This window comes from Natrix helvetica (genome assembly GCF_964273705.1).
Source record: "Natrix helvetica genome assembly, chromosome: Z".
Lineage (NCBI taxonomy): Eukaryota > Metazoa > Chordata > Lepidosauria > Squamata > Natricidae > Natrix > Natrix helvetica.
The window spans coordinates 15,272,344-15,344,432 of record NC_138554.1 but is presented as its reverse complement, the minus strand read 5'-3'; the positions used below and the strand labels follow the sequence as shown (position 1 = coordinate 15,344,432).

Here is a 72,089-nt window from a genome sequence, read left to right as displayed (position 1 = left end):
GGAAGTCCTCCAAGAGGGCCGTAAGTCGGACGGAATGGCGCCCGGGCCAGGAGCAGTGCCTGAGGTTCACTGAAGCATGGGGAGGCAGGCTGAGGCCGGGACTAGTTGCCGGAAGTCTGTGCTGAAGCCTTGCAGAAGAGGGAAGACCTATGGCACTAGGGGCAGGGCAGGGCTTGCCCTGGAGACAGACAGGAGGCCCCTCACCTGGCAGGCAGAGGATCCATTGGCCTCCTGCCAGCTGCCTGCCATGGCTTGTGCCCAGGTGCCCCTTGATGACTACCTTCTATAATCTGCCCACTTGACATCTGGCATCTTGCTGACTTCCCGCTACTTATAACTGCTCCCAGATGATTTTTGGCATGCACCTGCCGGATTACCCCTACTATCTCTCCCCCCTCACCCTCGCCATCTGCTATTCTGCATCAACTAGCCACTACAGATTATCTGCCCTCTTCCGCCCACAATTGGACCGCACCAGGCCTCCATTTATTATCCATCTACCAACCGACCACCTGACCACCTGACCAGCATAACATCTTCCCACCCAGATGTGATCGTGGACACTGCTTTCCTCCCATTAGGAATCCTGGCTTTTTAACTCTAACATCAACAGCACCCTGACCTTGTCACAGCTTTTACCACTATGTACTCGAGGTCGGACTTGCTCCTACTGCGGGAGTCCCCCCTCTCGCAGGCATGGCCCTTTGCCCTCTCGGGGGCCCACCTTGATGACGGGTTTGTGAACCCAGAGAGGTGGAGGAAGCATAAACTTAGGGGTTTTTTAATGAAATGTGAACCCCGAGAGGTGGAAGAAAAGGAAGCTGAGGGGCTTTTTATCAAAATGTTTTATTGTGTTTTTAGGGGGTTCTAGGAAGGGGAGGGGGGATAACCAGGCCAGGAGGGAAGCCAACGCTAGACGAACAGGTGAGTCTACGAAGGAAGTGAGCGGGGTGAGGGGGGAGAGGGAACAAGTTATTCCAGTAGAGGGTTGTTATATTACAACGGTCGAGGGGAGGGGGGATGCGAGGACAAGAGAAGATCACAAGGTCGGTTGGGAGACCGTGGCTGCTGGCTACGCCCGGTCGTTTGTACCAACCCCCGCAACCTAGGTGGCCAGGAACTACAGAGCCGGGGCCTGCGGCTGATGCTCTGCAATGCAAGGTCCATAACCAACAAGGCCCCCCTCATTAATGAGTTGATCTCTGAGGGGGAGCTGGACCTTGCAGGGATAACGGAGACCTGGTTGGGCCACGAGGGTGGCTTACCCCTCGTGGAAATGTGCCCACCAGGTTTCCGTGCATTCCATCAGCCTCGGGCCCTGGGTAAGGGTGGTAGTGTGGCGGTAGTGATACGGGAAGGTCTAGAGCCGAGGGAGTTCACTGTTCCTCAGATACCCGGGTGTGAGTCCCTTGGTGTGAAATGGGGCCCAGGGAGGCAGTTGGGCTTGCTGATTGTATACTTGGCTCCTCGCTATACATCAGCGGCCCTGTCCGAGCTCCTCGAGCTGATCTCGGAGACGGCGGTTGAGATCCCCAAGCTTGTGGTTATGGGGGATTTCAACCTGCCGTCGACGGGAGCATCATCTGAGGTGGCTAGGGAGTTCATGGCTTCCATGACAGCCATGGGCCTGACCCAGTTAATTCAGGGCCCCACACACATGCGGCCACACACTGGACCTTGTTTTTGTATCTGAGCAGTGGACGAGTGATCTGGGTATAGGGGACTTAGCTGTTACACCCCTGTCATGGTCAGATCACTCATGTCTCCGGCTGGACTTCCCTGGCGCTACCCCTCACCACGAGGAGGCGGGACCAGACGGTCCAAGCTGGTACCGCCCCAAGCATCTGATGGAACTGGATAGGTTCCAGACGGAGCTTGGGCCATTACCTGTAGCCCTGACCCGCGCTCGGTCGGAGGACCTAGCGGCCGCCTGGAATAGGGCGGCGGCTGGGGCCTTGGACCGGGTTGCGCCTTTGCGACCTCTCCAGCGGCAGCAACCCACCTGGGCTCCTTGGTATATCGAGGAGCTGAGGGTGATGAAGTGCCATAGGAGACGTCTAGAGAGCAGGTGGAGGTCCTCACGCTCCGAATCTGATCGAACACAGGTAAGAGCCTATTTACGGACCTACCTTGTGGCATTAAGGGCGGCCAAACGTAGATATTGTGCCGCTCTTATTGCGTCCGTGGATAACCGCCCTGCTGCTCTGTTTAGGGTGACCCGTTCCCTCTTATCACAGAGGACGCAGGGGGCGCCCTTGCAGGGCAGAGCAGAGGAGTTTGGGGAATATCTGCAGGACAAAGTCGCTCAGATCCGGAGCAGATGGGCCCCCCTCAGTGGACCGGACGGGCCGCCAACAGCGTGTCTTGTGAGACCATCCTGGGAGGAGTTTGATTCTGTTGCCCCCGAGGATTTGGACAGGTTGCGTGGACGGCTGCGATCCACCACATGTTTAATGGACCCGTGTCCCTCCTGGTTGGTACTGGCATCTTGGGAGGTGACCCGAGGCTGGCTTCTGGGCCTGGTGAATGCCTCATTGGGTGAGGGATCCTTGCCAACTGCCTTGAAGGAGGCGGTGGTGAGGCCCTTACTTAAGAGGCCTTAACTTGACCCAACGGAACTAGCTAATTATCGTCCAGTCTCCAACCTTCCCTTTCTAGCGAAGGTTGTTGAGAATGTGGTGGCGCAGCAGTTTCCACGACACCTTGACGAATCCGATTATCTAGACTCATGCCAGTCTGGCTTCCGACCCGGGCACAGCACGGAGACAGCCTTGGTCGCATTGGTCGATGATCTCTGGAGGGCCAGAGATAGAGGTTATTCCTCTATCCTGGTCCTATTAGACCTCTCGGCGGCTTTTGATACCATCGACCATGGTATCCTATTGCACCGGTTGGAGGGGATAGGAGTCGGAGGTACCGTTCTGCGGTGGTTCGGCTCCTACCTCTCCGACCGGAAGCAATGTGTGTTGACAGGAGGGCAGAGGTCGACCCCGAGGCCACTAACTTGTGGGGTGCCACAGGGGTCGGTCCTCTCGCCTCTCCTGTTCAACACATATGTGAAGCCGCTGGGCGAGATCATCCGTGGTTTTGGGGTTGAGTACCACCTCTACGCTGACGATACTCAGCTGTATATTTCAACCCCAAACCACCCCAACGAGGCTGTCGAAGTGATGTCCCGGTGTTTGGAAGCCGTCGGGGTCTGGATGGGGGACAACAGACTTAAACTCAACCCCTCCAAGACTGAGTGGCTGTGGCTACCGGCACCTCGGTTCAGTCAGCTGATTCCATCGCTGGCCATAGGGGGTGAACAATTGCCCCCTGTGGAACGGGCGCGCAATTTAGGCATCCTCCTTAATGCCCGGCTGTCAATGGATGACCATGTGGCAGCCGTGGCAAGGGGGGCGTTCCACCAGGTTCGCCTGGTGCACCAATTGCACCCCCTACTGGACTGGGATGCCCTACGCATGGTCACTCATGCGCTGGTGACATCCCGCCTGGATTACTGTAATGCTCTCTACATGGGGCTGCCCTTGGGACGCGCCCGGAGACTGCAGTTAGTTCAGAACACAGCCGCGCGGGCTGTGATGGGGAGTACGAGGTACTCCCACGTAACACCTCTCCTGCGCGAGCTGCACTGGCTACCTGTGGTTTTTCGGGTGCATTTCAAGGTGCTCATTACCATCTTTAAAGCGCTCCATGGCACAGGTGGAGGTCCTCGCGCTCCGAATCTGATCGAACACAGGTAAGAGCCTATTCACGGACCTACCTTGTGGCATTAAGAGCGGCCAAATATAGACATTGTGCCGCTCTTATTGCGTCCGCCAATAACCGCCCTGCTGCCCTGTTTCGGGTGACCCGCTCCCTCTTATCACAGAGGCCGCGGGAAGCCTTTTTGCAGGGCAGAGCAGAGAAGTTTGGGGAGTATCTGCAGGAGAAATCGCTCAGATCCGGAGTGGATGGGCCCCCTTTAGTGGACCGGAGGAGTCGTCAACAGCGAGTCTTGAGAGACCATTCTGGGAGGAGTTTGATTCTGTTGCCCCCGAGGATTTGGACAGGTTACGTGGGCGGCTGCGAGCCACTACATGTTTATTGGACCCGTGCCCCTCCTGGCTGGTACTGGCATCCTGGGAAGTGACATGAGGCTGGCTCCTAGGCCTAGTGAACGCTTCATTGGGTGAGGGGTCCTTACTGGCCGCCTTGAAAGAGGTGGTGGTGAGACCCTTACTCAAGAAGCCTTCCCTGGACCTGACGGATCTAGCTAATTATCGTCCTGTCTCCAACCTTCCCTTTTTAGCGAAGGTTGTAGAGAATGTGGTGGCACAGCAGTTCCCACGACACCTGGAAGAAACCAACTATGTAGACCCGCGCCAGTCCGGTTTCCGACCCGGTCACAGCACGGAGACGGCCTTGGTCGTGTTGGTTGATGATCTCTGGAGGGGTTGTTCCTCTATCCTTGTCCTATTAGATCTGTCAGCGGCTTTTGATACCATCGACCATGGTATCTTATTGCGCCGGCTGGAGGGGATAGGAGTTAGGGGCACCGTTTTGCAGTGGTTCGGCTCCTACCTCTCTGACCAGACGCAATGTGTGTTGGCAGGGGAGCAGAGGTTGACCCTGAGGTCGCTCAATTGTGGGGTGCCGCAGAGGTCAGTCCTCTCGCCCCTTCTGTTCAACACATACGTGAAGCCACTGGGTGAGATCATCCGTGGTTTTGGGGTTGGATACCATCTGTACGCTGATGACACTCAGCCTTACATTTCCACCCCAAAGCACCCCAACAAGGCTGTCGAAATGATGTCCCGGTGTTTGGAAGCCATCTGGGTCTGGATGGGAGACAACAGACTCAAGCTTAACCCCTCCAAGACAGAGTGGCTGTGGTTACTGGCACCTCGGTTCAACCAGCTGATTCCATCACTGGCCATAGGGGGCGAGCAACTGCCCCCTGTGGAACGGGTGCGCAATTTGGGCGTCCTCCTAGATGCCCGGCTGTAGATGGACGACCATGTGGCAGCCGTGGCAAGGGGGGCGTTCCACCAGGTTCGCCTGGTGCGCCAATTGTGCCCCCTATTGGACTGGGATGCCCTACGTACAGTCTCTCATGCGCTGGTGACGTCTCGTCTGGACTACTGCAATGCCCTCTAAATGGGGCTTCCATTGGGACGCATCCGAAGACTACAGCTAGTCCAGAACGCGGCCGCGCGGGTGATTATGGGGAGCTCAAGATACTCCCACGTGACACCTCTCCTGCGCGAGCTGCACTGGCTACCTGTGGTTTTTCGGGTGCGGTTCAAGGTATTCATTACCATCTTTAAAGCGCTCCATGGCACAGGACCCAGTTACCTGCGGGATCGCATCCTACCGCATACATCCCTGCGACCAATTCGCTCTCACAGGGAGGGACTCCTCCGAGTGCCGTCCACCAAGCAATGTCAATGGGCGGCGCCTAGGAGTAGAGCCTTCTCTGTGATGGGCCCAACCCTGTGGAATGACCTCCCCCCCCCCCCGATATTAGAACTACTACTGACTTCCGCTCCTTCCGACAAAAACTTAAGACTCACCTGTTCCAATTAGCCGGCCTGGCCCATCTATAGTTTCATTTTACCTCCTGGCGGATATTTTATCTGGGATAGATTTTAAGGGTTAATGTATTTTAAATTTTTAAAATTTTAATCTAACTTAAACTAATTTGTACAGTGAACTATTGTTACCTCCTCCAGCCCTATATTTATTCTATATTTATACTATGTATATTTATTGTTCTATTGTTTTAATATGACTGTACACTGCCCCGAGTCTCTTCTGAGAGAGGGGCGGTCTAGAAATTGAATGAATTGAATTGAATGACCCAATAACGGTTTTTGAGATATCAGAAGCCATTAAAATAATGAAGCCAGGCAAAGCCCCAGGCCCAGATGGTCTTACAAGCCAATTGTCAGATTTGGAAGACATCTTTTGCATTAGGCCTTCAGGCCTGGCACATTTATTGCTGTGGGAAAAATCAGAGTGTGGATTGAATGGAGTGGGGTAGATATAGTCAAAATAACATTTCTTTCTCTGTGAGTCAAGGACATCATGTCCTGCACGTGGAGTGCGGAGACTGGGAGTCATCTCCAGTTCAAACGGTGCTTGATTGGATCATGTGATGGACATGTGGGTACTGGGCATGGATTTGGACTTTGGTTTAGGTGAGGAAAACCTGAAAACTTTCAGATTTGGGTTTTCCCAAATGTGTCAATATGACATCTCTAAGAAGATGGAACTTTGAGAAAGTTTCTCAAAGTCCTCTGCAAGTCCTCACATGTTTTGCAGTTGTTCACATATGTGACTGTCTTACTATCATTATTAAATTAGTCAGTTTTCTCTTCCAAATCCTATGGGACTCCATGAAAGCAACTGGAGCAACTGACACTGAATTTATTGTCCCCATCGTATTCCAACCCATGACTGGGAACCCCAAAGCTCTGAGAGTTGTTTTGATAGGATATTATCTCTATTTTTATCTGAAAAACATCTCCAGAAGGCATATCAGTCTGTTCTACTTCAAAGATCTTATTGCAGACAAAGGCATTTGTACAGAGAAAGAAGGCACTCATTGAAGATGTTAGTATTTGTGGAATTGCTGTTAATAGTATTGCCTGAAGTGGTGTGCAAGAATCCTAGCCTTCAATGTGACTTTCAGGAGCCTCTTCCTATTCGGCACACCTACCATCAGCTTGGAGACATTAATATTGCTGGCATTATTTCTGCCTTATTTGCATCTACTAATTCCATTGATTTTATTCAAGATCCTTCTCAGGGATTTCATGATGGACTTATGTAAGCATATCATTAATTTATTGTCAAACTCTTAACCTTGCTGCTAATCATATGATGCTTCAAATATTTCCTCTAAGGGCAAAAACTCCAAAAAGGAACATCTAAAATAGGAAGTCTAGATTTATTTTATGTAAAGTTATATTTCCCTTCAGTTTCCAGGTAAAGTTGAAATAGAAATCAATTTTGCATTTATAACAAATCACATCTAAATATCTATTAATGTATATGTATGTATGGCTATATTTATGAAGTTGTCACTGCATTTAAGAAAGGGAAAGCACATATTACCCATGATAGGTTTTCTCATTGATATTTCCAAAATGCAGCAATTTCATTCTGCTTATAAGCTATTCTTTAAAGCTGTGATTTGGTATGGGCCATTCTCACATACGAGAACATAGAAATAAGTATTATTAAACACATTCCACAAAATATGCTGTAATAAAGGATTGCAAGGCACACAATGTGAAACAATTTATTTTTAAAATTATTTTACAGAGTATTTTTTCAGAATTACCAGCATATCCTGGCTTTAGCATTTACTATTAAGGAGATTAATGAAAATCCCCAGATCCTAACCAACATCACGCTGGGCTTCCATATTTTTAACAGCAATTTTAGTCCAAGCTGGACTTATTTTGCCTCAATGGTTCTTCCTTTCACTCAGGGAAAATTCATTCCTAACTACAAGTGTGGGATCACAAATACTTTGGCTGCAGTCATTGGGGGACCTGACATCTCCCTTCACATGGCAAGTGTGCTGTGCATCTACAAAGTTCCCCAGGTAAGATTTGATGTAGATATACACTATCATTCTTCATTAATTCCCTAAACATCTACATGCTTCTCTCTGTAAAAAGAAGAGACCATTCAGATAAGAAGATATTATTTTTACGTGATAAAATTGGCATAATAGCATGAGTAATACTAAGTCTGAATAGATGGTGAAGCTATTTGACATAGCAAATTCCAGATACCGAACTAAGGCAGAAATTTGAAATATTCACAACAGATTGCACAAAAATGTATTTACTGATACTTCAAGAGTGAAATCTTCATTGTTATTTCCTAATCAACACAAATAATTGCATAATGTTTCAGTATATAAAAATAACAAAATACTCAAATGAAATGTACACATTTTCAGAGGCTCATATAGACCTTTGCAATTGCATATGCTTATCTTTCTGTAGTTGATATATGGCTCTGCTCCAGCCATGGATAAACAGACTCAAGCAGTTTTCTTCCAACAAATGTTTCCGAATGAATCCCACCAACGCAAGGGCCTCCTGCAGTTATTGCTGTATTTTAGATGGATCTGGATTGGAATTCTTCTAGTAAAGGATGAAAAAGGAGAGAAATTCCTCCGGGAAGTGATTCCCACATTTTCGGAGCATGGCATCTGCATTGAATTCATAGCAGAGTTACCAAACATAGCTGTTTACAGTGATTTTTCTGATATGATAGATGAAGGATTACATATATTCCATGTTCTCATGAACAGCACAGCCAATGTGATAATCTTATATGGTGAAACTCAGTCCTTATCAGTTCTGAGAACTTTTCTCCAGTTTTCAGAAGTGGAGGATTTGCCAAAGAAGAAAAAGATCTGGTTTATAACAGCTCAGACAGATTACACATCAATTGCTGTTCATAAATCTTGGGATATCCATTTTCTACATGGTGCTTTATCCTTTGCAGTTCACACACAGGAGATCTCAGAATTCCAGGAATTTCTTCAGAACTTGAATCCAAACAACAACCAGCATGATTATTTTCGAAAAGATTTTTGGGAACAGGCATTTGATTGCTTCTTTTCAAACTCAAAATTTGAGGCCTCTGAGAAAAAGTGTACTGGACAGGAGAGGCTTGAGACTCTTCCCACATCTGTGTTTGAAACACTGATGAGCAGCCAAAGTTACAATATTTACAATGCAGTCTATGCTGTGGCACATGCTTTGCAATCTCTGCATATATACAAATCCAGAGAAACAGGAATTGTGAAAGAAGGGAGGAAACAGTTTCATGATCAAATGTGGTGGCAGGTAAGTTTGTGGTGGAGAAACCACCATATCTGCATTTGCAAGATGTATCCATAAAATTTAGTGAACAATAATTTTTTGATGGATTGACACTAGGTTTAAATCTGAGATATAGTAATATATTAACCAAATGAAACTTTGTATTTGTTCTGACCTAGGCTTCCTGATACAATAAAAAGCAGATACTTAGAACCAAATATATTCCCTCATTTCGGAGAATTCACCTCCTTACTACATTCCATAACTCTGCCATAAGTTCAGTCTATTAATAAATAGAATCTTTTGCGAAAGATTTCTCAATCATGAATGAAAGAAAGAGAATGTTGAATAGGTCCGAATACATGGCTTAAATACATTTGGTATAACAGATCCCTGTCCTTAGATGTCATCATCTTCTAATAACGTATTTTTACCATATTTTCAGAGTATAAGACCCACCAAGATTTTGAACAGGCAAATTAAAAAAAAAGTTTTTTCCCTCTGAGGACCTCCCCAAAACGGACCGTTTTTCATGAAACCGGGCCCGGTTTTTGCAAAAAAAAAAAAAGGGGGGGGGGCATTCATAGCCTTTAGGAGGCTTATATAATGTGTCTGGGGCGGGGAACTGAGCAAAAAATGGTTTTGGGTGGCCAAAACCCTGTATTCAGTGTATAAGACGCACCCAGATTTTCACCATCTTTTTTGAGGGAAAAGGTGCACCTTATACTCCGAAAAACTGTAAGCTTTTTGCCTATACCTCAACAAATTCCGAAACCAGAAATCCCCTTTTGAATTCCCTTACCTCATTTCCCCATAACAAGACAACTAATCTCATCATGGAAGTTTCCTTCCTGACACTGTCCAAAGTAATGTCAAGCTGGCCTGACTCTTATGTTCTAATCAATCTTATATCCTTCTTTTTCCCAAAGCAAACCCTTCACATAATTACTTACCTTAATGCTTTACAGATGAGCTGCTAAGTTTTTGAAAAGTGAAAATATGGAGCCACTCAGGTTCTTTTCTTTTACAAGAATAATCCTATTTCTCTCAGAATCATAGATTTAAACATGGATATTTAAGCCATCAGAACTAGCCCCTGTTTAGCACAGGATTTCAAATTTTGGCATCTCAGCAGATGTTAATTCTGCCTCTCTTTGAACGTATCAAGTGAAAGAAAGGGCACTGCCCTCGGTCCCCAATTATCACTGCTGAACCTCTTCTACTGCAACTTTGTTTCATGGTAGAATATAGTTTCCAAAAATAATTTTCCAGATTAATTTTAGATTTTATGTTCTAAAAGTAAGTTTGTCTTCCATTTATACTGTACATTTTACAGATTGTCCTTACTTAACTATGATAATTAGGGCCTGAAGTGATGCCAATCTCCTTTGGTAAGTGATAAAGTATGCTGTCCTTTGACCATGAAGCTTAGCAAAAGCAATTCCAGCAGTTCCAGCAGTTCCAGTTAAGAAAGGACTGTCCAGGTTTTTAAGCACCTCGTGGATTACAACTTCCAATTTACTTCCAGCTTCTGCCTTGACTTTGCTTGAGGAAAGCCAGCAAGAAAGGTTTCAAATCACAATCATGTTTTACAACTTTGGGATGTTGTAAAAGTCAGAAATCCAGTTGGCCAAGTCCCAGTATTGTGATCATGCTATCACAGGGGTGTTGTGACAACTGGAATTTCAGGAAAGTCATGAGTACCATACATTCTGCCCCAGAAGAACTGAGAAATCAGTACCATGTAGGTGAGAAATATTTTTATTGCAAGAGGTATAGTAACTGAATCTTGCGATGTGCTGAGTCCTCCATTATATTCTCTTTGTTTGATATAGTATGGCTTCTCTGAAATGTTTTCTCAGTTCATATTTCTTGGCCAAGGTTCAAGTTCTTCTTATTTGACTGTTGCCTTGATAGTGGCTCTCCCTCCTGTCATTCAAGACCATTCATACGATCTTTAGAAATATAAATATTTCCACATTCATAACACATTAGCTGGAGGAGAAGGAGCCTGGCTGCCTTTATTTCTTGCTAGCTGACCAGGAATGGGGATAACAGACATTGTAGCCTAGTTCTGCATATTAACCATGATTGAATGCCTATCATTACTCCAATTGAAGTGATCCTGAGCCCCATCTAGGTTACCATAACTTAGCATGCTTATAATTATTTTTCTCTTTGATTTGAATATAAGATAATATATTTAAACATATAATATCTATATATTGTAAGTGGAAAGATGTGTGTGTGTGTATGTGTGTGTGTTTATGTACCCTGTTTTCCCCAAAATAAACCCTCCCCGGATAATGAGCCCAATTGGAGTTTTGAGCGCATGCACTAAAATAATTCCTCCTCTGAAAATATTGCAACACAGCAGCAGCATTGAGGTGACCATGCTCGCTACTTCCTGCACTTCAAAAAGAATAAGACCTTCCTGAAAATAAGGCCAAATGCTTATGTTGGGGGTCAAAAGAAAAAAAGACGCTGTCTAATTTGATGTGAAACACAATATCTCTATCTATCTATCTATCTATCATCTATCTATCTATCTATCTATCTATCTATCTATCTATCTATCATCTATCTATCTATCTATCATCTATCTATCTATCTATCTATCTATCTATCTATCTATCTATCTATCTATCTATCAGCTCTATCTCCATCTCCAATTCCCTATGTCTGTCTGTCTGTCTGTCTGTCTGTCTGTCTGTCTGTCTGTCTGTCTATTATACAGTATATAAATATACATCTTTTTAGTTATATTTTGTTTTATTTTGTGAGTACATTGCCCCTAGTCTGGTGGATTTTAACAGTAATAATTTTAATCGAACTTTAGTATGGGTACAACAAGTAAAAGTGGGGCCCAGGGAGACATCTGGGCTTGCTGATTGTATACCTGGCTCCTCGCTATGCATCAGCAACCCTGCCCGAGCTCCTCGAGGTGATCGCCGAGATGGCAGTTGAGACCCCCAGGCTGTTGGTCATGGGGGACTTTAACTTGCCATCGGTAGGGGAGACATCTGAGGTAGCTCGGGAGTTCATGGCTTCCATGACAGCCATGGACCTGACCCAGGTAATTCAGGGCCCCACACCCAAGGGAGGTCACACACTGGATCTTATATTTGTCTCTGGCCAGTGGAGGAGTGATCTGGGAGTAGGGGATTTTGTTATTACACCCCTGTCATGGTCAGACCACTCACTTCTCCGGCTCGACTTCCCAGCCGCTACTCCCCATCACGGGGAGGCAGAACCGGAATGTCCAAGATGGTTCCACCCCAGACGCCTGATGGAACCTGATAGGTTCCAGATGGAGCTTGGGCCATTTCCAGTAGCCCTGATCCGCACCTGGATGGAGGACCTAGTGGCTGCATGGAATAGTGCGGCCACCGGGGCTTGGACGGGGTTGCGCCTTTGCGGCCTCTCTTGTGGCAGCGAACCACCCAGCCCCTTGGTTTACCGAGGAGCTGAGGGTGATGAAGCACCGCAAGAGACGCCTAGAGAGCAGATGGAGATCGTCACGCTCTGAATCTGACCGATCACAGGTGAGAGCCCATTTACGGACTTACCTTGTGGCGTTAAGAGTGGCCAAGCGTCAGTATTGTGCCACCCTTATTGCGTCCGCAGATAACTGCCCTGCCGCCCTGTTTGGGGTAACCCGCTCAATCCTTCAACAGAGGCTGCGGGAAGCCCCTTTGCAGGGTAGAGCAGAGGAATTTGGGGAGTATCTGCAGGACAAAATCGCTCAGATTCGAAGCAAGTTGGTCTCTACTAGTGGTCTAGAGGGGACGTCGGAGGTGGGTCTTGAGGCTCCACTCTGGGAGGAGTTTGACTCTGTTACCTCCGACGATATGGAAAGGCTGCGTAGGCGACTGTGAGCCACCACATGTTTACTGGACCCGTGTCCCTCCTGGCTTGTACTGGCATCCTGGGAGGTCACACGAGGCTGGCTCCAGGAGTTAGTTAACGCTTCTTTGAGTGAGGGGTTCTTGCCGGCCATCCTGAAAGGGCGGTGGTGAGGCCCGTACTCAAGAAGAGTAGGTGCAGGAAAAGGAAGCTAAGGGGGTTTTTAATTAAATGCTTTGTATCTTTTTTAGGGGGTTCCAGGGTGGGGGGGAGGGTCCATCAGACCGGGAGGGAAGCCAATGCCAGGCAAACAGGTGAGTCGAGGAAGGAAGGGAACGAGGTGGGGGGGGAAGAAAAGGTCATTTCAACGGAGGGTTGTTTTATTACAACAGTCGTGGGGAGAGTGGGATGCAAGGACAGGAGAAGATCCCAAGGTCGGTTGGGAGACCGTGGCTGCTGGCTACGCCCGGTCGTTTGTACCAACCCCCGCAGTCTGGGTGGTCAGCAGCTACAGAGCCAGGGCCTGCGGCTGATGCTTTGCAATGCAAGGTCTGTGATTAACAAGGCCCCCCTCATCAATGAGTTGATCTCAGAGGGGGAGCTAGACCTTGCAGGGATAATGGAGACCTGGTTGGGCCATGAGGGCGGTTTGCCCCTCGTGGAAATGTGCCCACCGGGTTTCGGGGCATTTCATCAGCCCCGGGCCCTGGGTAAGGGTGGTGGGGTGGCGGTAGTTATTCGGGAATGTTTGGAGCCGAGAGAGTTCACTGTTCCTCAGATACCTGGGTGTGAGTCCCTTGGTGTGAAATGGGGCCCAGGGAGGCAGTGGGGCTTGCTGATTGTATACTTGGCTCTCGCTATGCATCAGCAGCCCTGGCCGAGCTCCTCGAGCTGATCTTGGAAACGGCAGTTGAGACCCCGAAGCTTCTGGTTATGGGGGATTTCAACTTGCCGTCGACGGGAGAGGCTTCTGAGGTGGCTCGGGAGTTCATGGCTTCCATGACGGCCATGGACCTGACCCAATTAGTTCAGGGCCCCACACACGAAGGTGGTCACACACTGGACCTTGTTTTCATATCTGAGCAGTGGACGAGTGATCTGGGAATGGGGGATTTAGTCATCACGCCCCTGTCATGGTCTGATCACTCATCTCTCTGGCTGAACTTTCCTGGCGCTACCTCCCACCGCGAGGAGGCGGAACCAGACTGTCTAAGCTGGTACCGCCCCAGGCACCTGATGGAACCGGATAGATTCCAGACGGAGCTTGGGCCAATACCTATAGTCCTGACCCGCTCCCGGTCGGAGGACCTAGCGGCTGCCTGGAATAGGGCGGCGGCTGGGGCCTTGGACCGGGTTGCGCCTTTGCGACGTCTCCTGCGGCAGCGATCCACCCGGGCTCCTTGGTTTACCGAGGAGCTGAGGGTGATGAAACGCCACAGGAGATGTCTAGAGAGCAGGTGGAGGTCCTCACGCTCCGAATCTGATCGAGCACAGGTAAGAGCCTACTTGCGGACTTACCTTGTGGCATTAAGGGCGGCCAAACGTAGACATTGTGCCGCACTTATTGCGTCCGCCGATAACCGCCCTGCCGCCCTGTTTCAGGTGACCCGCTCCCTCCTATCACAGAGGACGCGGGGGGCACCCCTGCAGGGAAGAGCAGAGGAGTTTGGGGAATATCTGCAGGACAAAGTCGCTCAGATCCGGAGCGGATGGGCCCCCTTCAGTGGACCGGAGGAGCCGTCAACAGCGAGTCTTGTGAGACCACTCTGGGAGGAGTTTGACTCTGTTGCCCCCGAGGATTTGAACAGGTTACGTGGGCGGCTGCGACCCACCACATGTTCAATGGACCCGTGTCCCTCCTGGCTGGTACTGGCATCCTGGGAGACGACACGAGGCTGGCTTCTGGGCCTGGTGAATGCTTCGTTGGGTGAGGGATCCTTGCCAACCACCTTGAAAGAGGCGGTGGTGAGGCCCCTGCTCAAGAAGCCTTCACTGGACCCAACGGAACTAGCTAATTATCGTCCAGTCTCCAACCTTCCCTTTTTGGCGAAGGTTGTTGAGAATGTGGTGGCGCAGCAATTTCCGCGACACCTCGACGAATCCGAATATCTAGACTCACGCCAGTCCGGTTTCCGACCCAGGCACAGCACGGAGACAGCCTTGGTCGCGTTGGTTGATGATCTCTGGAGGGCCAGAGATAGAGGTTGTTCCTCTATCCTGGTCATATTAGACCTCTCAGCGGCTTTTGATACCATCGACCATGGTATCCTATTGCGCCGGCTGGGGGGGATGGGAGTCGGAGGCACCGTTCTATGGTGGTTCGGCTCCTACCTCTCTGACCGGACGCAATGTGTGTTGAAAGGGGGGCAGAGGTCGACCCTGAGGCCACTCTCTTATGGGGTGCCGCAGGGTCTGTCCTCTCGCCCCTCCTGTTCAACGCATATGTGAAGCCGCTGGGGGAGATCATCCGTGGTTTTGGGGTTGAATACCATCTGTACGCTGATGATACGCAGCTGTACATCTCAACCCCAAACCACCCCAACGAGGCTGTCGAAGTGATGTCCCGGTGTTTGGAAGCCGTCGGGGTCTGGATGGGGGACAACAGACTCAAACTCAACCCCTCCAAGACTGAGTGGCTGTGGCTACCGGCACCCTGGTTCAGCCAGCTAACTCCATCGCTGGCCATAGGGGGTGACCAACTCCCCCCTGTGGAGCGGGGGCGCAATTTGGGCATCCTCCTAGATGCCCAGCTGTCTATGGATGACCATGTGGCAGCCGTGGCAAGGGGGGCGTTCCACCAGGTTCGCCTGGTGCGTCAATTGCGCCCCCTACTGGACCGGGATGCCCTACGCACGGTCACTCATGCGCTGGTGACGTCTCGCCTGGACTACTGCAAAGCCCTCTACATGGGGCTTCCATTGGGACGCATCCGAAGACTACAGCTAGTCCAGAACGCGGCCGCGCGGGTGATTATGGGGAGCTCAAGATACTCCCACGTGACACCTCTCCTGCGCGAGCTGCACTGGCTACCTGTGGTTTTTCGGGTGCGGTTCAAGGTATTCATTACCATCTTTAAAGCGCTCCATGGCACAGGACCCAGTTACCTGCGGGATCGCATCCTCCCGCACACATCCCTACGACCAATCCGTTCTCACAGGGAGGGACTACTACTGGTGCCGTCCACTAGGCAGTGCCAGCGGGCGACGCCTAGGGGTAGGACCTTCTCTGTGATGGGCCCAACCCTCTGGAATGACCTCCCCCCTGACATTAGAACTACCACTGACTTCCGTTCCTTCCGTCAAAAATTAAAGACTCGCCTGTTTCGGTTAGCTGGCCTGGCACATTCTTAGTTTTTACCTCCCGGTGGATATATTTTAATGGGTAATTTTGGGTAATATTTTAACTCCTGGGTTATTAGAGTTTTTAATGTACTATATTTATTATTCTATATACAGTCTTGCAACCTCCTCCACCTACGTATTTAATTATTTAACTGTTTTATGTATGTATTTTATAACACATTTTAATGACTGTACACCGCCCCGAGTCCCTTTCGGGAGAGGGGGCGGTCTATAAATACGAATAATAAATAAAATAAATAAATAAATAAAAGAAGCCTTCCCTGGACCCAGCGGTGTTAGCCAACTACCGTCCCGTCTCCAACCTTTGCTTTCTGGTGAAGGTTGTAGAGAATGTGGTGGCACAACAGTTTCCACGCCACCTGGAGGAAACTGATTATCTGGACCCGCACCAGTCCGGTTTCCGGCCCGGCCACAGCACGGAGACGACATTGGTCACATTGGTGGATGATCTCTGGAGGGCCAGAGATGGGGGTTGCTCCTCCATCCTGGTCCTACTAGACCTCTCGGCGGCTTTTGATACCATCGACCATGGTATCCTATTGCATCGACTGGAGGGGCTGGGGGTGAGGGGCACCGTTCTGCAGTGGTTCTCCTCCTACCTCTCTGGCCGAGTGCAATTTGTATTGGCAGGGGGGCAGAGGTTGACCTCGAGGTTGACCCAGCTGTACATTTCTACCCCGAACCACCCCAACGATGCCGTCAAAGTGATGTCCCGGTGTCTGGAAGCCGTACGGATCTGGATGGGAAGTAACAGACGCAAGCTCAACCCGTCGAAGACGGAGTGGCTATGGGTACCGGCACCCCGGTTAACCAGCTGATTCCATCACTGGCCATTGGGGGCAAACATCTGGCCCCCGTGAATCCGGTACGCAATTTGGGCGTCCTCCTAGATGCCCGGCTGTCAATGGACGACCATGTGACAGCCGTGGCAAGGGGGGTGTTTCACCAGGTTCGCCTGGTGCGCCAATTGCATCCCCTATTGGACCGGAACACCCTTCGCACAGTCACCCATGTGCTTGTGACGTGCTGGCTGGACTTCTGCAACGCTCTCTACATGGGGCTCCCCTTGAGATGCACCCGAAGACTGCAGTTCGTTCAGAATGCGGCCGCGCGGGCAGTCTCGTGAGTCGCTAGATACTCCCATGTAACACCTCTCCTGCGCGGGCTGCACTGGCTACCTGTAGCTTTTCGGGTGCGGTTCAAGGTGCTGATTATCATCTTCAAAGCACTCCATGGCACAGGGCCTAGTTATTTGCGGGATCGTATCCTGCCCGACACATCCCTTTGGCCGATTCGCTCACACAGAGAGGGACTCCTCCGGGTGCCGTCCACTAGGCTGTGCCAGCGGGCGACGCCCAGGGGAAGGGCCTTCTCTGTGATGGGCCCGACCCTCTGGAATGACCTTCCCCTGATATTAGAACAACCACGGACCTCCGCTTCTTCCGTAAGAAGCTCAAAACCCACCTGCTTAATCTAGCCGGCTTGGCCTAATTCCAGCTCTCCTACCCCAGTCTGTATTTTTAAATTTTGGTCTTAGGCTTAGTTTTTAATTTTTGTAAATTGTACAGGGGTTTAAAGTTTAATTCGCTTTTAACTATATTTATGATTATTTGTAAGGTTTTTTAATTTGGTGCCTGTACACCACCTCGAGTCCCTTCGGGGAGAGGGAGCGGTTTAGAAATCAAATCAAATAAATAAATAAATAAATAAAAGAGCCTTTATAAGTAAGAATAGTATTCAATTTTATAGCGTTATATATTCTATTGTTGTGGTTTAATCATTAGGTTGGATCTGAGTCTTTGTGACTTCATCAACCATCGGATCCCAGGCCCCCTGTTCTCCACTGTCTTCCAGACTTTGCCCAAATTAATATTGATTGTGTTAATGACACTATCAAACTCCTATTCCCTGCAGTCCTCTTCTCCTTTTGCCTTCAATCTTTCCCATATCAGGGTCTTTTCCAATGAGTCCTCTCTTCTCATTAGGTGGCCAAACGATTTCAACTTTAGTTCAGTACCTGTCCTCCAAAGAACACTCGTTGTGGATTGATTTCCTTTAGGATTGACTGATTTACTCTCCTTGCAGTCCAAGGGGATTTAAATAGTTTTTCCAGCACCACAACTCAAAAGCATAAATATTTCAGATTTATGAACTCTCATAAATCTAAATCTAACTCTCATAGCCATACATTAGTATTGAGAAAACAATTACTTTCATTATACGAACTTTTTTCAACAAGGTGATGTCTCTGCTTTTTAATATGCTGTATAAGTTTGCCAGAGCTTTCCTCCCAAGGAGCAAGTGTCTCTTAATTTCATGGCTGCAGCCACTATCTGAAGTGATTTTGGAACCAGACAAAATACCTCTGCCGTTTCGTTCATTTCTTCTCCTTCTATTTACCAGAAAGTGATGGAAACCACAAATTTGATCTCCAGTTCAAATTTTAAAAAAAAATCATTTTTTCTTCTTACTTCTTGGTTCACATACTGCTGAACTCTAGCTTGCAGAATTTTGAGTACAACCTTCCTAGTGTGTGAAATGAGAACAAACCTATGGTAGTTTTAAGCATCTTAGTATTTATTATATATTTATTACAAGTCATTTAGCTTAAGTAGTTTTACAATTAAACTAAAGAGTTTAATTTTATTTTTTTAAAAAAATATTTTTGAATAAACACAAACAAGACACAACTAACATTATAAAAACATCTTCCATTACAAATTGTAAAAAGTGTGTCAATTGGTTACAAAGACCTTTCATGCATCCCTTCCACAGTCATCACCTATGATTCATATCAAATTATATATTTTACCTCAGATATATTTATATATATATTACTATCATCATACCTCATCCTTCGTATGACTATAGTTGTTTCAATATCGCTTTGTAATAAATATTCCAACATTTAAAACAAAACCACATAATGGCATTCCATTATCTATTTTCTTTCCAAAAACTTTTATTTTTTAAATAAAAAAAATCATCCTCCATTACAAAGTGGTAGAAAGTGTGTCAATTGGTTACACAGAGTTTTCGTGCATCCCTTCCACCGTCATTACGGATGGGCCCCCTTCAGTGGACCAGGGGAGCCGTCAACAGTGAGTCTTGTGAGACCATTCTGGGAGGAGTTTGATTCTGTTGTCCCCGAGGATTTGGACAGGTTGCATGGTCGGCTGTGATCCATCACATGTTTAATGGACCCGTGTCCCTCCTGGCTGGTACTGGCATCCTGGGAGGTGACATGAGGCTGGCTCCTGGGCCTGGTGAATGCCTCGTTGGGCGAGGGGTCCTTACCAACCGCCTTGAAAGAGGCGGTGGTGAGGCCCTTACTCAAGAGGCCTTCACTTGACCCGATGGAGCTAGCTAATTATCGTCCAGTCTCCAACCTTCCCTTTTTAGCGAAGGTTGTAGAGAATGTGGTGGCACAGCAATTTCCGCGACACCTTGACGAATCCGAATATCTAGACCCACGCCAGTCCGGCTTCCGACCCGGGCACAGCACGGAGACGGCCTTGGTCACGTTGGTTGATGATCTCTGGAGGGCCAGAGATAGGGGTTGTTCCTCTATCCTGGTCCTATTAGATCTGTCAGCGGCTTTTGATACCATCGACCATGGTATCTTATTGCGCCGGCTGGAGGGGATGGGAGTCGGAGGCACCGTTTTGCGGTGGTTTGGCTCCTACCTCTCCGACCGGACGCAATGTGTGTTGGCAGGGGGGCAGAGGTCAACCCTGAGGCCACTCACTTGTGGGGTGCCACAGGGGTCGGTCCTCTCGCCCCTTCTGTTCAACGCATATGTGAAGCCACTGGGGGAGATCATCCGTGGTTTTGGGGTTGAGTATCATCTGTACGCTGATGATACTCAGCTGTACATTTCAACCCCGAACCACCCCAACGAGGCTGTTGAAGTGATGTCCCGGTGTTTGGAAGCCGTTGGGGTCTGGATGGGGGACAACAGACTCAAGCTCAACCCCTCCAAGACTGAGTGGCTGAGGTTACCGGCACCTCGGTTCAGCCAGTTGACTCCATCACTGGCCATAGGGGGCGAGCAATTGCCTCCTGTGGAACGGGCGCGCAATTTGGGCGTCCTCCTAGATGCCCGGCTGTCGATGGATGACCATGTGGCAGCCGTGGCAAGGGGGGCATTCCACCAGGTTCGCCTGGTGCGCCAATTGCGCCCCCTACTGGACCGGGATGCCTTACGCATGGTCACTCATGCACTGGTGACGTCTCGCCTGGACTACTGCAATGCTCTCTACATGGGGCTTCCCTTGGGATGCGCCCGAAGACTACAGCTAGTCCAGAACGCAGCCGCTTGGGCCATCATGGGGAGTACTAGGTACTCCCACGTAACACCTCTCCTGCGCGAGCTGCACTGGCTGCCTGTGGTTTTTCGGGTGCGTTTCAAGGTGTTGATTACCATCTTCAAAGCGCTCCATGGCACAGGACCTAGCTATCTGCGGGATCGCATCCTGCCGCACACATCCCTGCGACCAATTCGCTCTCAGAAGGAGGGACTTCTCCTGGTGCCGTCCACCAGGCAATGCCAATGGGCAACGCCTAGGAGTAGGGCCTTCTCTGTGATGGGCTCAACCCTCTGGAATGACCTCCCCGCCGACATTAGAACCACCACCGACTTCCGCTCCTTCCAACAAAAACTGAAGACTCATCTGTTTCGATTAGCTGGCCTGGCACACTCATAGCTTTTACCTCCTGGCAGATATATTTTAATTGGTATTTTTGGGGAACCATTTTAAATTTAACTCTTTGGGGTACTTTTTAGGGGTCTTTTTAAAGATTGTATTTTAAATACTTTACTTTAATGTAGTTCTTTTAACCTCCTCCATCTAAAAACTTTCAGTGTTAGAACATTCACAACTTCTGGAGGAAGTTGTTCCACTGATTAAGTATTCTAATTGTCATGACATTTGTTTTCAGTTCTAAGTTGCTTCTCTCCTAGGTTCGTTTCCACCCATTGCTTCTTGTTCTACCCTCAGTTGTTTTACAGAATAGTTTGACTCCCACTTCTTTGTGACAGGCCCTGAGATATTGGAACACTGCTATCATGTCTCCGCTGGTCCTTCTTTCTATTAAACTAAACATACCCAGTTCCTGCAACCGTTCTTCATATGTTTTGGCCTCCAGTCCCCTAATCATCTTTGTTGCTCTTCTCTGCACTATTTCTAGAGTCTCCACATCTTTTTTACCTTGCAGTGACCAAAACTGATTACAGTATTTCAAGGGTGGCCTTACCAAGGCATTATAAAGTGGTATTAACACTTCACGTGTTCTTGATTCTATCCCTCTGTTTATGAAGCCTAGAACTGTGTTGACTTTTTGGGGAGCTGCTGCACACAGCTGGCTCATATTTAATATGTTTCCTTCTGTGTATGCATAGAACAATTTTTATTGTTCTGCACTTGTGCACGCAGCTGCAACAAGCAGATGTGTGGCACATCCATAAGGGAATTGGCAGTAGAGATTGCCAGAACACACCCCTGGTTTAAACAAACATTCATATGTATATTTTGAATATATGAATTATTTTTCCCTCCCCCTGTCCTGTTCTCTCTTTGTTCCTATCTGAATATCAATGTATTTCAGGTTCATTCTTTTCTGAGAAGTGTCAGATTCAACAACAGTGCTGGTGAAAAGATCTCCTTTGATAAAAATGGAGAGTTCATTGGTGGATTTGATATTATCAACTGGATCACATTCCCAAACCAGTCCTTTGCCAGGGTCAAAGTTGGAGTGATAGATCCCACAGTTCCAGAAGAGAAGTTCTTCAATATTTCTATAGACTCCATCACATGGCCAGTAGGCTTTAATCAGGTTAGCTATGTGAATCCAGATTTGTCTGCATTCATTTAAATATATTTATTGATGAAAATATCAGAGCATCATCTCTGACTAACCTGGGTACAAATGTTCTGGGATAGGAAAAATATCAGTACCATTTTATTACTTTTGTAGCAATTGCTATTGAATATTGTATCCTTTCCTCGCTCCTTGTTAATTATGGACAATGGTTTTGAAGGTTTGAAGTAAGAGCTGCAAGCCAGCATTCTAGATTGCGGACTTCAAAGTTCTGAAGTTGAGAAAAACAAATTTATGTAGCCCGCACAGAGTATTTCTTTGGACAGTGGTCAAAGACCGTAAATATCAATAATTGTAGAAATTTAAATATTATTTCTGACCAATTTTGTCTAAAATTATGTCATCACATTATTTTTCATCTCTTGATTGAATAGTCACAGTAACTCTCTAAGCACTTTCTTTCTTCTCTGTAGCATAAAATATTATTTTTCATTCTTCGATAGGAATTACCTTCATCTTTGTGTAATGATCCTTGTGAGACAGGATACAGCAAGGCCAAGAAAGAAGGGAAGTTGTTTTGTTGCTATGATTGCCATCTATGTCCAGAGGGGAAAATATCAAAGGAAAGGGGTAGGAAATTTTCAAATATAATGGGAATAAGGCACAATGGCATAACACTATAATTCCTATTAATCAATTCACCTGCATTCTTATTTCAGACATAGATGATTGTTCTCCATGTCCAGAAGATCAATATCCAAATCCTGTCAAAAATATGTGCATTCCAAAGCGGATCACCTTTTTGTCCTATGAAGAACCTTTAGGGATCAGTCTGACTGTTCTTTCCCTTTACTTTTCTTTAAAGACAACTTTGGTAATCATAATCTTCATGAAACACAAAGAAACTCCCATTGTCAAAGCCAACAACCGGAATCTCACTTATACACTCCTAGTTTCTCTTCTTCTCTCTTTCCTTTGTGTCTTTCTATTTGTTGGGAGGCCCAATACGATTGTGTGTCTTCTTCGACAACCAGCTTTTGGCCTCATCTTTTCTGTGGCAGTTTCTTGTGTATTGGCCAAAACTTTTGTTGTAGTTCTAGCTTTTATGGCCACCAAACCTGGTTCCAAATTGAGGAAATGGGTTGGGGGAAGGATGGTCACTTTCATTCTACTATCCTGCTCCCTTGTTCAAATATGTGTTTGTGCTGTGTGGCTGATAATATTCCCACCACACCCAGATTTAGATGTGCATTCAATACCTGAAGAAGTCATCCTGGAGTGCAATGAAGACTCTGTCATGTTCTACTGTGTTTTGGGCTTTATGGGTTTCCTTGCTTTGGTTAGCTTCTCTGCTGCTTTTCTAGCTAGGAATTTACCTGACAGTTTCAACGAAGCCAAATTCATCACCTTTAGCATGTTGGTGTTCTGCAGTGTTTGGCTGTGCTTTATTCCAACCTATCTAAGCACAAGAGGAAAATATACATTGGCTGTGGAAATCTTCTCCATGATTTCTTCCAGTGCTGGATTATTGGTGTGCATCTTTCTTCCCAAGTGTTTTATTATTGTGATGAGACCTGAACTGAATGATAAACACCAGCTCATGAAGAGAAAGTTTTAAGAAATCTTTATCTTTGCCTCATATGAGAGAGAGGGAGAGAGAGATACAGATACAGATACACAAACACACACACACACGTTGGCGAACTTATCTACTTATACATTGAAGCTAGAAAGCAATGTGCAATTAGATTGGCCTTCGATGATCCCCTGTTCCCCGACATTTGGATAGTTTGAAACTCTTTTTTCCCTTCTATAACTGGGGCCATAAAATGTATAAATAAATAAAAAGGACAAATGGATGTATTGACATTTCAGTATGTGATAGACAATACTGACTTAAGATATAGATTAAATGTGAAATATGTATTTATTTTTACTGGTCAACTTATTTTATATGCACACTAGAATGTGTAACAAGAAATGGGGTTAAGCACCAATGAGACTTTCTTTTAAACAAGGAAGATGTATGAATTATTACTGAGGCAATTGGATACTGGGAATCCTCTGGTGTACATCACCTACAGTGGTCACCTACTAAACATGGGGTGCATTCAAAAGAACTTCCACCTAGCCACATTTCTTCTCCTCAATAGTAAAGATCAAGGAATCTCTGGCAGAAAAACAATTCTCCCAAATCCAAATAAATTCCATCATAAATCTAATATATGTTAGTATCCAATTTACATAATAGTCTCCTTATGTTCTGATGTAGGTTTCCCAAGAGCATGTAGCATACTCCTTGTTCCGACAAAAATCCCTTTTATTAATTTACTGTGAATTCTGCTCATTCACATCCAACGAAGTCTTTCAAGGGAGGATTTACAGTCACAGACCTTATTTGGCATGGAGAGCTGACAGGCTGATATCTGCAAAACCTGACAAGGAGTCTTGGAGATTCATGAACCAATTAAGCAAACTAATTTTCTCTTGCAAACTCCACACCTCTTTCACTCCTCTTTTATTTTCTGGGAGGGGCCATTCATCATCCACATTACTCCCAAGTTGATCCCTATTCTTTAGCTGTTCCCTTTATCTGCCAACTCTGTGCATGTGCACACTGGGAACAAGCTCCAGCTCTTCATCTGTCTCACCGAGGACTGACTCTTATGGCAGCTGATAGCTGCCATATGGCTCTGGCCCACTTTCTGCCTCTGACACAGAGCCCTCATCACAGACTCCAGGACTGGCCCATGTATCTCCCCAACCTCCTCACTGTCCAAATCTGCTGCCAGCTCTACTGGATGCTGGTGGCCCACAACACTTTCTAGGAAATTCAATCAAGTAAGATGATTGTGTAGGACAACATGTTCCAGAATCATAAGTCTGTTTGGGTAGGCAGAGTTTTGCAACACTTGAATGAGATGGTGCTCCAACCTATGTTGTAATCTATTGCCATGATCACCAATATCAGATGCAAACCTTCCAAAAAATAACACTGGTGGATGAAACATAACACAAGAAAAAGGTGAAAAATAATACATCTGATTTCAAATGTGCACCCCAGCTTAAACAAATATCAAAAGGAAAATATCAAGGAGCAACCAGAACAGAACAGAGCATATAAAAAGACTGGTGGCCACCATCAAGACTACTTCTCAAAGACATGCTGGAAAAAGGAAAAACAAACCACAAAAAACACTACACAAACTAAACCCAGATTAGTACATATTTGTTTTATATATAAAGGATGATGAAGAGGATTTTCATCTTTCAACATGACAAGGACCCAAAGTATACGTCCAAATCAGCAAAAGAATTACTTCAACGGAAGACAATTTAAGTTTGGGAATGGCCCAGCCAGAGTCTGATGATGAATCCAACAAAAAGTCGGCCGAGTGACCTAAAGAGAGCTGTTTATAGGAGATATCATCACAAATTGGGTATGCTTTGCCTAAGAAGAGAAGGGCAAAGATTCCCAAGGCAAGATATGCCATGTTGATAGGATCCTATGCAAAAGACTGAATGGTATCATAAAATCAAAAGGTGCTTAAAATACCTTTAATTTAATAACATACTTACTTAAGTAACCATGTTGTTGTACATTTTTATTTTATTTTCAATTGAATTAAATTTATTTTTGACTTGTGGCTCATGCATCCCAGCCTCTGGAGGTCCTACGGAAATTCATCACCTTCAGCATGTTGGTCTTCTGCAGTGTTTGGGTGTGTTTTATTCCAACCTATCTAAGCACAAGAGGAAAATATACATTGGCTGTGGAGATCGTCTCCATGATCTCCTCCAGTGCTGGATTATTAGTGTGCATCTTTCTTCGCAAGTGTTTTATCATTGTGATTAGACCTGAACTGAAAGATAAACAGCAGCTCATGAAGAAAACATTTTAAGAAATCTTTATGTTTCCCTGATATTTTTTATATGTACATGTTGGAGAAAAACTAACTAGATCTGTAAAAACATAAATTACACCACAAATTAATGTATTGACATATTTATTGCCATTATTGATTTGTTGACATATTTTAGTATGTCATGATGAGCTCTGACTAAATGTTGTTAGATAGTAACACAGGCTACTGTGGTCTCCACTCCAGTCCTCTGTTTAGGCAAGAACAGAGGTTCAATCTGATTGGTTAAGAGGTCTGACAGCTCCCTATGAAATGAGACCTGTGAGACCTAACTGCTGCTGGATTGTACAGGCTTGACTGTTATAATAAAGAGCTGTTGTTGCATTAAACCTGAGTCTGCCTTCTCATTGCCCTATCTAACACTGGCGATGAGGCTAGGATATGGGATCGAGAGGCAGATAAGGCGAAGAATGAGCAACCAGTCAATCCAGCAGGTGAATCCAGCCCGGAGCATTGGAGCAGCATCAAGCAGCCATTTTAAGTGACAAATTCAATTCGCTTTTAGACAAAATGGCCACGCATGCCCCGCTAACTCCGTACGACCCAGTGGCCGAACACTGGGAATCCTACATGCTGAAGTCCGAATACTTTCTTGAGGCAAACAACCACATGGGGGTTCCAGACTCCTGAAACAAAAACCTCTTCCTGGGCTATTGCGGCCGAGAGGTCTTCGAAACAGCAAAAGACATATCGGAGCCAACTCCGATCCAAGCGGTTACATGGGCAGCCTTGCAACAGACTCTAAGAATGCATTATGCGCCCAAATCTTCTAGACATGTTCTCCGCCATGAATTCAACGTGCGGAACCAGAAGGAGGGAGAATCCATCAACCAGTATGTCGTGGTTCTGGGAAAGGCAGCAACGTACTGTAACTTCCATGACCTGGACAACCAAATCCTAGATAGCCTGATCTGCGGAGTGAGGGACATCCATCTGCAGAGACGCCTGCTCGCAAAATCAAACATTTCTCTGCAGATCGCACTCGACGAAGCCAGAGTGTCGGAATCGGCCAACAAGTCCACAGAAGCCTTGCAGCGCCAGCACAACGTGCCTCAACCCACTCTGAAGCAGAGACGCGTCCATCACGAGGCCACACATCAAGAGATCTCTGACAGCGTAGGCGATGACAGCTACCGCATGCGCAGTAGATGCACACAGCTGGCACGAAAATTCAACTCGCATTTGCCACACTGTGCAAGCTTTGAGGACGCTCCCTGCGAGCTTGAAGTCGACAATGGATCGTCACTCACGATCATCTCCTGGTCGACCCTGAAGCAAACCATCCCGAGCCTGAAAAAATGGCAGCTTTGTACCCCAGACTTCATGCTGTGCAACTACCAGGGGAACCGAGTCCCCATCATGGGCCAGGGCACCTTCTGGGTCCAATTCAAGAACATCACAGCCCAGCTTCCCGTGACCGTGGCCAGCGCACCGCTACAGAGCCTCCTGGGGCTAGACTGGTTCAAAGCCCTGGGTTTGGCAGTCACCGGCATAAACGGCATCACGAACCACGCCACCGAGGCAATCTTTAAACAGTTCAAGGAGGTATTCATCTCCGGCCTCGGTAAGTATGTGGGGACACCAGTTTCTTTTAATTTGGACCCCAATGTCGTGCTTATCAGGCTAAAACCCAGGAGAGTGCCTTTCGACCTCCGCCCTAAAATCAATAAGGAAATTGACAAACTGGTTAGCCAGGGGATCCTAGAACCAGTTGACCATGCTCGTTGGGAGACCCCAATAGTGACCCTGGTCAAGCCGGACGGGTCAGTCCGCATCTGTGCAGACTGTAAATGTACAATTAATAATGCACTGCAACAAAGCACCTACCCTGTGCCCATTGTACAGCACCTACTACATTCGCTAGGGCCAGGAATTTTTTTTGTGAAATTAGATATGGCGCAGGCATAACAGCAATTGCCTGTAGATGGCACCACAGTGGAGGCCCAAACCATTGTGACGCACAGAGTTGCATTCAAATGCAGCCACCTGCAATTCAGAGTTAGTATCGCCCCGGGACTATTCCAAAGCTTCATGGAACGGCTTTTGCAGGGGATACCAGGAGTTATCCCCTATTTTGATGACATTTTGGTATCGGCTGCAAACAAGGTGCAACTTTTAAAAAGAGTTAGGGCTGTTTTGACCAGAATTCGCGAAAAAGGTATCTAACTTAAAAAAGAAAAATGCAAAATTAATGTGCCCAGGGTAGAATTCCTAGGGTACATGACTGATGGTTCTGGGATCCACCCGACATCCCAAAAAGTAAAAGCAATCCAGGACGCCCTACACCTCGCAATCAGACCAAGCTGCAAGCTTTCCTTGGGCTCTTTAACTTCTACAGCATCTTTCTCAAACAGAAAGCTACCATCGTTGAGCCCTTGCATCGCCTCCTGGCTAAAAATGCCAAATGGTCCTGGGGCCGAGCCAAGGCCATTGCATTCGCAGGGGTGAAATGCCAGTGCAGCCTCCATCAGTAACCAAGAAAGAAACCACTCAAGTCCATTTTTTAGAATTAAGAGTACTTTTACTGGTTATGAGTAAATAGCAGCTAGCAAAGCAAGATCTGAGGCAAAAGCACACGCAATCATAGATATCAATATGTGACCCAGCTCCCTCCCCCTAGTGATTCCAACCCCCAGTCCAATCCCCACACCCCACATATGTCATGTGGGCTGCACTTTCAAAACCCATCATCAGGATGGTATGCTGGACGGTTGGCTTGGCGGCAATTCCATATCTGCAGCATGCACAGTAGATGGTGAGAAAACGACTCCCTTCTTCATTCACTCCTGTGCTCAAGCTTCCCCTCCCAAATACCATTTATCTCCCCCTCCCCATTTCAATGGTAGCCAAGAGCGAGCAGCAAAGCAGAGGCTGACATCAGCCCTCCATCAGGAAAGGACATCACCCCTGGAAAAAGGTAGAAAGAAAACAGAAACAAGACAGTTTAGACATAAGTATGGCGATACGAGTTAGGGCTTATCGGGATAGGCAGAATAGAATCTCCTCAAAAGTCTAGGAGCTCTAACATGGGACTTATCATCCCATTCAGCTTGGGATGGGGGAAAATGCTTCCAGGAGACCAGATACTGAATCTGATTCCTATGTCTCCTGGAATCCAAAATTTCTTTGATCTCAAAATGTTGCTCTCCTTCGATGAGAAGAGGGACAGGTGTTCGAAAAGAAGAGGTGTGCACTGATTTCAACAGGTTAACATGAAATACGGGGTAAATGCAGTTGTGATACTTTGGCAAATCCAACCGTACAGAAACAGGATTAATGATCTTCACAATAGAAAACGGACCAACATACTTAGGCCCTAATATCTTCGACTTTTGGGTAGTTTGGAGAAATTTGGTAGACAGAAAAACTTGATCTCCAACCTTGTAGTCCCTTTCTTTCACCCTCTTCTTGTCAGCCTGTTTCTTGTGTGCCTGATGAGCAGCCTCCAACATTTTTGGCTATGGGCCAAACCTTTTGGAACTGGTCACTCCACTCTGAAAGGGACAAGCCTGTGGTTTCTCACGCGCAACTCCGGAATTGGCACAAAGTCCTGTCCAAATACAAGTCTAAATGGGGTGAAACCAGTGCTGCTGTGCACAGAGTTGTTGTACGCTACTTCAGCATGTGGTAACAGTTCAGTCCAATTATCCTGCTGATAATTGATAAAACACCGAAGGTATTGCTCCAAAACAGAATTAGTCCTTTCACAAGCACCATTAGTCTGAGGATGGTGGGTGGAGCTTAACCCCTGGGTGGAGCCAATCAACTTCAAAAACTCCTTCCAGAAGAGGGAGGTGAACTGTACCCCTCTATCTGATATTACGCGCTCTGGCACCCCATTCAAATGGTACACATGTGTAATAAACAATTTAGCTAAGGACTTAGCTGAAGGGATCTTGGAACAAGGCACAAAATGAACCTGTTTAGAGAACAAATCCGTGACTACCCAGATCATGGTATTTCCTTGACTCTCAGGTAATTTGACAATGAAATCCATTGATATTTCCTTCCATGGTGAGTCAGGATGGGCTACAGCTTGAAGTCGACCTTGGGGCTTCCCAGGAGGTCGCTTAGCAGCCGCACATACAAGACAACTGGCCACGTATGATTTAATATCTTTTTTCAAAGAGGGCCACCAAAATTGTTTTTGATGAGACGTAGAGTTTTCACAAACCCAAAATGGCCAGCCATGCGGGAATCATGAGCTTGTTGTAATACCAAAGGCTTCATGCTTGCAGGAACATATAATTTAGCACCTATCCAGGCTAGTCCATCTTTCATGGTGCATTCATTTGAATGTTCCTTAAACCACTAGTCAAGGCTTTCCTTAATTTTGCAGATGAGGGCTGTTGTGACCTCCAACTTAGGGGCGCTTTGGCTTCTGCTAAGCATTGGAGCAACAAGACTTTTCGCTGGGATGATGGAAAGCACCACAATTAATTTGGAGCTGTTGTATTGTGGGAGACTGGATAATGCATCCGCCATAAAGGTTTTTGCCCCAGGGATGTATTTCAGGGTGAAATTGAACCTGTTGAAATGTTGAGTGATCTGGGAATAGAGGATTTGGTTATTACACCCCTGTCATGGTCAGATCACTCATCTCTCCAGCTTGACTTCCCTGGCGCTACCCCCCACCGCGGGTAGACAGAACCAGATTGTCCTAGATGGTTCTGCCCCAGGGGCCTGATGGAACCAGATAGGTTCCAGATGGAGCTTGGGCCACTCCCTGTAGCCCTGACCCGCTCCCGGATGGAGGACCTGGTGGACGCATGGAATAGTGCGGCTGCTGGGGCCTTGGACCGGATTGCGCCTTTGCGGCCTCTCCTGCGGCAATGAACCACCCTGGCCCCTTGGTTTACCGAGGAGCTAAGGGTGATGAAATGACACAAGAGATGCCTAGAGAGCAGATGGAGATCCTCACGCTCCGAATCTGACCGAACACAGGTAAGAGCCTATTTACGGACCTACCTTGTGGCATTAAGAGTGGCCAAACGTCGACATTGTGCCACTCTTATTGCATCCGCAGACAACCGACCCTCTGTCCTGTTTCGGGTGACCCGCTCCCTCCTGTTACAGAGGCCGTTGGAAGCCCTCTTGCAGGGTAGAGCAGAGGAATTTGGGGAATATCTGCAGGACAAAATCGCTCAAATCCGGACGGAATGGGTCGCCCTCAGTGGCCTAGGGGAGACGTCAGAGGCGAGTCTTGAGGGACCACTCTGGGAGGAGTTTGACTCTGTTGCTTCTGATGTATGGACAGGTTGCATGGGTGACTGCGAGCCACTACATGTTTACTGGACCCGTGTCCCTCCTGGCTTATACTGGCATCCTGGGAGGTCACATGAGGCTGGGTCCTGGGACTAGTGAATGCTTCACTGAGTGAGGGGTCCTACCTGGCCGCCTTGAAAGAGGTGGTGGTGAGGCCCTTACTCAAGAAGCCTTCTCTAGACCCAGCTGAGTTAGCTAATTATCGTCCTGTCTCCAACCTTCCGTTTTTAGCGAAGGTTGTAGAGAGTGTGGTGGCACAACAGTTCCCACGTCACCTGGGGGAAATTGACTATCTAGATCCGCGCCAGTCCGGTTTCTGGCCCGGTCACAGCACGGAGACGGCCTTGGTCGCGTTGGTGGATGATCTCTGGAGGGCCAGGGATGGGTGGTTGTTCCTCCCTCCTGGTCCTATTAGACCTCTCAGCTGCTTTTGATACCATCGACCATGGTATCCTACTGCGCCGTCTGGAGGGGTTGGGGGTGAGGGGCACCGTTGTACGGTGGTTCTGCTCCTACCTCTCCGGCCGGACGCAATGCGTGTTGGCAGGGGAGCAGAGGTCGACCCTGAGGCCGCTCAATTGTGGGGTGCCGCAGGTATCGGTCCTCTCGCCTCTCCTGTTCAACACATATATGAAGCCGCTGGGGGAGATCATTCATGCTTTCGGGGTCGAACCATCTGTACGCTGATGATACGCAGATGTACATCTCCACCCCGAACCACCCCAACGAGGCCGTCGAAGTGATGTCCCGGTGCTTGGAAGCCGTACGGGTCTGGATGGGAACCAACAGACTCAAACTCAACCCCTCCAAGACGTAGTGGCTGTGGCTACCAGCACCCCGGTTCAACCAGTGGGTTCCATCGCTGGCCATTTGGGGTGAACAACTGGCCCCCGTGGAGCGGGCGCGCAATTTGGGCATCCTCCTAGATGCCCGGCTGTCGATGGATGACCATGTGGCAGCCATGGCGCGGGGGCCGTTCCACCAGGTCCGCCTGGTGCGCCAATTGCGCCCCCTATTGGACCGGGACGTCCTTCGCACAGTCACTCATGCGCTGGTGATGTCCGGTCTGGACTACTGCAACGCTCTCTACATGGGGCTTCCCTTGAGATGCACCCGAAGACTGCAGCTGGTCCAGAATGCGGCTGCACGGGGTATCATGGGGAGTACTAGATACTCCCTCATAACACCTCTCCTGCGTGAGCTGCACTGGCTACCTGTGGTTTTTCGGGTGCGTTTCAAGGTATTGATTGCCATCTTTAAAGCGCTCCATGGCACAGGACCTAGTTACCTGCGGGATCGCATCCTACCTCATACATCCCTGCGACCAATTCGCTCTCACAGGGAGGGACTCCTCCGGGTGCTGTCCACGAAGCAATGCCAGCGGGCGGCGCCCAGGAGTAGGGCCTTCTCTGTGATGGGCCCAATGCTCTGGAATGACCTCCCCCCCCAATATTAGAACCACCACTGATCTCTGCTCCTTCCGCAAGAAACTCAAGACCCACCTGTTCCAATTAGCGGGCCTGCCCCATTTATAGTCCTATTCTCTAATCCTCCTGACAGTTATTTTAATTTTGGGGTAGATTTTGAGGTAGATTTTAATGTTGTTTTCAAATTTTATTATTACTGTACAGTTTGTATATCACCTCCTCTATGTATATGTATGTATATGGTGTTTTAATTCTGACTGTACACCGCCCCGAGTCCCTTCAGGGAGAGGGAGCGGTTTATAAATCTAAATAAAGTAAAATAAAGTAAAGTTGCACCCAGCGCATCTGTTTAGGAGAAAATTTTCAAGGGGTCTTTAATGCTTCCAAATTTTTGTGATCAGTCCACACCTCAAAAGGGTGTTTAGCTCCCTCAAGGAAATGTCGCCAGGTCACCAGCACCCACCTGACCGCAAAAGCTTCCTTTTCCCATATGGCCCATCGCCTCTCCGTCTCCGTCAGTTTTCGGGAGGTCTAAGTGCAAGGTTGCAGGTGCCCATCAGCGTTTGCTTGAAGTAACACAGCCCCCACCACCACATCACTAGCGTCATCTTGAACGATAAAAGGTGCATCCATGTCTGGGTGTTTTAAAATGGGTTCAGCTGCAAAGAGTCGCTTTAGTTTTTCGAATGGGGCCTGACATTCCATAGTCCATTTTAGTGGCTTCCCCGGTTTGGGTTTGGGCTCTCCTTTTGACTTAAGGAGATTTGTAATGGGTAGTGCAATGCTGGCAAAAGAAGGAATAAATTGACGATAAAATTTGCAAACCCCAAGAAACTCTGCAATTGTTTGCGGGTGCGGGGGAGGGTCCAATTGGTAATGGCTTGGACTTTAGCTGGGTCCATCTCGATGGCATTGTGGGAGATGCGATAACCAAGGAAGTCAATTTTTTCCTAGTGAAATTCACACTTAGATAATTGGCGTAAAGCTCCGTAGTGCGGAGTTTTTTGAGAACTGAACGCACCAATGTCACGTGTTCTTCACGTGTTTCTGTGTAAATAAGGATGTCATTAATCACGCCTTTGTATAGGTGGTCATGCAAAACTTCATTTATTAGTTGCATGAAAACCGCTGGTGCCCCCTGTAGGCCAAAAGGGAGTACACGGAATTGAAAACAACCAAGTGTGCAGTTGAAAGCAGTTTTCCATTCATCTCCCTTCTTAATCCTGATTCTGTAATAAGCCTCCCTTAAGTCCAATTTTGTGAAAATCCTCCCTTTACCCAAATAGGCCAAAATGTCCTTCATCAGAGGGAGGGGGTAAACATTGTGCACAGACACCGCATTCAAATTTTTGTAACTCACACAGAGGCGAAGAGAGCCATCTTTTTTTTCTCCAAACAGCACTGGAGCAGCCACTCAGGGCCTGGCCGGTTCAATAAACCCCCTTCGTAAATTTTTATCAATAAATTTCCATAATTCATCCATTTCCTGGGGGGGGGTCATTAAGTAGATTTGGGGTTTTGGGAGTTTTCCCCCTCGGAGAATATCAATACTGCAATCTGTTGCGCGGTGAGAGGGTAAGTTATCAGAGGATTTCTCACTGAAAACATCCTTTAGGTCCCAATATCCGTTTGGGATTTTCTCCTCCCCCTCAATTTTCTCTTGTCCTGTGGTCGTTAGGTTAGGTTTAGCGTTAATGGGCTTTGGAGCCCCCCCTCACCCTTGGGAGGTGTTGCAGAACAGACGCGCAGCCACCCCTTTCACAAATTGATGTGTGGGTTTCACTTCCGTAACCAAGGTAATCCTAGTATGAGAGGCCGATCCATTCCTGGGGTGACAATAAAACTTATAGTCTCTTGGTGAGTTCCCATCCACATGTCTATTGGCTCAGTTACAAAATGGGCAGGGCTTCCCCTGGCTATTGAGCCATCCAGCTGGCAAAAAGCAATAGGGACTTTTAAAGTTCTCAATTTCAGCCCCAGTTACTCCACCACTTCAGGACTAACGATGCAACGTGTGCATCCTGAATCTAAGAGGGCCAGCATTTTCTCCTGCGCTGCAGTGGAGGGTACTTTTAGTTCTACTGGGATAGTCATGGGGTCCGATCAGGAACTTACCAGACATTCTTCATCAGATTCGGTTTCACTTTCTTCCGATGAGGAGGATGGTTCCCCTCCCTTGGGGTGGGATGTGACTGCGTAAATGACTCCACCCCTTTCATGGTGGTTTCCTTTCTTCTCCCAGGTTGTTTGTCTGGTTTCCTCTCTCCCCAGTAGTAGGTTTTGGTCCCATCTTGCTGCGGCAGTTTGTTGCAATTTGCCCTCCTTCCCACAACAGAAGCAACAGAAGGGGGGCAGAAGTCGACCTTGAGGCCGCTCACTTGTGGGGTGCCACAAGGGTCGGTCCTCTCACCTCTCATGTTCAACACATATATGAAGCCGCTGGGAGAGATCATTCGTGGGTTCGGGGTAGATTACCATCTGTACGCGGATGATACCCAGCTGTACATCTCTACCCCAAACCACCCCAACGATGCCGTCAAAGTGATGTCCCGGTGTCTGGAAGCCGTACGGATCTGGATGGGAAGTAACAGACTCAAGCTCAACCCGTCCAAGACGGAATGGCTGTGGCTACCGGCACCCCGGTTCAACCAGCTGATTCCATCACTGGCCATTGGGGCCGAACATCTGGCCCCCGTGGATTGAGTACGCAATTTGGGTGTCCTCCTAGATGCCCGGCTGTCAATGGACGACCATGTGACAGCCGTGGCAAGGGGGGCATTTCACCAGGTTCGCCTGGTGCGCCAATTGTGTCCCCTATTGGACTGGAACGCCCTTCGCACAGTCACCCATGTGCTTGTGACGTCCCGGCTAGACTACTGTAACACTCTCTACATGGGGCTCCCCTTGAGATGCACCCGAAGACTGCAGTTGGTTCAGAATGCAGCCGTGTGGGCAGTTTCGGGAGTCGCTAGATACTCCCACGTAACACCTCTCCTGCGCGGGTTGCACTGGCTACCTGTAGCTTTTCGGGTGCGGTTCAAGGTGCTGATTATCATCTTCAAAGCGCTCCATGGCGCAGGACCTAGTTATTTGCGGGATCGTATCCTGCCCCACACATCCCTTCGGCCGATCCGCTCACACAGAGAGGGACTCCTCCGGGTGCCGTCCACTAGGCTGTGCCAGCGGGTGACGCCCAGGGGAAGGGCCTTCTCTGTGATGGGCCCGACCCTCTGGAATGACCTTCCCCTGATCTTAGAACAACCACGGACCTCCGCTCCTTCCGCAAGAAGCTCAAAACCCACCTGTTTAATCTAGCTGGCATGGCCTAATTCCAGCTCTCCCACCTCAGTCTGTATTTTAAAATTTCACGGGTTGGTCTTAAGGCTAAGTTTTTAATTTTTATAAACTTGTACAGAGGTTTAAAGTTTAACCCGATTTTAATTATATTTATTATCATTTGTATGGTTTTTAATTTGGTACCTGTACACCGCCCCGAGTCCCTTCGGGGAGATGGGGCAGTCTAAAAATCAAATAAAATAAATAAATAAATAAAATAAATAAATAATAAATAAGAAGCAAGTGGTGACTCGGGACTTGCTAGTAGACCAACTTTTTCCCCCCTTTGGAACTCTTTGCGGGGCCTTGGGGGGGAAGTAGCTTTCTCTTTTCCACTGTCGTCAGGGTACTTGTCTCCGGCCAAATCAATTTCTACATCTGCTGCCAATTCATACCAGTCCTGCAATGTGCGGGGGGCCCCTCTGTTTACACAGTTCTGGTATATATCTTTGTTCAGACCGTCCATGAAGCCATCCAACAGGGCTTGTTCAGACCAACCCCTCATATAAACAGACAGTTCATGAAATTCTTGTGTATATTCAGCAACTGGTCTGTTTCCTTGGGTAAGGGCTTTAAATTTTGTTCTGGCTTTTCGCTCTGTGAGAGTATCATCAAAGCATTTCCTCAGGGCAGCCATAAACCAATTGAAATCTCTCAGTAGGGGGGAATTGGCATTATGCAGAGCAACCATCCAGGCAGCCGCCTTATTTTCTAATGCCAGGGTAATAATTCTTACCTTGGCTTCTACTATAGGCAATTCTTCGCCATACTGATGCATGTAATTCCATGCGTGAAACAGGAAAAATCCTAGATCCTTTGCCTCCCCACCAAATTTCATTCCAAGTGGAGGAAATTTGGCCATCAAGCGTCTGCGGGAACCCTCTCCCCCTCTTGGGATGGCTCTGGTGTCTGCTGCTACTGGGGTTGGGGCTCGTTCATCTTGCTCATCACCCCCATCTGCAGCTCCGGTCCCTTTCAGGCAGAAAAGACCCTCTGCAGTTCTCCTCTCTGTTTCTGGGGGAAGGTCTTCTCTCCCAGGATCACTCTCATGCAAACGTCATCTCTCCCATGCCTCTTCGAAGAGTTTCATGACCTGAGGCATCATAAGGTTCTCCTCCTTGATCCCCTGCCACTCAGCAGCTGGTCACCTCTGTCTCCTTGTGGTGACCCCAAACGGAGTTTCCTTGGGATCATACTTCTGCCCTACTCCAAATGTCCATCTGGGGTGGACAGATTGTTCTTCCAGGTGTAGCCCAGCCATTCGCCCTGTTTCCAGAGGGCAAGAAGATGCAGTTGCTCCCATGTCAACCTCCTGGTCGCTGCCTGGCTGGGACATTCTTTTGAAGTTTGAATATTTTATTGCACTCCCCTCGGAAGTTGTTAACTCCGGGTTGAATGTGAAACTGAGATCTTGCTTAATGTCAGTGCACCCTCCATCAGTAACCAAGAAAGAAACCACTCAAGTCCATTTTTTAGAATTAAGAGTACTTTTACTGGTTATGAGTAGATAGCAGCTAGCAAAGCAAGATCTGAGGCAAAAGCGTGCGCAATCATAGATATAAATATGTGCCCCAGCTCCCTCCCCCTAGTGATCCAACCCCCAGTCCAATCCCCACACCCCACATGTGTCATGTGAGCTGCACTTTCAAAACCCATCATCAGGATGGTATGCCGGACGGTTGGCCTTGGCGGCAATTCCATATCTGCAGCATGCGCAGTAGATCGTGAGAAAATGACTCTCTTCTTCATTCACTCCTGTGCTCAAGCTTCCCCTCCCAAATACCATTTATCTCCCCCTCCCCGTTTCAATGGTAGCCGAAGGTGAGCAGCAAAGCAGAGGCATCAGCGCTGTCTCTAGCCACTGCATGCCCAACAACATGGAAGCCCCCATTGCTTTCTACTCACGAACCTTGTCTCCCGCTGAACGGAACTACAGCCAGCTGGACAGAGAGGCTTTGGCTGCAGTAGCGGGAGTCAAGCATTTTCACAAGTACCTCTACGGCCGCGAGTTTGAACTTGTAACGGATCACAAACCATTGTTGGGGCTGCTGGCTGAGGACAAACCTACCCCGGTTTCCCTGTCTCCGTGCATAACCAGGTGGACTGTTTTCCTGGCTGCCTACTCGTACAAGCTCATCCACTGCCCTGGCTCCACATTGGGACATGCCGATGTGTTGAGCCGCTGTCCCCTACCAGAACTGCTGGCTGACCCCACTCTTGAGACACCGGTCCTTCCTATTGACTGCCTGGACTCTGGACCAGTCTCTTCCACTGACGTTGCCCATTTTTCTGCCAAAGACACTGTCAGTGCAGCCTCCATCAGTAACCAAGAAAGAAACCACTCAAGTCCATTTTTTAGAATTAAGAGTACTTTTACTGGTTATGAGTAGATAGCAGCTAGAAAAGCAAGATCTGAGGCAAAAGCGCGCACAATCATAGATATCAACATGTGACCCAGCTCCCTCCCCCTAGTGATCCCAATGCCCAGTCCAATCCCCACACCCCACAGGTGTCATGTGGGCTGCACTTTCAAAACCCATCGTCAGATTTGTATGCCGGATGGTTGGCCTTGGCGGCAATTTCATATCTGCAGCATGCACAGTAGATGGTGAGAAAATGACTCTCTTCTTCATTCACTCCTGTGCTCAAGCTTCCCCTCCCAAATACCATTTATCTCTCCACCTCCCCATTTCAATGGCAGCCGAAAGTGAGCAGCAAAGCAGAGGCTGACAGACACTATTATTAAGCAGGTTCTTAACTGGGTGTGGAGGGGATGGCCCAAGGGGCCTGTTGGGGCCAGGTTTAAAATGTTTTTTGCAAAACGTGATGAGCTGTCGGTTATCAAAGGTTGTTTACTGTGGGGGGACGGGATGGTTGTTCCAAACAAACTGCGAAAGGCAGTATTGGATGCATTATATTTGGGGCATCCTGGCATTGTCAGGATGAAGTCATTGGCTAGGAGCTACGTCTGGTGGCCTAACATGGACAGGGAGATAGAAGAGTAGGTGGCTACCTGCACTCTGTGCCAGGAATCCAGACCAGCTCCCCCAGAGACACCCGCTAAGGAGTGGGAGCGCCCTCAGGCACCCTGGTCTATGGTGCACATAGTTTTTGCAGGGCCCGTTCATGGCCAAACGTTCCTCATAATTGTGGACGCATATTCGAAATGGCTAGAGGTAGCCCTGATGACCTCTACCACAGCAGAAGCGGTCATCAAGGTGCTACAGAGACTTTTCTCCACGCACGGCCTGCCCGACATCTTGGTCTCTGACAATGGGCCCCAATTCACAACCATACAATTTGAGACATACTTAGCTAGCCAGGGAATTCAGCATGCCCTAGTCGTGCCATTTCATCCGGCCTCGAATGGACAGGCGGAACGAATGGTGAGATCAGCAAAAGAGGCCCTCACCAGAATGGGCCCAGGTGATTGGCAAACACGGGTTGATCACAATTTGCTAATCCAACATATTACGCCAAGTGCCACCACTGGGAGAAGCCCCTCCGAGCTTCTCATGGGTCACTGTCTCAGGTCCCACTTAGACCGGCTATACCCAAACTACTCTGCCACATTGCCCGCAGACTCCACAAGCAAGATTTGGAACTTTAGCTTAGGGGATTCAGTATATGCCCACATCTATGCCGGGGGAACTTTGTGGCTTCCTGCTATGGTGATAGGCATCACCAGGCCTCACTCTTACGTACTAGAGCTAGAGGATGGTAGAAATTGGAGGAGGCACATTGACCAACTCCGTGGGTGACTCTCCCACTCTAATCTTAGGGTACCAGATGAAACTCTGAAACCAAATGGCCAAGGCCCTACCCAAAAGGAGCAAACATTCACTCATTTCACAGACTACTCAAACCCGAAATATCCGGCAGACTTATCTGAGTTTGTTGCAGGCCCACAGCGAGCTCCAAGCGAGCAAGCTCGAGGAACTCCAGCCGCAGCCTGGGGTAAGTTCCAGCAGGTTCCACAAAGCGGAGCTGGAGAGCACACAGGTCCATCCGACCTGCCTGAAGAGCCGGTTCCAAGTGAACTGCACAGGTCTGCCAGGGTTAAACAAAGACCCGCCTACCTCAAGGACTATGTAACCAATTGGAACACTCTGACCAAGAGGGGAGTGGTGTTAGGTATTAACACAGGCTACTGTGGTTTCCACTCCAGTCCTCTGTTTAGGCAGGAACAGAGGTTCAATCTGATTGGTTAAAAGGTCTGACAGCTCCCTATAAAAGGAGAGCTGTCAGACCTAACTGCTGCTGGATTGTACAGACTTGACTGTTATAATAAAGAGCTGTTGTTGCATTAAACCTGAGTCTGCCTTCTCATTGCTCTATCTAACACTGGTGACGAGGATGGGATTGAGAGGCAGATAAGGCGAAGAACGAGCAACCAGTCAATCCAGCAAGTGAATCCAGCCCGGAGCATCGGTGTGGAATCGAGCAGCCATTTTAAGCGGCAAATTCAAATCGCTTCAAGACAAAATGGCCATGCACACCCCATCAACTCCGTACGACCCAGTGGCCGAATACTGGGAATCCTACATGCTGAGGTTCAAATGCTTTCTTAAGGCAAACAACCTCATGTGGGTTCCAGACTCCTGAAAGAAAAACCTCTTCCTGGGCTACTGTGGCCGAGAGGTCTTCGAAATGGCAAAAGACCTATCAGAGAGAAAAACTAACTAGATCTATAAAAACATAAATTACACCACAAATTAATGTATTGACATATTTATTGCCATTATTGATTTATTGACATCTTTTAGTATGTCATGGTGAGCTCTGACTAAATGTATCGAATAAATGTTGTTAAATAGTAACACAGGCTACTGTGGTTTCCACTCCAGTCCTCTGTTTAGATGGGAACAGAGGTTCAATCTGATTGGTTAAGAGGTCTGACAGCTCCCTATAAAAGGAGAGCTGTCAGACCTAACTGCTGCTGGATTGTACAGACTTGACTGTTGCAATAAAGAGCTGTTGTTGCATTAAACCTGAGTCTGCCTTCTCATTGCCCTATCTAACAAATGTGAATTGTCATTTTGTCTTTACTGGTTATCTTAATTCATATGCAGTAAAATGTGTGAAAAGAAATGCAGTCAAATACGAATAAGAATTTGTTTAAACATGGAAGGTCTATGTTGCTTTTCTTTCTGCAGAAATTGGACAGAGGGAAGTCCGTGATGAACACCAATTGTAGTCATCACCTAGAAAGCATAGTGTAAATTCAAAAGCTGGCCACGTGCCTTTTTCTCAATGGAAAACACCTGAGAAATCTCTGGCACAAAAAATAATTCCAGTAAATTCAAATAAATTCCATCAGAAGTCCAATACCTGCTAGTATCCAATTTGCCTAATGGTCTCCTTTTAAGAGATTCAGTTGAGTATAATGACTGAGTAGAACAGCATGTTTCATGGTCATAAGTCTATTTGAGTAGGTAAGAGTTTTTCAACACAGGAATGACTGTGTAGATCTGGAGGTTCAATGGTCATAAGTCTGTTTGAGTCAATAGTTTTGCAGCACTTGAATGAGAGGGACACAGTGATTCTAAGTGCCAGTTGATGACCCCCAATGGGTTTAACTGTTTACGCATGGTGGCACAAGAGTCATGCTCTGGATCCCATTGGTCAAGGAATTTTGACTTACAGGGTACCAGAGAAAAGTCTCTCCTGCTGTGGCTCCTGTACTTCAGAATATCATGCCTGCTGATTTGATTAGTTTGTTGCTACCCCTTTCTCATACATACCTTCTACCCTCTCCCATCTTAGTTAGCTGAATTTTATCTGAATTTTAAAAATGTACATTTTTGTTGTTTCAGGATATTTTATCGTATTTTAATCATTGGAATATAAATTGTGTAGGATCATCTTGGCAAGACGGATAGAATAGACATTTAGTAATAAATAAATATCAGTTTGGTAATCCTATTTTCAAGCCTGATGATTCATTTTGGTGGCACACTTTTTGGCTTTTTCCTCCTTGTTGATTTTGCATCCTAGGTATTCAGTTATAACTGCAACTGTGTTGTACATTGTTTGGTTTGTTTCTTGCAGTGAGCTGGTGCTTATATTTGATTTGATATTATAAATATTATATTTGATATTACAGTATTGGTGTTTTTTAATACCGTATTTTTCGCCCTATAAGACGCTCCGGAATATAAGACGCACCCAATTTTAAAGGAGGAAAATCTAGAAAAAAAAAGATTCTGAACCAAATACTATAGTAAAATATTTTATATCAACTGTATAAAGTTAACAGCAGTTTAAGAACAATTTTATGTCAACCATGTAACACAGGGGTGTCCAAACTTTTTTCAAAGAGGGCCAGATTGGATGAAGTGAACATGCTGGAGGGCCGAACATTTTTCCGAACATTCTTTGAACAATAACAATTAAATGCAAATGAATTATTTTATGCCAAGTTAATTGCAAATGGCATACTTTTCATTTCATAACATTAAGATCAACTGACAGCTGAGTTTTCACAATGTATCCATCTTTTCCCTGAAGACTCGTGTTTAGTACATTCAGATGCTTTCTTTCCTCTTTCCCTCTTACTTGTCTATCCTTCCTTCCACCCTCCCTTCCTCCTTCCCTTCCTTCCTGCCTCCCTTCCAGTTCCCTCCTTCCTCTTTCCTCCTGCCTGCCTGCCTTCTTTCCCTCCTGCTTATCTATGCTTCCTTCCTTCCTTACACCTCCCTCCCTTCTGCCTGCCTGCCTTCTTTCCTCTTTCCCTATTCTCCTATCCTTCCTTTCTCCCTCCCTCCTTCGATCTCAGGAGCGAAAGCCTTTGAATGAAGTTTGATTGTGTCCCACCTAGCGTTCTCTACCCCCACCCCCAAATCTCTCCAGATCCGGAGAGATTTGGGGGTGGGGGTGGAGAACGCTAGATGGGACACAATCAAACTTGATTCAAAGGCTTCGATTTGATTGTGTCCCATCTAGCGTTCTCCCCCCCCACCCCCAAATCTCTCCGGATCCGGAGAGATTTGAGGGTAGGGGTGGAGAACGCTAGATGGGACACAATCAAACTTGATTCAAAGGCTTCCATTTGATTGTGTCCCATCTAGCGTTCTCCCCCACCCCCACCCCCAAATCTCTCCGGATCCGGAGAGATTTGAGGGTGGGGGTGGAGAACGCTAGATGGGACACAATCAATCTTGATTCAAAGGCTTCGATTTGATTGTGTCCCATCTAGCGTTCTCCCCCCGACCCCCAAATCTCTCTGGATCCGGAGAGATTTGGGGGTTGGGGTGGAGAACGCTAGATGGGACACAATCAAACTTGATTCAAAGGCTTTGGCTCCTGAGATGGTGCGCTGCCATCCAAAATGCTATTACTACGATCTCTGCTGCCTGGATCTGCCCGAGAAGCGGCAGGTAAAGCGGGCGCTGCAGTGATCGTGGTACCAGCATTTTGGATGGCAGCGCACCGATCTCAGGAGCCAAAGCCTTGAGGCACCTTTCATTTGCAGGAGGAGGGCAGCTTAAAGCAGCGCCCCAGCAATGTGAGGAGCCGCTGCCACCGCCACCACCGCCTAAGCCCTCTCGGGAGCCCAGCCGAGCGGGAGCTCTGAAAGCGAAACCTCTCTCCTTTCCAGCCATCACGATCTCTGCAGCCCCCTCTTTGCCTGCCCCATTTTCAGATGACCCAGTGGCTACATTCGGCTTACAAGACGCACTCAGATTTTTACCCTCTTTTTTGGAGTAAAAAAGTGCGTCTTATAAGGCGAAAAATACGGTACTTGTGCTAGTCATTTCTTTGGACAGGCTTCAACACAGGGTACCTTATTCTGTTGTTTTTGTGCTCTTTTAGTTCTTCAATTATTCTTTGCTTCAATCCTTCTAGTTCTTTAGTTGCAGGGCTTTGTTCTTTTTTCTTTTCTAAATGAAAACAATTCCATAGCTGTAATAGTTTACTGCATTGCCAATTCCTTCTGGTTTGCCTCTACAATCTGAGTTATCTCTGGCAAGGCTTAGATTTCTTTTCTCTGGGTAGGTCTTTTCAGTTCTTCCAATTCAGCTTATGTGAGTACTTTATTTCATATTATAAATCATCACTCATCTGCTAGCCTCTGTTTTGTTATTTCCAATTCTAGATATTGTTTTATTTTCCAGAAATGCTGCATTCACTTCAAATGTACTTTAATTCCTGGACTTGATCTGTAATAATAAATCATTATTTCGTTACTTTGCTTTTTTAATTAAAAAGTTTCTTTTATTAAACATGTATTAAAGTGTTGGACACAGTGTAACCATCCTGGCAGAATCTATGATGTACACGCTAAGATATTCAGTTATAGATGGTAGCCACACTGTTTTTTTAACATTTGATCCATACTGTATTTACCAAAAAGAAAAATGTAACCTATTTCCAGCTGTGTTGGTTTATGTTTATCTTGTATATTTTTGCATTTATTATTTCCCTGTTTTTTTCAATTTTGGAAAAGACCATTCTTGCTGCCATGATAATGTGTTATAGTTAAAAAGATAACCTCCTTGTTGCAATTCGTGTTTATAATTCCCAAGAGAAATAGTTCCAGTGTGAAATCTATTTCTTCTTTGGTTATCTCTATCAACCACTTTTGGATATTCTGCCAGTATATTTTGGCTTTTTGGCATGACCACCACATATGGTAATATGTGCCTGTCACATATTTTTCGAGTACCGTGATTAGATTTGGAGGTAAATCTAATCTTGCCTCTTAATATCCCTTCTTTATCTAGTATATCTTTATAGGTGATCTGTTTTTCCTGATTAATAAGATTGGGATGAACTACTGCTTTGAGTATTAATAGCCAAATAGGTACCTTGTTATAAATTTTCCTCTTAAATTTATTCCATGATTTTAAAAATGCCTGTCTGATTAAGTGTCTTTGGAAATATTGATGTGCTGTCTGTTTCCCATACCACAGGAAGGCATGTCATCCTAAATGCAAATCATGGCCCTCAAGGGTTAACAATCTATTATTTTTTAAAAATCCATCCATTCTTTTACCCAGGTTAGTGTTCCTGCTTCATGGTATAATTCCCATTCTGGTACACTGAATCCACCTCTTTCTTTTACGTCTTGCAAAATTTTAAATTTAATCCTGGGTTTCTTCCCTTGCCAAATGTATTCGGATGACATTTTATTCAGATTTCCAAGGTACTTTAAATCTAATTTTATGGGGATGTTTTGAAACGGGAATAATAATTTTGGAAGAATGTTCATTTTGATCACTACAATCCCTCTCATGAAAGAGAATCTCAGATTTTTCGACCTCTCCAATTCTCCTTTTATATGATTTAATAATTTAACATAGTTGTCCTTTTTGATTGATGTGCACCTTGCCATTATATAAATTCCTAAATATTTCATTTTCTTTTCAATCTGAATGTTTATTTCCTTGGCCAATTCCTCCTTCTGCTGCTCCATCATATTTTTGAATATCATTTTTGTTTTATCTTTATTGATTTTCAATCCGGCTACCTTCCCCTAGTCCTGTAATACCTCCGTCAGCCTCTTACCCAATTCTAGTGGTTCTTCAAGGATAAAAACTGAATCGTCTGCAAATGCTTGCCGTTTATTTACTTCTTTCCTAATTTCTAGACCTTTAATTTGAGATTCTTTCCGAATTATCCTTGTTAGCACTTCTAAAGATAATACGAATAACGAAGGAGATAAAGGACACACTTGCCTTGAACCTTTCTGAATTTTAAACTTTTTGGTCACCTCTCCATTCACTATTATTTTAGCTTTTTAGTTGGAGTATATCACCCAAAACATGTTTAAAAATTTATCGCCAAATTCCATATATTTCAATTGTTATAACATGAATTGCCAATTAATGTTGTCGAAAGTTATTGCTCATCTAGAAATAGCAATGTTTCCACTATGTTTCTCGTAGTATTCTAAGATATTTAGAATTATTCTTATATTATTTTTCATTTGTCATTTAGATAGGAAACCATTTTGGTCCGTTTGGCGTATATTACTGCTATTATTGAAGTGAATACCTTGTAGTCTGCTTTTAACAAAGATATGGGCCTGTAGTTCTTAAATAGCAGCTTGTCTAAGTTTTCTTTTGATATTAGGACGATATTCGCCTCCACCCATGATTTCGATATCTTAGCTTCTTCCAACCCTGCATTATATACTTCAAGTAAAATTTATCCTAAGCTATCTTGCAGTTCTTTATATATTCCTATCGGTAATCCATCAGGGCTGGATGCCTTGTTGTTTTGTTTTTGAATCTCATCTGTCAGTTCCTTCATCCTTATTTCTTCATTTAACATATTTTTAATTTCTTCCAGGATTTTCGGAAAGTCCGCTTTCTCAAGACATCATATTATTTCCCCTTCTGCCTGGCAAGTAACTTCTTTATATAGGTTCTCATAAAACTTCTGGACTATCTTTTTCTTCTCCTCATTTTGGCAACATATATTCCCCTCTTTGTCTTGTAGTTTGTTGATCCATTTATCCTCGGTTTGTCTTTTCAGTTTTTAGGCAAGCCATCTCCCTGGCTTGTTAGCATTCTCAAAAGTATTTTGGTTTGTCTTTTTTATCTGTAGTGCCAAGTCTTTCTTTTCTAGTATATTTAATTTATGTCTAATTAAATCCGGTTGTCATTTTATATTTCCTTCCTGCGACTTATTTTGCATGTCCTCCTCCATTCTCTTGTATTCTTTACCAAGTCGTTCTTTCTTTGGTTTTTTAATTTGTTTTCTTTTGCCATATAAGATATAGCAACTCCCCTCATATATGCCTTGGCCATATCATATAAATTTTGAACAGATGTGTCTTCTTTTTTGTTTTCTTTGAAGAAGAGATTCAATTGATTGCTCATCATCAATTTGAATTCCTTGTCTTTTATCATCAATCTTTTCAGTGTCCATCTTGTCATCCTTTTTTTCCCTATCAAACTTATTTCTATGGGATTGAGATCTGCCCAGAGATTCATGCCAATTTCAAGTTCCTTCACCTCTGATTGCAATTCTACTGAAGTCCAGACCATGCCAATTCTGGACCATGATTTGTGTCTATTTGAGTAGTATGTATAACGGTTTTTATACAGGTTTCTCTTTCTCCAAACATCTTTTATTTTCAGCTCCTCTATCATTTTGACCAAGGATTTAAGTACTGTTCTTCTCTTCTTTTTCTCTTTTGGTTGCTTTTATATTCTATTTTTTTGTCAATTATTGTGTTATAATCTCCCAGGCTGAAGATGTTATCATGTGGTATGTCACAGATAGTATTGTGTAATTTCCTATAAAATTGCTCTTGTGCTCCATTTGGTGGGTAGATCTCAGCTACTAGAATTTTCTTCTGACTTATTTCTGTCTTTACTATCAAGATCCTTCTTTTATCATCCTTGTAAATTTCTTTGACCCGGATCGCCTTTTGGATGTATAAAACTGCCCCTCTTTTTGTGTGTGTTGTGCTAATGAGGTGTGTGCAATCCCTAGTTTGGAATATTCTAGCAGTTGCTTTTGTTTTTCCTTTATGTGAACTTCTTGTAATGCTCTAATATTTAAATTTAACTTTTTAAATCTGTTGAATGTTTTCTTTCTTTTAATAGATGAATTTAATCCATTGATGTTGAGTGATAAGATTTTTATCTCCTCTCGCATTTCCTTATCGGTACCTTGGTTTTGTGCTTCTTGTTCTGATTTCTTTTGTTTTCTATTCTCCTCTCTCATAGTTCTCCAACATTTCTTTGGGAGGCTTTGTAAATTGACCCTTTTGCTAGGGAGGGGCTGCAACCACTTTAACATTCGGTTCAGTTATCACAATAGACCATCATTTCTTTACTTTCAATCACTGGGTCAACACCGTGATAGGTAAACACCTTACCTTCCAGTAGTTCTGCAGATGCTGGCCCTGGTTGCATAGCAAACAGCCCTGTAGCCCATTTTTTCCACGAGATGTACAGTAACTCCAAAACCTTAGAATGGTCCTTGTTCACACGGGCAATAGCGTATAGGTTCCTCAAAGCACAACTACATCAAGGTAGAACATTACTGGCACTCAAGGAACTGCCTCCCTGGGGATTATCATGTTTTGTGGCACAATCACCATATGTTCAAATTGGATTCAGCATTTTTAAATCTGCATATGAAATCCTTCCCAAAGACACTTCTCGTGGAACCTTCCACCTTTGAAGTCAGGGAAGTTCTTAATTCTCCTACAGACCCTCTACAGTTTTAGGCTTGTAATGTTTTCTAAGGCAGAAGAACCCCAAACCCCGGGATATGGGGAGGCTTTGGAAATTGACCCTTTTGCTCAGGGTCTGCAACCAGTTTAACAATCGGTTCAGTGATCACACGCATGTGCGGCTAACACACTTGTGTGCAGCATTCAAAATACAGCAATTTGAAGCTCAGGAGCTTAACTTCTTTGGCAGCCCCTGTAAGTAGAACAGAGGAGGTGTGGAAATCAGGTATGTCGCATGAATCAGCTGAGCCAGAAAGAAGGAAATATAGGACAGGAAAGGGCAGGGAGTGGCCGGATATCAGCAGATATAGAATTCTTAAAACCTTTTATGGCTGAGTATATGTTAAAAACACATGACCGAATTAAAAATGTCAGAAGAAAGCTTGAGGCAATGTTTCATTCACCAGCGAGGGAACTCTGGGAAGAAATCCAATGTCTGAAAGGATACATGAAAAAGAGAAAGCCAGAGTAGATTGTATGGAGCATAAATTGGAGAAGACTAACTCCTTATGTGAAGCTGAACTGGAAGCTCAGATTAAAGAATCTTAATTAAGATTTTGTGGAATACCTGAACCGCAGGAAAAGACATCAGATTAAGGATGGTGAAGCCCTTTGCCCATTTTATTAATAAAGGGGAAAAAAGAATGGAAATTGATTTGGAAAGGAAAAGCAAAAACAATGATTGGAAACATTTATGAAGGCAGTAATAGACAATAAAGTTATTAAAAAGTCATTTTGTAATTTCTATTTAAATTTGTACAAAAGACAGAAGGAAGGTATGACAAATATAGATGAATATCTTTGAAGACAAAAGCTGCCTAAACCCAGAGGCATCAATGACAGTTTTTGAGATATCAAAAGCCATTAAAATAATGAAGCCAGGCAAGCCCAAGGCCCAGATGGTCTTACTGGCCAATTGTCAGGCCTGGAAGCCATCTTTTGCATTAGGCCTTCAGGCCTGGCACATTTACTGCTGTGAAACTGGGAATGTGGATTGGATGGAGTGGGGTAGATATAAATTTTAGCCCCCTAAGAGAAGGCCCGCAATCTGGGAGTCCTCCTGGATACGCGGCTTAGTTTAAAAGAACACCTGATGGCCGTGACCAGGGGGGCCTTTTACCAGGTTCGCCTGGTACGTCAGTTGTGCCCCTTCCTGGATCGGGATGCTCTGTGCACAGTCACTCATATGCTCGTTCTTTCTCTCCTGGACTACTGCAACCCTCTCTACATGGGGCTGTCCTTGAAGAGCACCCGGATGCTTCAGCTGGTCCAGAATGTAGCCGAATGCGTTATCATGGGGGTACCTAGGTGCTCCCATGTTACACCGCTTTTAGGCGGCCTGCACTGGTTGCCGGTTGTCTTCTGGGTGGGATTCAAGGTATTAATTATGACCTTTAAAGTGCTCCATGGCTTAGGCCCAGGGTACCTGCAAGACCACCTACTGCCACCAGTAGCCTCCCACCGTCCAGTACGATCCTACAGAGTTGGCCTCCTCAGGGTGCCGGCGGCCAGACAGTGTCGGCTGCTGATGCCCAGGGGGAGAGCCTTCTCTGTAGGAGCACCTTCCCTCTGGAATGAGCTGCCCCCGGAGCTTCGCATAATCTCTGACTGCCGGTCCTTCTGACGCGTCCTAAAAAGTTGGCTTTTCCAGCAAGCCGGCCTGGCATGTTAATTTTATCTCATTTTTTAAATGTTATTGTCCTATTAATTGGGTTTGTTTTTTGGAAATGTATCTAATTTCTTTTTAACTTTCGTGATATGTGTTTTTTAATGTTGTATGCCATCCTGAGTCCTTTGGGAGAAGGGCGGCATATAAATCCAATAAAACAAACAAAACAAACGAACAATATAGACCAAATAACGCTTCTTTCTCAGCGAGTCAAGGACATCTTGTCCTGAACCTGGAGTGCTGTGACTGGGAGGCATCTCCAGTTGGGACGGTGCTTGATTGGAGCATGGGATGGACATGTGGGTGCTGGGCATGAACTTGGACTTTGGTTTGGGTGGGGAAAAGCTAGAAACTTTAAGATTTGGGTTTTCCTAGATGTGCCAATAAGACATCTCTAATGAAATGGAACTTTGAGGAAACTCAAGCCTTGGAGTCTTCTGTTGTTAGGGGTGTTACCTGGAATCGTGACACCAACATTATAAGTGCTTTGAGGATGAACTTCTCCAATCACGAAAGGACACAATAAATGATATACTAAAAGAGAGAAAGATATTGCAGACATGGAAAGAAATCCAACATTGTGTTGCTACACAAGGAGGGTCAAGATGTTACAAAGACAAAGAATTATAGACCAATTTCATTATTAAACAAGGATTACAAATTCTTTGCTGCCATTTAAGATTTTACAGACATATATACATGAAGACCAAATAGGTTTTCTGCCAAAAAGACAGCTGAGAGATATTGTGAAGCCTGTCTTAAACATTATTGAATGCTTATAATATCATAATGAGAAAGAGACAGCCTTAATATTTATAGAATGGAATGGAATGGAATGGAATGGAAAAGAATAGAATAGAATAGAATAGAATAGAATAGAATACAATACAATACAATACAATACAATACAATAGAATTACTGTAATACCCTTACACGTACACATATTTAAATCTCTATTTTGCTTTATGGGTCTAATGATTTTATTTTTTGTCTTGTAGTTCATGTGTTCCTGCCTCTGCAAGTCCGCACAAGTGACTGTCTTATTATCATTATGAATTTAATCAGTTTGAGTTTTGCAAAACCTATGGGACTCCATGAAAATAGGAGCAACTAACACTGAATAATGATATTTATTGTCTTCATCCTATTCCAACCCATGGCTGGGAGCCCCAAAGCTCTGTGAGTTGATTTGATAGGATGTTGCTCTCTCTAATTTTGTCTGAAAAACATCTCCAGAAGGCATATCAGCCTGAACTACTTCAAAGATCTTGTTGCAGACAAAAGCATTTGTACAGAGAAAGAAGGCACTCATGGAAGATGTTAGCATTTGTGGAGTTGCTGTTAATAGTATTGCCTGAAGTGGTGTGCAAGAATCCTAGCCTTCAATGTGCCTTTCAGGAGCCTCTTCCTATTCAGCACACCTACCATCAGCTTGGAGACATTAATATTGCTGGCATTATTTCTGCTTTCTTTGCATCTTCTAATTCCATTGATTTCATTCAAGATCCTTCTCAGGGATTTCATGATGGAACTATGTAAGTATATCATTAATTCATTGTCAAGCTCTTAACTTTGCTGGTAAATCACATGATGCTTGAAATATTTTCTTCCAATGGCAAAAACTCCAGAAAGGAATGTCTAAAACAGGATGTCTCGGTTTATAATTAAGTAAAGTGATATTTCACTTCAGTTTCCAGGTAAAGTTGAAATGCTTGAAATAGAGATCAAATTTCCATTTATAACAAATCACATATAAATATCGATTATTTTACAGGTATGTATGGCTATATTAATGAAGCTGTCACTGCAGTTAAGAAAGGGTAATCACATATTTTCCATGATAAGTTTTCTCATTGATATTTCTGGTACCAAAATGCAACAATTTCATTCTGCTTATAAGTTACTCTTTAAAGCTGTGCTTTGGTATGGGCCATTCTCACATATGATAACAAAGAAATAAGAATTATTAAACACATCCAACAAAATATGCTGTACTGAAGGATTGCAAGGCACATAATGTGAAACAGACCTTTCTTAATGTATTTTTAAAATTGTTTTACAGAATAGTTTTTCAGAATTACCAGCATATCCTGGCCTTAGCATTTACTATCAAGCAGATTAATGAAAATCCCCAGATCCTAACCAACATCACGCTGGGCTTCCACATTTTTAACAGCAATTTTAGTCCAAGCTGGACTTACTTTGCCTCAATGGTTCTACCTTTCAGTCAGGGAAAATTCATCCCTAACTACAAGTGTGGGATCACAAATACTTTGGCTGCAGTCATTGGGGGACCTGACAGCTCTCTTCACATGGCAAGTGTGCTGTGCATCTACAAAGTTCCTCAGGTAAGATTTGATGTAGATATACACTCTCATTCTGTCATAACTCCCTAAACATCTACATGCTTCTCTCTGTAAAGTAGATATTTTTTCATGCATTATACAGTTGGCATAATAGCATGAGTAATCCTAAGTATGAATAGATGGTGAAGCTATTTTACATAGCAAATTCCATATACCGAACTAAAGGCTGAAATTTGAAATATTCACAATAGATTCCACCAAAATGTATTTACTGAAACTTCAAGAGTGAAATCTTTATTGTTATTTCCTAATCAACACAAATAATTGCATAATGTTTCAGTATATAAAAATAACAAAACACTCAAATCAATGTACACGTTTTCAGAGGCTCACATAGACCTTTGCAATTGCATATGTTTATCTTTCTGTAGTTGATATATGGCTCTGCTCCAGTCATGGATAAACAGACTCAAGCAGTCTTCTTCCAACAAATGTTTCCGAATGAATCCCATCAACGCAAGGGCCTCCTGCAGTTATTGCTGTATTTTAGATGGATCTGGATCGGAATTCTTATAGTAAAAGATGAGAAAGGAGAGAAATTCCTCCAGGAGGTGCTCCCCACATTTTCAGTACATGGCATCTGCATTGAATTCATAACAGAATTACCAAATGTAGCTTTTTACAGTGATTTTACTGATACCATAGATGAAGGATTACATATATACCACGTTCTCATGAACAGCACAGCCAATTTGATAATCTTATATGGTGAAACTCAGTCCTTATCAGCTCTGAGAACTTTCCTCCAGTTTTCAGAAGTGGAGGATATACCAAGGAAGAAAAAGATCTGGCTTATAACTGCTCAGACAGATTACACTTCAATTGCCGTCCATAAATCTTGGGATATCAATTTCCTACATGGTGCTTTATCCTTTGCAGTTCACAAAAGGGAGATCCCGGAATTCCAGAAATTTCTTCAGAACTTGAATCCAAACAACAACCAGCATGATCATTTTCGAAAAGATTTTTGGGAACAGGCATTTGATTGCTTCTTTTCAAACTTGAAAACTGAGACCTCTGAGAAAAAGTGTACTGGACAGGAGAGGCTTGAGACTCTTCCCACATCTGTATTTGAAACACTAATGAGCAGCCAAAGTTACAATATTTACAATGCAGTCTATGCTGTGGCACATGCTTTGCAATCTCTGCATATATACAAATCCAGAGAAACAGGAATTGTGAAAGAAGGGAGGAAACAGTTTCATGATCAAATGTGGTGGCAGGCAAGTTCATGGTGGAGAAACCACTATATCTGCAATTGGAAATTGTATTCATAAAATTTAGTGAACAATAATTTTTTGATGGCTTGACACTAGGTTTAAATCTGAGATATAGTAATAGATTAACCAAATGAAACTTTGCATGTATTCTGACCTAGGCTGATACAACAAAGAGTAGACACTTAGAACCAAATACATCCCCTCCCTTCAGAGAATTCACTTCCTTACTACACTCCATAACTCTGCCATAAGTTCAGTCTATTAATAAATAGAATCTTTTGCGAAAGTTTTCTCAATCATGAATGAAAGAAAGAGAATGTTGAATAGGTCCGAATACATGGCTTAAATACATTTGTTATAACAGGTCACTGTCCTTATATGTCATCATCTTCTAATAATGTATTTTACCGTATTTTTCAGAGTATAAGACGCACCAAGATTTTGAACAGGCAAATTTAAAAAAAAGTTTTTTCACTCTGAGGACCTCCCAAAAATGGCCCATTTTTCATGAAACCGGGCCCGTTTTTTTTTTAAAGGGCCACACATAGCTTTTAGGAGGCTTTTACAAAAATCATTTCTCAGAATCATAGATTTCAAAATGGATATTTAAGCCAACAGAACTAGCCCCTGCTTTCCGCAGGATTTCAAATTCTAGCATCTCAGCAGATGTTAATTCTGCTTCTCTTTGAACGTATCAAGTGAAAGAGAGACCACTGCCCTCCGTCCCCAATTATCACTGCTGAACCTCTTTACTGCAACTTTGTTTCATGGATAGAATATAGTTTCTAAAAATAAATTTCCAGATTAATTTTAGATTTTATATTCTAAAAGTAAGTTTGTCTTCCATTTATACTGTACATTTTACAGATCGTCCTTACTTAACTATGGTAATTAGGGCCTGAAGTGATGCCAATTTCCTTTGGTAAGTGATAAAGTATGCTGTCCTTTGACCATGAAGCTTAGCAAAAGTAATTCCAGCAGTTCCCAGTTATCATTGTTAAGTAAGGACTGTCCAGGTTTTTAAGCACCACGTGGATTACAACCTCCAATTTACTTCCAGCTTCTGCCTCGACTTTGCTTGAGGAAAGCCATCAAGAAAGGTTTCAAATCACAGAAATCCAATGGCCAAGTCCCAGTGTTGTGATCATGCTATCACAGGGGTGTTGCGGCAACTGGAATTTCAGGAAAGTCATAAGTACAATACATTCTGCACCATTGGAACTCAAATGTTTGCTGAACAAGTGACCATTGAATGAGGATTATTTTACTTAAGTATTCCTGTGTTGTCTCATATGTAGAGACTTCCAAGATATTTTCAGCCAAAAAGATAGACCACACTGAGAAATCAACACCATGTAGGTGAGAAATAATTTTATTGCAAGAGCTATAGTAACTGAATCTTGCAATGTGCTGAGTCCTCCATTATATTCTCTTTGTTTGATATAGTATGGCTTCTCTGAAATGTTTTCTCAATTCATATTTCTTGGTCAAGGTTCAAGCTCTTCTTATTTGACTGTTGCCTTGATAGTGGCTCTCCCTCCTGTCATTCAAGACCATTCATATGATCTTTAGAAATGTAAATATTTCCACATTCATAACACATTAGCTGGAGGAGAAGGAGCCTGACTGCCTTTGTCTCTTGCTAGCTGACCAGGAATGGGGATATCAGACGTTGTAGCCTAGTTCTGTATATTAACCATGATTGAATGCCTATCACTCCTCTAATTGAAGTGATCCTGAACCCCATCTAAGTTACCATAACTTAGCATGCTTATGATTATTTTTCTCTCTGATTTGAATATAAGACAATATATTCAAATATATGATATCTATATATTGTAAGTGGAAAGGTGTTTGTGTGTGTGTGTGTGTGCGTGTGTGTGTATGTGTGTTTATGTACCCTGTTTCCCCAAAAATAAACCCTCCCCGGATAATAAGCCCAATTGGAGTTTTGAGCGCATGTGATGCACATCCATGAGGGAATTGGCAGTAGAGATTGCCAGAACCCACCCCTGGTTTAAACAAACATTCATATGTATATTTTGAATATATGAATTATTTCTCCCTCCCCCTGTCCTGTTCTCTCTTTGTTCCTATCTGAATATGAATGTATTATAGGTTCATTCTTTTCTGAGAAATGTCAGATTCAACAACAGTGCTGGTGAAAAGATCTCCTTTGATAAAAATGGAGAGTTCATTGGTGGATTTGATATTATCAACTGGATCACATTCCCAAACCAGTCCTTTGCCAGGGTTAAAGTTGGGATGGTGGATCCCACAGTTCCAGAAGAGAAGTTCTTCAATATTTCTGTAGATTCCATCACATGGCCAGTAGGCTTTAATCAGGTTAGCTATTTGAATCCAGATTTGTCTGCATTCGTTTAACTATATTTATTGATGAAAATATCAGAGCATCATCTCTGATTAACCCAGGTACAAATGTCCTGGGGTAGGAAAAATATCATTACCATTTTATTACTTTTGTAGCAATTGCTATTGAATATTGTATCCTTTCCTGTCTCCTTGTTAATTATGGACAATTGTTTTTAAGGTTTTGAAGTAAGAGCTGCAAGCCAGCATTCTAGATTGCAGACTTCAAAGTTCCAAAGTTGAGAAAACCAAATTTATTTAGCCCGCACTACTTTCTTTGGACAGTAGTGATGAGGGTTATCAAAGACCATAAATATCAATAATTGTAGAAATTGAATTATTATTTCTGACCAATTTTATCTAAAATTATGTCATCACATTTTCATCTCTTCATTGAATAGTCATAATAACTCTCTAAGCACTTCCTTTATGCTCTGTAGCTTAAAATATTCTTTTTCATTCTTCGATAGGAATTACCTTCATCTTTGTGTAATGATCCTTGTGAGACAGGATACAGCAAGGCCAAGAAAGAAGGGAAGTTGTTTTGTTGCTATGATTGCCATCTATGTCCAGAGGGGAAAATATCAAAGGAAAGGGGTAGGAAATTTTCAAATATAATGGGAGTAAGTCACAATGGCATAACACTATAATTCCTATTAATCAATTTACCTGCATTCTTATTTCAGACATAGATGATTGTTCTCCATGTCCAGAAGATCAATATCCAAATCCTGACAAAAATATGTGCATTCCAAAGCGGATCACCTTTTTGTCCTATGAAGAACCTTTAGGGATCAGTCTGACTGTTCTTTCTCTTTACTTTTCTTTAATGACAACTTTGGTAATCATAATCTTCATGAAACACAAAGAAACTCCCATCGTCAAAGCCAACAACCGGAATCTCACTTATACACTCCTAGTTTCTCTTCTTCTCTCTTTCCTTTGTGTCTTTCTATTTGTTGGGAGGCCCAATACGATTGTGTGTCTTCTTCGACAACCAGCTTTTGGCCTCATCTTTTCTGTGGCAGTTTCTTGTGTATTGGCCAAAACTTTTGTTGTAGTTCTAGCTTTTATGGCCACCAAACCTGGTTCAAAATTGAGGAAATGGGTTGGGGGAAGGTTGATCACTTTCATTCTACTCTCCTGCTCCCTTGTTCAAATATGTGTTTGTGCTGTGTGGCTAATAACATCCCCACCATACCCAGATTTTGATGTGCATTCAATACCTGAAGAACTTATCCAGGACTGCAATGAAGACTCTGTCATGTTCTACTGTGTTTTGGGCTTCATGGGTTTCCTTGCTCTGGTTAGCTTCTCTGCTGCTTTTCTAGCTAGGGATTTACCTGACAGTTTCAATGAAGCCAAATTCATCACCTTCAGCATGTTGGTCTTCTGCAGTGTTTGGCTGTGCTTTATTCCAACCTATCTAAGCACAAGGGGAAAATATACATTGGCTGTGGAGATCTTCTCCATGATTTCTTCCAGTGCTGGATTATTGGTTTGCATCTTTCTTCCCAAGTGTTTTATTATTGTGATGAGACCTGAATTGAACGATAAACAACAGCTCATGAAGAGAAAGTTTTAAAAAATCTTTATCTTTGCCTGTCATGAGAGAGAAAGAGAGAGGGAGAGATACAGATACAAACACACACACACACACACACAAACACACACACACAAATGTTGGATAACCCATCCACTTATACATTGAAGCCAGAAAGCAATGTGCAATTAGATTGGCCTTCTATGATGTCTGTTCTCCGAGATTTGTATAATTTGAAACTCTTTTTTTTCCTTTTGGAAGATAGTTATAACTGGGGCTATATATATAAATAAAATGGACAAATGTATGTATTGACATTTCAATATGTGATAGACAATACTAACTTAATATATAGATGAAATGTGAATTATGTATTTATGTTACTGGTCATCTTATTTTATATGCACACTAAACTGTGTAACAAGAAATGGGGATTAAATAACAATGAGCCTTTCTTTTAAACAAGGAAGACCTATGAATTATTAATGAAGCAATTGGATACTGGGAATTCTCTGGTGTACATCATGTACAGTGGTCACCTAATAAACATGGGGTACATTCAAAAGAGCTTCCACCTGGCCCCATTTCTTTTCCTCAATAGCAAAAATCAACGAATCTCCAGCACAAAAACAATTCTCACAAATCCAAATAAATTCCATCATAAATCTAATACATGTTAGTATCCAATTTATATAATAGTCTCCTTATGTTCTGATGTAGGCTTCCCAAGAGCATGTAGCATACTCCTTGTTCCGACAAAAATCCCTTTTATTAATTTACTGTGAATTATGCTCATTCACATCCAACAAAGTCCTTCAAGGGAGAAGTCACAGACCTTATTTGGCATGGAAATCTGACAGGCTGATATCTGCAACACCTGACAAGGAGTCTTTGAGAGTCATGAACCAACTAACCAAACTAATTGTCTCCTGTAAACTCCACTCCCCTTTCATTCCTCTTAAATTTTCTCTGGAAGGGGCCATTCATTGTCCACCTGTGGCCTTCCTCCCAAGTCGACCCCTGTTCTTTAGCTGTTCCCTTCATCTCCAACTCTGCACATGTGCATACTTGGAACAGGCTCCAGCTCTTCATCTGCCTCACTGATGTCTGACTCTGAAGGAAGCTGATAACTGGCATACGGCTCTGGCTCACTCACTGCCTTTCAAACAGAGCCTCATCAGAGCCTTCCCCAGACTTCAGGACTGGCCCATGTTCCTCCCCAACCTCCTCACTGTCCAAATCTGCTGCCAGCTCCACTGTTGGGCCACAACACCTTCTAGGAAATTCATCAAGTAAGATGATTGTGTAGAACAGCATGTTCCAGGGTCATAAATCAGTTTGGGTAGGCAGAGTTTTGCAACACTTTAATGAGATGGTGATTCAATCTATGTTGTAATCTATTGCCATGATCACCAATGTCAGATGCCAACTTTCCAAAAAATTGCACTGGTGGATGAAACGTAACCCAAGAAAGTGGTGCAAAATGATACAGCTGATTACAGATGTGCACCCTAGCTTAAAGAAATATCAAAAAGAAAATCTTAAGGAGCAACCAGAACCGACCATCATACCAGAACATAGAGAAAGATTGGTGGCCACCATCAAGACTACTTCCCAAAGACATGCTGGGAAAAGGAAAAATAAACAACAAACAACACTACTCAAACTAAACCCAGATTAGTGCATATTTGTTGGTGTGTGTGTGTGTGTGTGTGTGTGTGTGTGTGTGTGTGTGTATGTATGTATATATATATATATATATATATATATATATATATATATATATATATATATATATATATATATATATATATTTATACATACATACATACATACATACATACATACATACATACATACATACATACATACATATATATATATATATATATATATATATATATATATATATGATCACAATGATGCTGATGATGTTTCTATGCTTGTACATTAACACCTTGGACACCTAGAGAGAACAGTGCTCAACATTGAAAGGAAATTTATGCTATAAAACAATAAAAATATTCATTGAAAGTTCTCAAAAAAGTTGAGGTTTGATGTTATTTCTTCTTCTACTGGACCAAAGGCAAGTTGGAAGTCAATGCCTTTTCTTCCTTCTCTACTTCTCTACACTTTTCTCTTCCCTTTCTCTTCCCCTACTTTTCCTATTTCCTTTTGTCTGTTTGTATTTTATATTATATAACTGATAAACAATTAAAAGTTTCCCAAACAAGATAAACCCACCAGGCAAAATGAAATCCAAAATCCAACAATGAACACATTGTTCCCAGCATTGTCTCCATCTGTTTGCTGTGTTAAATAGCCAGCTTCTGGTGCAGCCTATTAAGTGGGGTGAGACTGCCTCATCACAAGTAATAAGGCTGACTTTCCTAGGTGTTCTGGGATCAGTGCAGATGGCAGATCCTCTTCCTCCTCACTGACTAGCTACAGCTGTATGCTTTTCCCACCAGTCTCAGGAATGTCCTGCTGCAACTGTGCTTCATCCAAATCCCCCACTGACAGCTGTTCAGAGCCATTGACCAACTCCCTTCCTGATGTGCCCAGAACAGGTTCATCCTCCTCTGAAATTATCTCTGGTGAGGTATCTGAAGAAGCATCCAGGGGAGTCATCCTGAACAGTTCCATATATCCGTCAATTTTGGCATAAAATCAAATGAGGATGAAGAGGATTTTCATCTTTCAACATGAAAAGGACCCAAAGTATACTTGCAGTTAAGAAACGGGAAAGACATATTTCCCATGATATGTTTTCTCATTGATACTTTTGGTTCCAAAATGCAGCCATTTCCTTCTGCATATAAGATATTCTAAAAAAGCTGTCCTTTGGTAATGGGCCTTTCTCACATACTATAACACATTCCACAAAATATGCTGTACCAAAGGATTGCAAGGCACATAATGTGAAACATACCTCTCTTAACAGATTAATGAAAATTTCCAGATCCTAACCAACATCACGCTGGGCTTCCACATTTTTAACAGCAATTTTAGTCCAAGCTGGACTTACTTTGCCTCAAAAAAGGTTCTACCTTTCAGTCAGGGAAAATTCATCCCTAACTACAAGTGTGGGATCACAAATACTTTGGCTGCAGTCATTGGGGGACCTGACAGCTCTCTTTACATGGCAAGTGTGCTGTGCATCTATAAAGTTTCTCAGATAAGATTTGATGGAGATATATGCTATCATTTTGCCATAACTCTCTAAACATCTACATGCTTCTTTCTGTAAAAGGAAGAGACCTTTTGGATAAATAGATATTATTTTTCCTTGATAAAGTTGGCATAATAGCATGAGTAATCATAAAACTACAGATGGTGAAGCTATTTGACATAGCAAATTCCAGATATTGAACTAAGGGTCAAGTTTGAAATATTCACGATAGATTCCACAAAAATGCATTTACTGATAGTTGAAGAATGACATTTTGTTTGATATTTCCTAATCAACACAAATACCATATTTTTGTAGTAAAAGACTCACCGGAGTATAAGATGCACCAAGGTTTTGAAGAGGCAAATTTAATCCTTTAATCCCTTTAATCCTGTCAATACAAATTATTACATTATCATCATTATCAGTCATTTATTTAATGATAGTTTGACTAAGTTTAACTTATTTTTCCCCTTTTTTCACCATTTAAAAATTTATACCAAATTAACTCTTATCAAACCAATACATATGCATACATTGTTATCATTATCAATTATTTACCTAACTTTATCACTACATTTTTTAACATTATGCTCTAATTTTAACTAAATTTGACTAATATTTTATTTTCATATCTCAACCTGTGTCATTCTAATAATAGTATAGTCCTATTTCTTTTGCCATTTGTGGCATTGATCTTCTGGTTACTTCCTTAATCAAATTTGGACTTCTCTTCGCAACTTGTTGCTTATTACATATCCTATAAAATCTGCATAAACACACCAAGGTTTTGAAGAGGCAATTTTTTTAAAAAAAGCTTTTGCACTCTACAAACCTCCCAAAGATGGCCCATTCATGAAAACGGGCCCATTTTGTTTAAAAATAGGGCATGGATAGCCTTTAGGAGGCTTGTAGAGTGTTCATGGGTGGGTGGGGGCCCAAAAGAAGCAAAAAAAGGGTATGGATAACATTTCAGAGACTTATAGAGTGCTCCTGGGGGCTAGGGGGGCTGCCCTTTCCAGCCCCCAGGAGTTCTCTGAAAGCCTCCTAAAGTTGGAGCTGAAAGCTCCAACTCTCACAATTTTACTTTACAGTATATAGCTCTACAGACCTTTGTTGACAAGGTGATATCTCTGCTTTTTAATATGGCGTATAGGCTTGCCATAGCTTTGCTATCAAGGAGCAAGCATCTTTTTAATTTCATGGCTGCAATCATCATCTGCAGTGAACTTGGAGCCCATGAAAATAAAATATGTTATTGTTTTAAATTCTTCCACTTTTACTTAGTATGAAGTTATGGAACCAGATACCATATTCTTTTTTTTTTTTTTTAATATTGCATTTCAAGCCAATTTTGCACTCTACTCTTTTAACTAATCAAGAGGCTCTTTACTTCCTTTTCCCTTTCTGTCTTTAGAGTGGTATCGTCTGCATATCTGAGGTTGTTGATATTTCTCCGAGCAATCCTAGTTCTGGTTTGTGATTCATCCAGCTTGGCATTTCAAAAGGTGTACTTTCCATGTAATTAAATAAGCAAGGTGACAATATATAGCCTTCTTGTACTTACTCTATTTAGAAGCAATCAATTATTCCCTGTCTGGTTCTAATTGTGGCACCTTTTATGACATGCAGGTTCCAGACCTTTCCCAATCTGATCCCTTAGGAAAGAAAGACCCTCCACTCCATTTTGTTAAAGCAGAGGGTTCTTTTATTAAAGGTGTTGGTTGAAGTAATGTGAAGCCAGCTCTGAATTCTCCCATGCTTGCAAGATACAAAAAAGCTTCATCCGCAGCCCATTCTTCCTCGATCTCTGTGACCAATCTCTTTCCAGCCAACCAGATCTCACCAAGATGTTTTGATAATGCTGAAATATTTGCATATAATCCACAACTTTCTCAGGCTTGGCCTTCGGATGCTTGTACAAACAAGATCTGGATGCTCTGGTCTTTATCATCTGTCATTCCCCCTCCCAATTTCATATCACCTATAATCACATCCTCCCCACCTCTTCCTGCTTTTGACAGCACTTTAAATACTTGCCACAGATTGTTGTGATCCACATAATCAAAGGCATTAACATGATCAATGAAGCAGAAGTAGATGGTTTTCTGAAACTACATTGCTTTCCCATAACCCAGCAAATCCAGGAAAATTAATCTTCAGTTCATCTGCCTTTTCAAAAAGTCATTTGTACTTCTTGGTTGAAATACTGCTGAAACCTAACTTGTAGCAGTTTCAATATAGCCTTGCTAGCATGTGAAATGAGGGCAATTATATAGTACTTTTATACATCCAAATATTTATTATATATTTATTAGAAGTGATCTGGCTTAAGTAGTTTTTGCAATTATATCACAGAGCTTAATTTTACTTTACTTTTTGCTTGTTTTTTATTTTGCAATTCTATGTTATTTTTATTTTAGAAATCCGATATGTAATGTCTACCACTATTTTAGAATGATTGTGATGCTATTTGTTTGATATTGGCCTAAAAAATAGGTTTTTGTATTGTCTTTTTAATCTGATGGTAGCTCTCCAAGCACTTTCTTTCCCCTCCCTATCTTAATATATTCTTCTTCATTCATTGATAGGAATTACATTTATCTTTGTGTAACAAAGCTCTGACTAAATACATTGATTCAATATGAATTGTCAATTTCTCTTTCATGGTCACCTTAATTCATATGCAGTAGAATGTGTAAGTAGAAGTGTAGTCATATAAAAAAATAAGAATTTGTTTAAACATGGAAGGTCTATGTTGTTTTTCTTTCTGAAGAAATCGGACAGAGCGAATTGCCTGATGAACACCAATTGTAGTCATCACCTAGAAAGCATGGGATAAATTCAAAAGCTTGTCATATGCCACTTTCTCAATAGAAAAGACCAGAGAAATCTCTGGCACAAAAAAATTCTTGTAAATTCAATTAAATTTCATCGGAAGTCCAATACATGTTAGTATACAATTTTCATAATTGTCTCCTTTTAAGAGATTTCAATTGAGTATGATGACTATGTAGAACAGCATGTTTCATGGTCATAAATCTGTTGAGTAGATAAGAGTTTTGCAACACTTGAATAATTGTGTAGAACTGCAGGTTCAATGGTCATAAGTCTGTTTGAGTCAATAGTTTTGCAGCACTTGAATGAGAGGGATACAGTGATTCTAAGTCCCGGTTGATGACCCCCAATGGGTTTAACTGTTTACGCATGCTGGCACAAGAGATTTGGTGTGGATCTCATTGGCCAAGGAATTTTGGCTGACAGGGTACAGGAGAAGAGTCTTTTCTGCTGTGGCTCCCATAGTTTAGAATATCATGCCTGCTGAGGTGATTAATTTGTTGCTACCTCCTCCTCACGCATACCTTACTCCCTTCTCCCGTCTTGGTTAATTGAATTTTAAGTGAATTTCAAATATGTGCATTTTTGTTCTTTCAGGATTCTTTATAATATTTTAATCATTGGAATATAAATTGTGTAGGGTCATCTTGGCAAAATGGATGGCATAAGCATTTGGTAATAAATAAATCTCCTCTTGCTAATCTTATTTTCCAGCCTGATGTTTCATTTTGGTGGCACACTTTTTGGCTTTATCCTTCTTCGTTGATTTTGCATCCTAGATATTCAGTTGTAACTGCAACTGTCTTGTGCATTGTTTGGTTTGTTTCTGGCGGTGAGCTGGTGCTTATATTTGATTTGATATTACAAATATTATATTTGATATTACAGTATTGGTGTATTTTAATACTCGTGCTAGTCATTTCTTTGGAACAAGCTTCAAAACAGGGAAAAGAAAAAAAAAACCTTATTCTGTGGTTTTTGTGCTCTTTTAGCTGTTCAATTATTCTTTGCTTCAATTCTTCTAGTTCTTTAGTGGCAAGGTTTTATTCTTTTTTTTTTCTAAATGAAAACAATTCTATAGCTATGCCAGTTTCCCATATTGCTAATTCCTTCTGCGTTGACCTCAAATATCCTGTAATTCCTGGACTTAATTTGTAATAATAGATTATCATTTATTTACTTTCAATCACTGTGTCAACACTGTAATAGGTAAATACCTTACCTTCCAGTAGTTCTGCAGATGCTGACCCTGGTGTCAGTCCTGCAGCCATTTCCTTTGGGGATCTTTGGCCTGCTTCAGGAATATTCTATTCTACTATACTGTTTCATTAGTGGGGGAATAGTAATGAATAGAATGTGATGTTGTCAAAATAAAATTCCTTTCTAGAATCCAGGGTCATCCTTTGTCTATACACCTCTGCACCTGACCAGAACTGGATGGGTGGAACTGTCAGAAAGGCAGTGGGAGATTGGACTATGTGATGGGCTTGTGGGTGCGGGGGGCCCACAACCACAAGCCCCTCACATAGTCCAATCTTTGAACTGGGTGGGGAAAACCAGGAAGCTTTCAGATTCGGTTTTTCCCAGATGTGCCAACATGATTGTCTTAATAAATTAGAACTTTAAGCAATACTTTGCTTTGGACTCTGATTTAATTTTGGATGTTATTTGGAACCGTGACACCTGGTTGCATAGCAAACACTCCTGTAGCCCATTTTTTTCACCAGATGTACAGTAACTCCAAAACCTTAGAATGGTCCACCTTGACATGGGCAATAGTGTATGGGTTTTTCAGAGCACACTACATCAAGAATTATCCTCACTGACACTCAAAGAACTGCCTCACAATCACATTATGTTCATATTGGATTTGATAATTTTTAATCTGCATATGAAATCCTTCAAAAAGACTCTTCCATTGGAATCTTTCATCTTTGAAGTCAGGGGAGTTCTTAGCTCTGATAGAGACCCTCTACAGTTTTAGGCTTAGAGTGTTTTCTAAACCAGAAGAATCCCAAACTCCAGGATAGGGGGGGGGGGCTTTGGAAATTGACCCTTTTGCTTAGGGGCTGCAACTAGTTTTACACTCAGTTCAGTGATCACATGCACACATGCCTAAAGCACTTGCATGCAGAATTCAAACAGCAATTAGAAGCTCAGCTCTTAGGAAGCCCCTGTAAGCAGAATAGTGGAGGTGCAGAAATCAGCTGTGCCGTGTGAATCGACTGAGCTAGAAAGAAGGAAATATAGGAAATATAGGATGGGATAGGGCAGAGGTGTTTGGGGGTGGCCAGCTGATTGTCGGTTTGCCTGAACCTGCCTGATCCTGCAGCAGCCAATCACTGCTTTAACTTCCTTGCGCAACCAAACACTCTCACACTGCTTCTTGAAGAAAAAGAAGAAGTAGTCAGATGAATCCCTGGTTGGGGCAGGGCAATCAAGCAAGTTCACTGTGGAAGAATCAGCCATTTTCATTGGATAATCAAGGGTGCCAATGCTTCTTAGGCACTTTTTTTTTGGCATGTTTACCTTTCATACTTAAAGAGGCTTTCTCTAGTTGCAGCCTGCCATTTCCATTTTTGTGGATCTATCATTATTTTTGAGGCTTTGTGATTGAAAGATAGAAAGGGGGATGAGATGAAATATCCAAGCCAATAAAGAAACTGGAAATAACATGAAGCTAAAGCATTGTGGAAACTATTCCTGAAACTATTTTTGCAATTTTTGGCTTAAAGCTTTCAGAGAACTTTATATAATTAGCTGACTCGATAGATTTGTTCTTTGGAGTTTAATAAGAACTCTCAGTACAAACTTCTGAGACTGCTATGAGGTGGGGGTGATCAGTTTCATTTTTTAACATCTCCTGAATGGCCATTTGTGGCAAAGCCTAATTTTAGAGGCTTTTTTATATAATAGTGCTGATTCACCAATAGAGGGAGCCAAAGACTATAGTATTGCCAACTCTCTTCAAGCTTCTGTTAGTCTTAAACACAGTGGAATATTTTATAAGCCCATAACTCTGAAACTTTTAACTTTAAAATTAAATTGTGTCATTTTAAACCCAAAGACATGGCTATGCAAAAGAAGACACAAAAATTAGAGATGATCAGCAGTTTAGTTTTGGTCACCACAATGTAGAAAAGATGTGGAGACTCTAGAAAGAGTGCAAAGAAAAGCAATAAAGATGATTAGGAGAATGGAGACTAAAATATATGAAGAATGGTTGCAGGAACTGGGGATGTCTAGTTTAATGAACAGAAGTACTGGGGGAGACATGATAGCAGTGTTCCAATATCTCAGGGATTGCCACAAAGAAGAAAGAGTCAAACTATTATCCAATGCACCCAAGGGTAGAACAAGAAACAATGGGTGGAAACTAATCAAGGAGGGAAGCAACTTAGAACTGAGGAGAAATTTCCTGTCCTTTAGAACGATAAATCAGTGTAACAGCTTGCCTCCAGAAGTTGTGAATGCCCCAACACTGGAAGCCTTTAAGAAGATGTTGGATAGCCATTTTTCTGAAATGGTATAGGGTTTCCTGCCTAGGCAGGGGGTTGGACTAGAAGACCTCCAAGGTCCCTTCCAACTCTACTATTGTATTGTGTATACCTATAGCAGATGAATATGGTAGACTTGCAGTAGTTTTAATTTAACAAAACAGAATGAAATCAATAGTTGTAGGTGTGTATACGAAAAATAATAATAGAAGCATTTTTTTTTAAATGGACCAGTTACAGCCCTTTTCATGTGGAAACTGTCTTATGATGGGAGATTGGAAAGGAATGACTACACCAGCTTTGGGTAGAAAACCTCATCAAGGGGATTAAACCCTCACAGGGTAAATTATCAAAGACTTTCTTTGAAATGATGGACGATCTAATATTAATAGATTCTTGGAGAAGTAAAAGTGGAGACACCAGAGAATATTACTTTTTTTCTGAAAGACACTATTCTTTTTTAAGGATTGACATGATATTGATATTTATAAAAATCTCTCAAATAAAAATCTGAAAGTGGACATTCTACCTAAAACTTGTTCTGATAATAATCCTGTGCTTCTAGTTTTAAGAGGAAGGAACTCGAGTTTTAGATGGAGATTAAATGAAGCTATTGTACAAAAGGAAAGGACCAAAAAACCAAAAAGAAGCTGCAAGAGTACTTTGAGAATAATTTAGGACAAGCTCAAGGACAGTATTGAATGCTAATAAAGATGTTAGAAGAGGCTATTTTATACAGCACAACATTTAGGGAAGAAAAAATCCCAGGAAAAGAGATAAAGGATAATGGATGCAATGAGACAGAAATAAATTCAACTGTAAAAGACTCCCATGGATCTTAAAATTTTACACCATATCAAATTCTTAAGGCAACTATTGTCTACGTTAATAGTACAGGAAATAGAAACAAAATTGAACTAGGCCCAACAAAGACACTACAAGTTGAAAATAAAGGGAGATGGTTGGCATATAAATTAAGAAAGCAAAAGCAAAAGACATGTTTGGAATGTCCAAAATGTTTGGAACAATTTGTTTAGGCAGTAATGTAATAAGATACAATGAACATATTAAAAAGTCTTTCATAATTTCTATTCAAATTGGTAGAAAAGACGGGAGATAGATATGTCAAAAATAGATGAATATCTTTGAAGGAAACAGCTGCCTAACCTCAGAGGCATCAATGACCCAATAACTGTTTTTGAGATATCAGAAGCCATTAAAAAATGAAGCCAGGTAAAGACCCAGGCCCAGATGGTCTTACAAGCCAATTGTCAGGTCTGGAAGCCATCTTTTGAATTGGGCCTTCAGTCCTGGCACATTTATTGCTTTGGGAAACTGGGAGGGAGGATTGTTTGGGGTTGGGAAATGTATAGTCAAAATAAATGGACTTGAACTTTGGTTTGGTTGGGGAAAACCAGGAAACTTTCAGATTCAGGTTTTCCCAGATGTGCCAATATGACATCTCTAATAAAAAGGAACTTTGAGGAAACTCAAGCCTTGGACACTTTTTTCATTGAGGGTGTTACTTGGAACCCTGACACCAACATTATAAGTGCTTTGAGGATGAAATTCTCCAACCACCAAAGGACAAAATAAATGATATACCAAAGGAGGGAAAGATACCCTAGACATGGAAAGAAGCCAACATATTGTTGCTACACAAGGAGGGTCAAGATGTTACAAAGACAAAGAATTGTAGACCAATTTCATTATTAAACAAGGACTACAAACTTTGTGCTGCCATTTGAGCAGACAGACTAAAGAAGATTTAGTCTATACATGAAGACCAAGCAGGCTTTCGGCCAAAAAGAGATAGTGTGAAGACTGACTTAACAATTATTGAATGCTTATCATAATATCATAATGAGAAAAAGACAGCCTTAATATTTTTGGAATAGAACAGAAAGGAACGGAATGGAATGGAATAGAATAGAATTACAGTAATGCCCTTACACATAAACATATTTGCATCTCTATTTCGCTTTATGGATCTTGTGATTTTATTTTTGTCTTGTGGCTCATGTGTTCCTGCCTCTGCAAGTCCTCACATGTTTTGAAGTTGTTCACTTATGTGACTGTCTTACTATCATTATGAATTTAGTTAGTTTGAGTCTTGCAAATCCTATGGGACTCCATGAAAATAGGAGCAACTGACACTGAATAATGGTATTTACTGTCCCCATCCTATTCCAACCCATGGCTGGGAGCCCCAAAGCTCTGTGAGTTGATTTGATAGTATGTTGTTCTCTCTAGTTTTATCTGAAAAACATCTCCAGAAGGCATATCAGTCTGATCTACTTCAAAGATCTTGTTGCAGACAGAGGCATTTGTTCACAGAAAGAAGACACTCATGGAAGATGTTAGTATTTGTGGAGTTGCTGTTAATAGTATTGCCTGAAGTGGTGTGCAAGAATCCTAGCCTTCAATGTGACTTTAAGGAGCCTCTTCCTATTCGGCACACCTATCATCAGCTTGGAGACATTAATATTGCTGGCATTATTTCTGCCTTATTTGCATCTACTAATTCAATTGATTTCATTCAAGATCCTTCTCAGGGATTTCATGATGGAACTATGTAAGTATATCATTAATTTATTGTCAAGCTCTTAACTTTGCTGGTAAATCATATAATGCTTGAAATATGTTCTTCTGATGGCAAAAACTCCAGAAAGGAATGTCCAAAACAGGATATCTACGTTTATTTTAAGTAAAGTAATATTTCACTTCAGTTTCCAGGTGAAGTTGAAATGCTTGAAATAGAGATCAAATTTCCATTTATAACAAATCACATATAAATATCTATTATTTTACAGGTATATATGGCTATATTAATGAAGCTGTCACTGCAGTTAAGAAAGGATAATCACATATTTCCCATGATAAATTTTCTCATTGATATTTCTGGTACCAAAATACAGCAATTTCATACTGCTTATAAGCTATTCTTTAAAGCTGTGATTTGGTATGGGCCATTCTCAAATACGATAACACAGAAATAAGAATTATTAAACACATTCAACAAAATATGCTGTACTGAAGGATTGCAAGGCATATGATGTGAAATAGACCTCTCTTAATGTATTTTTTTAAAATTGTTTTACAGAATAGTTTTTCAGAATTACCAGCATATCCTGGCCTTAGCATTTACTATCAAGCAGATTAATGAAAATCCCCAGATCCTAACCAACATCACGCTGGGCTTCCACATTTTTAACAGCAATTTTAGTCCAAGCTGGACGTACTTTGCCTCAATGCTTCTACCTTTCAGTCAGGGAAAATTCATCCCTAACTACAAGTGTGGGATCACAAACACCTTGGCTGCAGTCATTGGGGCACCTGACATCTCTCTTCACATGGCAAGTGTGCTGTGCATCTACAAAATTCCCCAGGTAAGATTTGGTTTAGATATACACTATCATTTTGCCATAACTCCCTAAACATCTACATGCTTCTCTCTGTAAAAAGAAGAGACAATTCAGATAGGTAGATAGTATTTTTATGTGATAAAATTGGCATAATAGCATGAGTAATCATAAAACTTACAGATGGTGAAGCTGATACTGAAAAAAGCCCCAAATTTGAAACATTCACAATAGTTTCCAAAAAAATGTATTTACTGATATTTCAAGAGAGACATCTTGTTTGTTATTTCCTAATCAACAAAAAGAATTGCATAATGTTTCAGAATATAAAAATAACAAAATACTCAATGTACAGATGGTGAAGGTATTTGACATAGCCAATTCCAGATACTGAACAAAGTTTCAAATTTGCAACATTCACAATAGATTCCAGAAAAGTGTATTTATTGATACTTCAAGAGTGATATCTTGGTTGTTATTTCCTAATCAACACAAAGAGTTGCATAATATTTCAGTATATAAAAATAACAAAATACTCAAATGAAATATACACATTTTCAGTTGCTCACATAGACATTTGCAATTGCATATATTTATCTTTCTGTAGTTGATATATGGCTCTGCTCCAGTCATGGATAAAGAGACGCAAGCAATTTTCTTCCAACAAATGTTTCCGAATGAATCCCACCAACGCAAGGGCCTCCTGCAGTTATTGCTGTATTTTAGATGGATCTGGATCGGAATTCTTATAGTAAAGGATGAAAAAGGAGAGAAATTCCTCCAGGAGATGCTCCCTACATTTTCGGAGCATGGCATCTGCATTGAATTCATAGCAGAGTTACCCAACGTAGCTGTTTACAGTGATTTTACTGATACCATAGATGAAGGATTACATATATACCATGTTCTCATGAACAGCACAGCCAATGTGATAATCTTATATGGTGAAATTCAGTCCATATCAGTTCTGAGAACTTTCCTCCAATTTTCAGAAGTGGAGGATGTACCAAAGAAGAATAAGGTCTGGCTTATAACAGCTCAAACAGATTACACCTCAATTGCCTTTCATAAATCTTGGGATATCCATTTTCTACATGGTGCTTTATCCTTTGCAGTTCATACAAGGGAGGTCCAAGATTTCCAAGAATTTATTCAAAACGTGAATCCAAACAACAACCAGCATGATTATTTTCGAAAAGATTTTTGGGAACAGGCATTTGATTGTTTCTTTTCAAACTCAAAAACTGAGAATTCTGAGAAGAAATGTACTGGACAGGAGAGGCTTGACACACTTCCCACATCTGTGTTTGAAACATTAATGAGCGGCCAAAGTTACAATATTTACAATGCAGTCTATGCTGTGGCACATTCTTTGAAATCTCTCTCTCTATCCAAATCTAGAGAAACAACAATGATGAAAGAAAGAAGGAAATATTTTCACAATCAAGTATGGTGGCAGGTAAGTCAGTTAGCAGAGTGGTACATAAATCACCACTGTAGTTGCAACAGGTGTCCATAAACTCTAGCAAATATCCAGGGATATTGATGTCTGAAAATCCAAAAGTATGATGTAATAATGGATTAACTAATGATAACGTTCATATGCTGATATTAAAATTGTAAATGGCATTCTACAAAATTCCTTAGAAGATGCTTCTCTCGATGAAATTAACTTAGCACTTCACAGTGTTTTACAGCCCTCTCTAAGCAGTTTATAGTCTCAACATGTTGCATATTGCCCCCAACAATTCAGGTCCTCATTTGATCAACCTTGGTAGAATGGAAGGCTGAGCCACCCTTGAGCTGGTGAAAATAAAACTGCCAAATTGCAGGCAGCCAGCAGGCAGCAGAAGTAGCCTACAGTACTTTCATTCTAACCACTGTTCTAAGCTCATGTTCTTTTTATAGGGTTCTCACCTCTTCATAGACTATTTCTAGACACAGTTATTATCAACAACACATGGACAATTTTAGAGCAATTGGATGGAGATGAATGAGAGCAGCTTTACATGCTTCCAAGATTATGGTTCAGAGAGAAG

General features: G+C 43.2%; 1 protein-coding gene across 1 annotated transcript; it reads left to right on the top strand.

The window, feature by feature from the left end:
* Positions 1-26,535: 26,535 nt before the first annotated feature.
* LOC309401297 (vomeronasal type-2 receptor 26-like) lies at positions 26,536-57,223 on the top strand (the record flags this gene model as incomplete). Its single annotated transcript, XM_081970365.1, has 3 exons — positions 26,536-27,097; positions 27,272-27,352; positions 56,325-57,223. The coding sequence occupies 3 exons, from the start codon at positions 26,536-26,538 to the stop codon at positions 57,221-57,223; spliced, it is 1,542 nt and encodes a 513-aa protein (XP_081826491.1).
* Positions 57,224-72,089: the final 14,866 nt, after the last annotated feature.